Source organism: Henckelia pumila, chromosome 1, assembly GCF_033568475.1.
Source record: "Henckelia pumila isolate YLH828 chromosome 1, ASM3356847v2, whole genome shotgun sequence".
In the NCBI taxonomy this organism is placed as follows: domain Eukaryota; kingdom Viridiplantae; phylum Streptophyta; class Magnoliopsida; order Lamiales; family Gesneriaceae; genus Henckelia; species Henckelia pumila.
The window spans coordinates 11,949,223-12,021,311 of NC_133120.1; the positions used below are offsets into that span (position 1 = coordinate 11,949,223).

At 38.6% G+C, this 72,089-nt stretch overlaps 2 non-coding genes across 2 annotated transcripts; both read left to right on the forward strand.

Annotated features, from left to right (window-relative positions):
• Positions 1 to 27,591: 27,591 nt before the first annotated feature.
• LOC140876915 (small nucleolar RNA R71) lies at positions 27,592 to 27,698 on the forward strand. Its single transcript, XR_012149142.1, has one exon. It is a non-coding gene; the product is annotated as a small nucleolar RNA R71 (small nucleolar RNA).
• Positions 27,699 to 53,381: 25,683 nt separating this feature from the next.
• On the forward strand, positions 53,382 to 53,487 carry LOC140876804 (small nucleolar RNA R71). The gene has a single exon (XR_012149036.1). It is a non-coding gene; the product is annotated as a small nucleolar RNA R71 (small nucleolar RNA).
• Positions 53,488 to 72,089: the final 18,602 nt, after the last annotated feature.

Genomic DNA, 72,089 nt, shown 5'->3' on the forward strand with positions numbered 1-72,089 from the left:
AGAAAAACCATTTCTATCAAGCATAGAAACAGAAATAATGTTTTTAATCAAATCTGGAACAAATAAAACATCTCTCAAAAGTAACTTAAAATCGTTCTGCAAAATTAAATAAACATCTCCCACAGCTTTGGCTTCAACTCTAGAACCATTCCCGAGCCTTGACTGGGTCTCACCCATCCTTAGCCTATTACTTCTTGTCATCATTTGCAACTCATTGCAAATGTGAGATCTACATCTGGTATCCAATACCCAAGAAGTAGTAAAAAAAACATTTATTTCAATGTAAAACATACCCTTTGCAGTTCGCAACTGTTCGAGGTATTCCTTGCAGTTACGTTTCCAATGACCGGGTTTCTTGCAGTGATAGCAAACTTGTTTAGACTTGTCAAATTTTGCATGTAACATTTGGCCTTGAGATCATGGTCCAACCATTTCTCTAGTTCGGCCAACCTTTCGGCAGTTACATCAGCCGGGGCTATTTTCGGAGAAGCCTTTTCTAACACTTAGAAAATCTTTTCCGAACTTAGGACAATCTTAACTTATGGAATCATTCCGTATTGTTTGCGCCAGTAAGTTTGTTTTGTTCGAGAATTGAAACAGGTGGATTACAAAGATTCATCATAATGATATACTGAGATGAAACAGACAATTATCGATGATTGTTTAATTAATTTACTATGACATAAAATATGACGAGATTTCATTTTATGAATTACACTCCCATTATTTTGACGATTTCACTACCCTCTAGTGAAAACGAGAAACATTTTTTTTTAGTGGGAACATGGAGTCCAATTGACAAACTATAGTCCCGAATAATATCAGTCAACCATAATTTTCAAAAGGTAGAGCCCAATTGCTTCCAAAGCAACCTCCACGTTTTTACCTCATGTCCAATAAGGGCTCAATAATATGACGCCGTTTATTGTGACATGTCAAGATGACCCATCAATATTAAGTTGTGATGGACGGTCGCCATGTGGATCCCCCAATAATATGAGCCGATCCCATGGGAGTTCCACCCAACTTACAACATTTGTCGATCCAATGTACAGCTTTCCGACGAACGGGCCCCCCCAATAATATGAGCCGGACCGTATCCGCGGGTAGCATCTCATACATTGATCGTTGATGGAAGGTAGGAACATTTAAACAATTTTAAATTTCCTTTATTTATCTTGATATGAATTTTAAATCATATTTAAAATGAGGGATTTTAATTTTGAAAATTTTTCTCATCATTTAAAATTTGTATGCTTGCGGGATTCATACAATTTAGTCTAAAACATGCATACAACGATAATATCATATATTATATAGGATGATCGATTCCATTTCTAATCGACCCGTGGTTGCCAATCACGAGTCTAAGTCCAATCCTAGGTAATATGCAGGTATGCAATGCAATCCTATTACATTGAGCTTCCCATTTACATTTCTTCAGTATTTATTGCCTGCTGGGCCCACCACCGTCTTCAAATCGTCATCTCCCACTAAGTCTAATGTATTTACAATAAATAATTATGACAAGTAGGGGATACATTTTAAGGGGTGGGAACGGGCCATAAACCAGGCCCACTTTTATTACATATGACAATTCATATTGGGCCATAAACTAGGCCCATTAATAAATCCAACAACAATAAAAACAAATGTAAATTCCTAACATACACCTACAAAATTGGTCATGACAATCGATCATCCTTATCCAATAATATTTAATTCAAAATTAATTTATTGGATAACATGCAATGGCAATTTAAATTAAAAGGATAAAATCATATTCCATATATAAAATCTTATTTTACATACAAAATCATATTTTATCTTTTTATCAAATAAAATCATATTTTATCTTTTTATCAAATAAAATCATATTTTACATATAAAATCCAATTTTATACATAAAATCATATTTTACTCAATATTTCCATAAGATCATATCTTATCATCAATTGTACCAAAAATAATTAATTTCATAAAATCTGATTTAACGGATAAAATCTATAAATTTTCCAAAAATTCAAATTTATCCAAAAATCAATTTTAAAATTTTCGGACTCAAACAATTCGATCCGACGCCTCGTGGACCAATCAAAACAATTTTCGATCGGACCATAAATAAAATTTTAACATATTAAAATTTTAATTTAAAAATAAAAATTAATTTTCCCGGGCCGCCCGGGACGCTCCCGGGCTGCCCGCGCCCCAAAGGGGCTCGGGTTTGGCAGCCCGTCGCTGCCCCTCGCTGCCCCCCCCCCCCCCGAGCAGCGATCCAATCGCTGCCCGTGTTTTGCCCGAAAAAAAAAATTTTATTTTAAAAAATTTATTTTGTTTCAAAAACCGAGGCTTAAAAATTTTTTGTACAATCGATTAATTTAATCGCTTGATCTGAGCAACCTGTCTCTGATACCATTGTTGGAGAACTGTGATCAGATCAATCAGAATTGATACCCGGTGCAGCGAAAGTTTAAAAATTTTATATGGAACGATTCCATATCATGGGTATCAAAACTTTACGATTAAATTTTGTGTGTGTAAAATTAAATAACAATTATAAATTTTTACCTTGAAATCTCGAAACGAGATTATGGACACCAACAGATTACTCTGCTCTTGTTGTATATCCCAGGAACTGATGGACGAACAATTCTTCAATCAGGTCCACGAACAGAAGTTCAATCCCTCTGATAGATTTCACTAGAAAATCTATCCGAAGTTTCTACGAAGAGAATTAATGAATTTGATCCGTTAAACCAGACTGCAAATTCAAAATTCACAGGCTGGAATTTTCCGAGCAGAAAAGGGAGAGGGGGCGGCGGCCACAGTAGGAAAAACCAGGGTTTTCGAAAAATATTTTGTGACCTCTGTTGTATAATTTCTGTACTGCAATAACTTATTTATAATGTGCGCTGCTAACAGCTTAGGGCCCATTAGTCATAAGTTCAAGACTGACAAGCAAAGCCCGCATGTTCAGAAATTAATATAAAATTCATCGTGACTCAGATTGATAAACCAATTTCACCAATGTTCACAGAAACCATTTCTGCATCTTTTAAAGTCAAGATAAATTTTTCTGAATCCGAATTCAGTGATTTCCAAAAATGCCCATCCCTATGTCATTTTAGGAAATCTTACTCCTCTACTCTTAAATAAGAAGTCCCACTTCTTTGTTCATTAAATTTAACTCTTTAAATTTAACTATCTCAACGGGGATTAAAAATCCATTACTCTGTGTGACCCTCAATGGTTCAGGGATACAGCTAGCCGTGGGCTCACAACTCCTTGTGACTCGGAACAACAATTTCCGACTTGCCCATCGAATCATGGTAAGAGCGCCTAGCAACACCGCCCCATGATTCCCTAGGTATCACTGATAGTGCCTGCAAGAACCAATAGATTTTGGTTAGCGTACAGTACGGTCCCTTCATCCATATATCCCGATCGAATCAACAACCATTGGTAAATCGAGAGTCGTTCGAGATTCGATAACTATGCAATACATCTTGAAGATCAAATAGTGACATCGCACGTGCTACTAAGAAACCATTTCTTAAAACACATCATGTACTCTGGCCAGAGATTCGTCACACTAATATCTCCTCAGATTGCATAGGATATCCACACTCGCAAGTATGTGGTGAATCCTTGACAACAAAGCATCGACTCCTATATGTGTTGTAACTGTACCCAATCCCGACACCTGATGACCCCAATAGAGTCGGTAAACGAGTCAAAGTACAGTACTAGCATATAGAGTCTCAATGATGTTTCAAGTGGTAAGGACTAATGGTGTACAACCAAAACCGCGGACTTTATCCACTCGATAAGTGATAACCACTTGGAAAGTCCGGATAGGGTAGTTCGATCATTCATCGTATGAATATCCATTTGCATGCTTTGAACATCTCTATGTTCCATACCAATGAAACGTGGTACTCGGCATCGCAAATGCTAGTCTCAATCTCGAGCGATCCTTATCCTTATTAACGGACGGCTCAATCGACTAGGAATCATTTAGAATATACAGTGACTATAAGATGTGTTTCATGATAGACATCCCCATGTACTACCACATCTTACATACACTATAGTATATTCAAGGTTTTTATCAAAACAACAATAGTATATCACAATATAAATATGAAGAAAGATAAAGTCATTGCCATTAATAAAAGTGTAAATTATATTAAACAAAAGATTGTTTATACAAAGAGTCATCAAAGCCCTTAGCCACAAGTTGGCTCACTGGGCACCCACTCTTTCAAGATTTAGGCTCGAGATGAATGCATATAGAAAACACAAAGCATTAAACCATAAATCAAATAATAACAAGAGTTCAAATCAACAAATACAAGTTCCCCACTCTAGAACAAGTATTGATGCAAGTATGTGATTTAAGGGAAACTCAAGAACCGTCTGTCTTGAGTGTTCTATCCCGCTTAAATGATGACTGATTGTACCTTCTAATTCAAATAGCTCCAATTCTGGATACGATACAAAAAGAGTTTATATCAAAATTCATAAAACCACTAAAACAAGCGCTCAAGGTAAAACTCTTTACCGCTCTTCATCTAACTCTTTGACGATCGATTACTTCTAACTCTAGGCTCAACCAACTTCAAACGAATCCGTACGAAGACAAAATAAGATCAACAAAGACAATCAAACCCAACTGCCAATGGTTTAACAATTCAAATGAATCAAAACCCAAAACTCAAACCGACGGCATAACGACTATAATATGATCAAACCGAAAACACAGACAGGAGGATAAAAATCAACACAACTCAATACAACCCAAAAATCAACCAAACGATTCAAAACCAACAAATCTCAAAACCAAATTTTCTAACAACACATCAAAAATTCATAACAAATCCGAACGACGCTCTTTTTCCAATCCGACTGAGAATAAACAATAAGAACTATCTCAAGAACATCATAACTAAAGCTCAATCGATTCTAACAACATCCAAAAATAGAAATATAACTTATCGGAGAAAAACATACTATAGAAAAAAGCTCTCGCTGCCGTGATCGCTAATCTGCCTTGAGATTTAAATTCTATTGGATGGATCGATCAAAATGAGAAATCACAAAGCTTGAAGTCACGTTTCTCTCTTCAACAATGGCGGATGGCGTGTTGTAGTTGATGGAGGAGAATGAAGAAGAGTCAAAGGAGCTAAGATATTATAAAAAATCCTCTATTTGCATTTTATTCCTTGAAATTTTTGAAAATTGCAAAATAGACCCTGATCAAAATCAAATCGGCTTTTGAATTCTATAATCTTCGATTAACTTAAATAAAATCAATTAAGATAAATTTGGGGCATTACAAATAGTGATATGATAATTGTTGGATTGTAGGCTTGGACCGTAGACTGGTGTTACTAGTACTGCCTTATTGAGATACGTAATTACTGACATAGATTTTCAGTGAGTATGAATGCTTATATGTTTCATTTTGCGTGCCATGATTCATGTTCTACTGCTTTGATATATAATGTTTCATGTGAATATTCATATTGAACCGAGTCTCATTTGAGATAGCCTTAGTAGTTGTTGCGTAATTGTTTCTCGCAAGCGTACAGTGTCAAGTTATAATAAAGGAATAAGTCCAAGTCAATCCCAGAGAAAATAAATAAAATGATATTATATTAAATATTTGTAACTAATAAAATCATAATCCTATTTAGAGCTACGAGTTTGGTTTGGATTCGATTAACTAAAAATTGCTATGAATAAAATTAATTAACGATGAGTTCGCAAAATGAAATTTCAATGAGAGAAAAATTCTAGAGGTTCGATTTCAGTTTTCTATCAACCAGTTTAATTCCTAAAGAAATCTATATCATAAATTCTTTTAGTTTACTAACCAAGAATTATTAATATTTTCTACTCCCTTTTACAAGTGACAGTTAGAAATTCGTATCTAATAACAAACTCAATATTCCTATCAAAGTTTAGATATAAAATTCGGTAGATAGTACAACAATTCTTAGAATGGCTTCAATAAAGCTATAGGACTCCCGAACTCTATAAATATCAACGATGTATTTTTCTAGGGTCCTATGCGAAATCGCCTCTTTTGAGTGATAGATTTCAATTAAATATAACCATTCAACTAGTGATCATTTAATTGAACACAATCAATTCAAGAAAACACAAATAAACCGAACGAAGAATTCTAATATATCAATCAAAATATCAAAAACATGGTCTCAATTCAAGCTACGTCATCCCACTAGATAAAGGAATTAGTTCATAACGAAAATAAAAATCAAACAAATCATGTTCTTGAAAATCATTCAAAAATTAGGATAAAGATGAAATAAAAACGAAGGTAGATGATGCTTCTCCATCCCCGGAAGTCGCTTCGTCCGTCTTCGTGCCAAGATTGCTTTTTCTTTTCTTTTCCAAAACTCTCCTATTGTCTTGTCGTCTTCTCTCCACTGCAAACCCTCGATAATCCTCCAAATAAGCCAAAGAATCCTTTTAAAATCGACTAGAAAAATTACCAAAATTATTGAAACACTAAGGCGCTGGAACGACACTTTTGCGGCACTCCGCCAATATTATTTTTTTCAAATACAGACTACAAGTGCTGAAACGCTTGTTTCTCGACACTAGGGCACCAAGTGCTCGGAAATACGGGCATTGGGGCTTCCAGAATTGGGCGCTGGGGTGCCCCATGTTTGGAATGACAAGCGCTGGGGCGCCTGTTTCTGCAGCGTTGGGATGCCCCTCTGTCCATTTGTTTCCTTCTTTTCGCGCGCTTTTATTTCTCTCTTTTTGCACATTTCCCACGTTTTTAATCCAAATAAAATGGTCGTTCCTCAAATTCTTGAAAATGACGCAAAAAAACACAAATATGCATAATATCGCTCGATACATAACAAAAGACAAGTTAAATAATATAAAGTATAAGTGCAACAAGTACACTTATCAAATTTTTCCAAACTTAAACTTTTGGTAGTCCCAAGAAAAATAGAATAAAAATAAGAGAGAAAGAAAAGACACCAACAAAACAACTAACACACAAATACACAAGTCATGATATCCATTAATTCAGTCGGCCTCAAAATTTTATTTTTCATCATGTAGTCCATTTTTTGCTACATCATTCTCAAGAGTTCTCATGTGTGTGTGATTCGCCAATCTCATCTACCTAACCTAACACTTGGATAAAATTATGCAACCAGTGAGCTTCAAACATTCATTAAACCCCCCCCCCCCCCCTCAATTTTCAAAACGCAATAAATCAAGTTCAATCTTTATTTGCATAGATCAAAACGACTTTTTGATTATTATTGGGTTCAAACAAAGTAGGTAGGAAAGCAAGTATCCAATAGTATATGAAGATAGATCAAAAAATAAGGATTAAAGCAAAGGTATTTGATCAAGCTTTCTTATCAGATTGAGAAGTACGAGTAGCAAAAATAAATTTTTTGTGCTGCCAGATTTTGCATCAGGATTCTTTCTACCCCATACATTCTCCTTCTTTATATCCTTGTATTTAATTGGATTAGAATTTCAATCCTTTTTTTAAAGGCCTCCCCACACCTTACTTTTTACGCCATTACATTTTTCTTTGGACTTTTTAGCTAGTCATTTTGTTTTGTACATTCCATGAGTGTAGGATGGCTAAAAAGGCTCAATTAATTTAAAAATTCACTTCAGTGCTCATAAAAAATCTACCTCAGGTTTAAGCAAAAGTCACAAGAGTTAAGAATGAATTTTCTAATTCACATCACAAAATTCATATAATTGTTCTCTAAGTATCAGGAGTATTGAAGATAATGGCATTACCTGCATAATTTTGTGAGAACTCAAGATAAGACACAGCTAACACCGAATGTACTTCTTAGATAAAACATCAACAAACAATAATTTTAGATTTTCTCATCACAGGGAGGTTATGGTTACTAACACATGACTTTAACTCACACAAAAAAAAATTAATTAAACACAAGAATTATTATTTTTTTAAAATTAAAATTTTTTAACACAAATAATAATAAACTAAAAACACAACCGCATGAATTCAAGCAAACAACAATAATTAAAATCAAACACCCCCCAAACTTAAAAATGTGCATTGTCCTTAATATACAATAATTCAATACTAGAACAAAGGAATGCACATACCTGTGGCACAACCGTCAACAGTTGTAGCCCATTATCATTCCGGGTGCATGTGCGCTGATACACGAGATTTCTCACAATTTCAAGGACCTAGAGTAGAAAATTCAATGTTAGCGCGTGAACAAGACATTCTACCATTAAACTATATATAAAAAAAAATAAATAAAAAAATCTTAAAAGTATTAAAACAAAACAAAAATAAAATAAAATTTGGGTTGACTCCCAAATAGCGCTTGTTTAAATTTGTCATCCTGACTTGACGCTGTTTTTAGTCTATAATTGCCACTTTATTGGAGGTCTTATTCCTTTCTTTCACCCTCCAAACATACTCAAAAATCATCTTGGACATGACTTTCTTTTTCATCTTCTTTGCCACCTTCGGATCTCGCCCTCTCTTCAATTCTAATTTACTCTCATATTTGCAGCATTGTTCTACTTTCTTTGTTTTCTCAACCATGAACATGTTCTCTTTTGATGGTTTGCTAGCCTCCTCAAACACAGTAAAAATTGTTTTTTCACCTTCAAGTTCCATCGTCAGATCTTCTCTTTTGACATCTATCTTGGCTTCAGCAGTAGCCAAGAATGTTCTCCCCAAGATCAAAGGTATGTTTTGTCTTCCTCCATATCTAACACCACAAAATCAGCAGGAAAAATAAATTTATAAACTTTTACCAGAACACCCTCAACTACTCCACGAGGATATGCGAGGGATTTATCTACTAACTGCAAAGCGATGGTAGTGGGATTCACATCTCCAAGTCCTAGGCTCCTGAAAACAGACAAATACATCAAATTAATACTAGCTCCTAATTCATATAGTGCTTTATTAAAATAATAAGAACCAATATTACAAAGAATAGTAAAAACTCCTAGATATTTTAATTTCTGAGTTAACTTCTTTTGGAGGATCGCACTGCATCCTCTGTCAACTTCACAGTCTCAAAATCTTCCATCTTTTCTTCTTAAACATCACCTCTTTCAAGAATTAGGCATAATTGGGAATTTGTTCAAAAACATCAACGAATGGAATGTTTATATGAATTTTCTTGAAAATATTAAGAAAATTAAAAAATTGTTCATCCAGCGCTTTTTTCTTGAACAACTGAGGATACGGTAAAACTAGTTTCGGCATAGGTGGTTTCTCATTCCCAATTGCAGGTTCACTAATGTTTGCTCTACTTCAACCTCAATTTCTTCAACTATTGGATTCATAATTACAACTTTCTTTTCACTTCTCAAAGTAATGGATTTGAAATGCTCTATTGGGTTCACCTCAGTGTTGTTAGGAAAATCTCTTCTCTGCTAATTAGTCAAGGCATTCGCAAGTAGACCAATTTTAATCTCAAGATTTTTCATTGATGCGCCCTCATTGGTCAAGGACGTCTCCATACTATCAAGCCTATTCTCATTCCTTTAAAATCTTTTAGATGACTCCAAGATAAAATTACTCACCAAATCCTCCAAATATGATTTACACTCACCCATTTGATTATTGAACCCTAGTGGAGGATTCAACACATTTTTATTGTTGCATATGAAAAATTCTCATGATTGCACAAATTAGGATGATATTGATTGGGTATAAGATTACCTCGATAGCCATTAAAATTGTGGTTGTTCACATAATGAGCTTGCTCCACACTTTCAAATCCATCAATAGGATTAACTGCAGTCGCCAATGATGCCGACTCTTGATTTCCCTTGCTCATAGAAGCCAAGTGTGCAGAATTAGTAGCCATTTGAGCAATCAAATCCGTGAATGCATCAACTTCATGAACTCCAGTTGGTTTCCTTATCATAGATTGTAAGAGTGGGTGCCCAGTGAGCCAACTGTGTGGCTATGGGCTTTGATGACTCTTTGTATAAACAATCTTTTGTTTAATATTATTTACACTTTTATGGCAATGACTTTATATTACTTCATATTGTTATATTGTGATATACTATTGTTGTTTTGATAAAGACCTTGAATATACTATAGTGTATGTAAGATGTGGTAGAACATGGAGATGTCTATCATGAAATACATCTTATAGTCACTGTATGTTCTAAAACCGTTCCTAGTCGATTGAGCCGTCCGATAATAAGGATAAGGATCGCTCGAGTTTGAGACTAGCATTTGCGATTCTGAGTACCACGTTTCATTGGTAGGGAACATGGAGATGTTCGAAGCATGCAAATGGATATTCATAGGATGAATAATCGAACTACCCTATCCGGACTTTCCAAGTGGTTATCACTTATCGAGTGGATTAAGTCCGCGGTTTTGGTTGTACACCATTAGTCCTTACGACTTGAAACATCATGGAGACTCTATATGCTAGTGCTGTGCTTTGACTCGTTTACCGACTCTATGGGGGTCATCAGGTGTCGAGATTGGGTACAGTTACGACACATATAGGAGTCAATGCATTGTTGTCAAGGATTCACCACATACTTGCGAGTGTGGATATCCTATGCGATCTGAGGAGATATTAGTGTGACAAATCTCTGGCCAGAGTACTTGATGTGATTTAAGAAATGGTTTCTTAGTAGCACATGCGATGTCACTAATTTGATCTTCAAGATGCATTGCATAGTTATCGAATCTTGAGCGACTCTCGATATACCAATGGTTGTTGATTCGATCGGGATATATGGATGAAGGGACCGTACTGTACGCTAACCAAAATCTACTGGTTCTTGTAGGCACTATCAGTGATACCTAGGGAATCATGGGGCGATGTTGCTAGGCGCTTTACCATGATTCGTTGGGCAAGTCGGAAAGTGTTGTTCCGAGTCACAAGGAGTTGTGAGCCCACGGCTAGCTGTATCCCTGAACCATTGAGGGTCACACAGTGTAATGGAGTTTTAATCCCCGTTGAGATAGTTAAATTTAAAGAGTTAAATTTAATGAACTAAGGAGTTGGACTTCTTAAATAAGAGATAGTTAAATTTAAAGAGTTAAATTTAATGAACTAAGGAGTTGGACTTCTTAAATAAGAGTAAGGGAGTAGGATTTCCTAAAATGACATAGGGATGGACATTTTTGGAAACCACTGAATTCGGATTCAGGAAAATTTATTTTGACTTTAAAATGTGCAGAAATGGTTTCTGTGCACATTGGTGAAATCAGTTCATCAATCGGAGTCACGATGAATTTTATATTAATTTCTGAACGAGCGGGCTTTGCTTGTCGGGCCCCAGCTTATGACTAATGGGCCCTAAGGTGTTAGTGGCCTGCATTATAAATAAGTTATTTCAGTACAGAAATTACACACAACAGGTCATTATTTTTGAGACAGAAATTTCGAACCCTAGTTCCTCTCAAAGGTTGTTTCGGCCGAACCCTCCCCATACTCTGCCCGAGATTTTCCGGTCTGTGATTTTGAATCGCAGTAAGGAATAACGAATCAGATTCGTTTATTCTCTTCGCAGAAAACTTCTGATAGATTTTCTAGTGCAATCTATCAGAGGAATTAAACCTCTGTTCGTGGACCTGATTGAAGGAGTTCATCGGTTCCAGGGAGAGACAACAAGAGCAGATCAAATCTGTTGGTGTCCAGTAATCTCGTTGCGAGATTGAAGGTAAAATTTAATTAATTGTTATTTGAATTTTACACACACAATAATTTAATCGTTGAATGGTTGATACCCACACCATGGAATTGTTCCATGATAAAAAATTTTAAACTTCCGCTGCACCGGGTATCAATCGTGATTGATCTGACTGCCAGTTTTTCCAACAGTGGTATCAGAGCCAGGTTGCTCAGATCAAACGATTAAATTAATCAATTGTACAAAATTTTTGAGTCTCGGTTTTTGAAACAAAATAAATATTTTTAAATAAAAAAAAAAAAAAATTTCGGGGCAAAACCCGGGCAGCGATTGGATCGCTGCCCGGTGGGGCAGCAATTGTTGCTGCCCCGGGCGGCGCACGGCGCCGCCCAAAGGGGGCGCACGGCGCCGCCCAGGGCAGCGCTGTGCGCTGCCCAGCGCAGCAGCGCAGCGCTGGGCGCTGCGCAGGGCGGCGCTCGGCGCCGCCCAGGGCAGCGCACGGCGCTGCCCTAAGGGGGCAGCCGGGCTGCCCCCGGCCCGCGCCCCGGGTGCGGGCCGGCCCGGGAGTGTCCCGGGCGGCCCGCGGGAAATATTATATTTTTATTTAAAAATTAATTTTAATATTTAAAATTTTATTTTTGGTCGGTCAAAAATTGTTTTTGATTGGTTCACGAGATTTCGGATCGAATTGTTCGAGTCCGTAAATTTTAAAATTGATTTTGGATAAATTTGAATTTTTGGAAAATTTTAATATTTTATCCGTAAATTGAATTTTGAAATCAATTATTTTGGTACAATTGATGATAAGATATGATCTTATGATATATTAAGTAAAATATGATTTTATTTGTAAAATTGGATTTTATAGATAAAATATGATTTTATTTGATATAGAGATAAAATATGATTTTATATGTGAAATGAGATTTTATATATAAAATATGATTTTATCTTGTTTAAATTTGAATTGCCACAGCATGTTATCCAATAAATTAATTTTGAATTAAATGTTATTGGATAAGGATGATCGATTGCCATGACCAATTTTGTAGGTGTATGTTAGGAATTTACATTTTGTCTTTATTATTGTTGGTTTTATTAATGGGCCTGGTTTATGGCCCGATATGAATGTCATATGTAATAAAAGTGGGCTTGGTTTATAGCCCGTTCCCACCCCCTAAAAATGTATCCCCTACTTGTCATTGTTATTTATTGTAAATACATTAGATTTAGTGGGAGATCAAGATTTGAAGATGGTGGGCCCAGCGGACAATGAAGACTGAAGAAATGTAAATTGGAAGCATATGTAATAGGATTGCATTTGCATACTGCATATTACCTAGGATTGGACTAAGACCCGTGATTGGCAACCACGGGTCAATTAGAAATGGAATCGATCATCCTATATAATATGTGATATTATGATTGTATGCATGTTTAGACATAAATTGCGTGAATCCGGCAATGCATGCAATAAATTAAATATGATGAGACAAATATTTTTATAAATAAAATCCCTTATTTTAAATATGATTTAAAATTTATATCAAGATAAATAAAGGAAATTTAAATATTGTTTAAATGTTCCTACCTTCCATCAACGGTCAATGTATGTGATGCTACCCGCGGATACGGTCCGGCTCATATTATTGGAGGGGCCCGTCCGTCGGAAAGCTGTATATTGGATCGACAAATGTTGTAAGTTGGGTGGAACTCCCATGGGATCGGCTCATATTATTGGGGGATCCACATGGCGACCGTCCATCACAACTTAATATTGATGGGTCATCTTGACATGTCACTTTAAACGGCGTCATATTATTGGGCCCTTATTGGACATGAGGTAAATACATGGGGGTTGCTTTGGAAGCAATTGGGCTCTACCTTTTGAGAATTATGGTTGGCTGATATTATTCGGGACCATAAGTTTGTCAATTGGACTCCATGTTCTCACTAAGGAAAAAGTTTCCCGTTTTCACTAGAGGGTGGTGAAATCGTTAAAATAGTGGGAGTGAGATTCATAAAATTAAATTCGCCTATTTTATGTCTTAGTAAATTGTTAAACAATCATTGATATATGTCTGTTTTCCTTTTCAGTATTTCATACAATGAATTCGCGAAATCCTTTATTCTCGATCCTCGAACAAAACAAGCTGACTGGCGCCAACTATACGGAATGGTTCCGGAAGTTGAAGATTGTCTTAACTTCGGAGAAAATGCTCTACGTGTTAGAGAAAGCACCTCCGAAGGAAGCACCAGCTGACATAAGTCCGGAGGAATTGGCCAAACTTGATGCATGGTGTGACCATGACATCAAGACCAAATGCTATATGCAAGCCTCGATGTCTGATGAACTCCAGAGGCGATTTGAGGACACGGTGAATGCTGCTGACATTCACACGCAACTCAAGGAACTTTTGGGGCTCAGTCGAGGGCTGAAAGGTTCGCTACTGTTAAGGAGTTGATGACGTGCCGCATGCGTGAAGGGACTTCGGTCCGTGATCATGGGGTACGAGTGATTTGGCTCATACAGAAGTTGGCGACCCTAGATTTGGTGTTGGAGCATGAACTCAATGTGGATTTATTGCTTCTGTCTCTTCCTTCTTCATTTGATGGATTTGTGATAAATTTTAATATGAACAAGATAGAGGCCACCCTTGAAGAGATGGTCAATATGCTCGTTACATATGAATCCACACTTAAGAAGGATAAGCCAGCTTTCTTGGTGGGCTCCTCATCTTCTGCTAAGAAGGGGCCAAGTATGAAGGGCAAGAAACGTTCTACCCCACCCAAGAAAGTCGAGCCCGAGAAGAAGCAAAAGACAAAGGCTTCAAACAATGGAAAATCCAAGGATGTTTGCCATTACTGCAAGAAGCCGGGTCATTGGAAGCGCAACTGCAAGGAATATCTTGAGCAGTTGGGAACTGCAAAGGGTATGTTCTATATTGAAATAAACATGTCACTTAATACAACTTCTTGGGTATTGGATACCGGATGTGGATCTCACATTTGCAATGATTTGCAGGTGATGACAAGAAGTCGCAGGCTTAGAATGGGTGAGACCCAGCTGAGGCTCGGGAATGGTTCCAGAGTTGAAGCTACGGCCATTGGAGATGTTTGTTTGATTTTGCAGAATGGTTTTAAATTATTGTTGAGAGATGTTTTATTTGTGCCAGATTTAATTAAAAACATTATTTCTATTTCTATGCTTGATAGAGATGGTTATTCTTGTAATTTTGTGAATGGGATTTGCAATATTTACAAGAATGAATGTTTAATTGGAAATGGACAACTTGAAAACGATCTATACAATTTAAAACTAAAAGACGTTCCAATGAATTGTATTGACAAACCGGCGACAACAAACAAAAGGAAAATCGATAGTCAAAACCCGGCAAACCTTTGGCACGCTAGACTAGGTCATATTTCCTCAAGGAGGATGAACAAGCTAGTGGGAGAGGGCATGTTTGATATGTCTGATATTAACTCTCTACCTACTTGTGAATCCTGCCTAAAAGGAAAAATGACTAAATCTCATTTTAAGGGGAAGCCTGAGAGTAGTCAAAATCTGTTGGATTTGATCCATACAGATGTTTGTGGTCCATTTAGAGTAGGGACTCAACATGGCCACACCTACTTCATTACCTTTACTGATGATTATTCAAGGTATGGGTATTTATATTTAATGAAATATAAGTCTGAAGCATTTGAAAAGTTCAAAGAATTCAAGGCTGAAGTAGAAAACAAGCTAGGTAAAAGTATTAAAGCACTTCGATCGGATCGAGGTGGAGAATACTTGAGTACCGAGTTTTTGGACTATCTAAAAGAGAATGGGATTCTCTCTCAGTGGACTCCTCCTATGACACCACAGCTTAATGGTGTGTCGGAGCGTCGTAATCGAACCTTGTTGGACATGGTTCGATCCATGATGAGCTTCACTGAGCTTCCACCTTCGTTTTGGGGCTATGCGCTTGAAACGGCGGTATTGTTGTTGAACAACGTCCACACTAAAGCAGTGGACAAGACACCATACGAGTTATGGAATGGCAAAGCTCCTAAGTATTCGTACTTGAGGATTTGGGGATGTCCTGCTTACGTGAAGCGGACAGTGGGAGATAAGTTGGATAGTCGATCCAGCTTGTGTTATTTTGTAGGGTATCCGAAGAATTCAATCGGATATTATTTCTATTATCCTGCTGAAACAAAGGTGTTTGTTTCACGGAATGCCACCTTCTTGGAGAAGGAATTTTTATTGGATAAGAAAGGCGAGATGATGGAACTCGAAGAAGTTCGAGAAGAGCCCGAAATACAAAATAACGATCCTACACCTCAAGAACCATTGCTGGACACGCCTGCACCTAGAAGATCCGAGAGGACTTCTAGACCTCCAGTTCGATATGGTCTTCTTCTTGAAGGGGATCAAGATGAACCCGACATTGGATGTGATCCAAGAAACTTCAAGGAAGCAATTTCTGATGCGGATTCGAATTTATGGCTTGAAGCTATGCAGTCTGAATTGGATTCGATGCATACGAACCAAGTCTGGTCTTTAGTAGATCCTCCCGATGGAATTGTTCCAATAGGGTGTAAATGGATCTACAAGAGAAAGCTTGGGCCTGATGGTAAGGTATTGACCTACAAGGCGCGATTGGTGGCGAAAGGTTATACTCAAAGGCAAGGAGTTGACTATGATGAAACCTTTTCACCAGTTGCTATGTTCAAGTCCATAAGAATCCTTATTGCCATAGCTGCATGGTATGACTATGAGATATGGCAGATGGATGTGAAGACTGCTTTTCTTAATGGAGACATTAAGGAAGAAATCTATATGAGGCAGCCTGAGGGGTTCACATCCATGGGAAGCGAGCATAAGGTATGCAAGCTTCAGAGATCAATTTATGGTCTAAAACAAGCATCAAGAAGTTGGAACCAGAAATTTGATGAAACAATAAAAGATTTTGGTTTCATCAAGAACCCGGAGGAACCTTGCGTGTACAAGAAAGTAGTTAAGGATGCGGTGACATTCTTAGTACTTTATGTTGATGACATCCTACTCATTGGGAATGATGTAGGGATGTTGCAGTCAACAAAGATATGGTTATCAGGTAGATTTTCGATGAAGGATTTGGGAGAGGCATCCTACATTCTTGGGATACAGATCTATAGAGATAGGTCTAAGAGAATGATAGGACTCACTCAATCAACCTACATCGATACCATATTGAAACGGTTTTCAATGGATGGGTCCAAGAGAGGACATCTACCCATGTGTCATGGAGTTTCTCTATCCAAGTCTATGTGTCCCAAGACTGATGCAGAGATAGAGAATATGACACATGTACCATATGCGTCAGCTATAGGTAGTATCATGTATGGGATGATATCTACCAGACCGGATGTAGCATTTGCTCTGAGTGTCACGAGCAGATATCAGTCTAATCCTGGTCAAATGCATTGGAAAGCCGTGAAGGACATTCTTAAGTACTTGCGAAGGACTAAGAATATGTTCATGGTTTATGGAGGACGAGAACTCAAATTGGAAGGCTATACCGACTCTAGCTTCCAAAGTGATGTGGATGACTCGAAGTCAACCTCTGGATTTGTGTTCATGCTCAATGGCGGTGCTGTCTCTTGGAAGAGTTCCAAGCAGGACACCACAGCGGATTCCACCACTGAGGCTGAATACATTGCAGCATCAGCTGCTGCTAAAGAGGCCGTTTGGATGAGGAAGTTCGTCCAAGAGTTGGGCGTCATTCCTGAATTTGTTGGTCCAGTCCCGTTGTACTGTGACAACACGGGTGCCGTTGCTCAAGCAAAGGAACCAAGGTCTCATCAAAGATCCAAACACGTACTGAGGAAATACCACATAATCCGGGAGATTGTGGAAGAGGAGACATCATTGTCGAACGAGTGGCCTCTGCAGACAATATTGCTGATCCGCTTACTAAGCCCTTGCCAGGACCATTGTTTGACAAACATCGCGAAGCAAATGGTCTACGTAGTATGACTAGTTGGCTATAGGGCAAGTGGGAGATTGTAAGAGTGGGTGCCCAGTGAGCCAACTGTGTGGCTATGGGCTTTGATGACTCTTTGTATAAACAATCTTTTGTTTAATATTATTTACACTTTTATGGCAATGACTTTATATTACTTCATATTGTTATATTGTGATATACTATTGTTGTTTTGATAAAGACCTTGAATATACTATAGTGTATGTAAGATGTGGTAGAACATGGAGATGTCTATCATGAAATACATCTTATAGTCACTGTATGTTCTAAAACCGTTCCTAGTCGATTGAGCCGTCCGATAATAAGGATAAGGATCGCTCGAGTTTGAGACTAGCATTTGCGATGCTGAGTACCACGTTTCATTGGTAGGGAACATGGAGATGTTCGAAGCATGCAAATGGATATTCATAGGATGAATAATCGAACTACCCTATCCGGACTTTCCAAGTGGTTATCACTTATCGAGTGGATTAAGTCCGCGGTTTTGGTTGTACACCATTAGTCCTTACGACTTGAAACATCATGGAGACTCTATATGCTAGTGCTGTGCTTTGACTCGTTTACCGACTCTATGGGGGTCATCAGGTGTCGAGATTGGGTACAGTTACGACACATATAGGAGTCAATGCATTGTTGTCAAGGATTCACCACATACTTGCGAGTGTGGATATCCTATGCGATCTGAGGAGATATTAGTGTGACAAATCTCTGGCCAGAGTACTTGATGTGATTTAAGAAATGGTTTCTTAGTAGCACATGCGATGTCACTAATTTGATCTTCAAGATGCATTGCATAGTTATCGAATCTTGAGCGACTCTCGATATACCAATGGTTGTTGATTCGATCGGGATATATGGATGAAGGGACCGTACTGTACGCTAACCAAAATCTACTGGTTCTTGTAGGCACTATCAGTGATACCTAGGGAATCATGGGGCGATGTTGCTAGGCGCTTTACCATGATTCGTTGGGCAAGTCGGAAAGTGTTGTTCCGAGTCACAAGGAGTTGTGAGCCCACGGCTAGCTGTATCCCTGAACCATTGAGGGTCACACAGTGTAATGGAGTTTTAATCCCCGTTGAGATAGTTAAATTTAAAGAGTTAAATTTAATGAACTAAGGAGTTGGACTTCTTAAATAAGAGATAGTTAAATTTAAAGAGTTAAATTTAATGAACTAAGGAGTTGGACTTCTTAAATAAGAGTAAGGGAGTAGGATTTCCTAAAATGACATAGGGATGGACATTTTTGGAAACCACTGAATTCGGATTCAGGAAAATTTATTTTGACTTTAAAATGTGCAGAAATGGTTTCTGTGCACATTGGTGAAATCAGTTCATCAATCGGAGTCACGATGAATTTTATATTAATTTCTGAACGAGCGGGCTTTGCTTGTCGGGCCCCAGCTTATGACTAATGGGCCCTAAGGTGTTAGTGGCCTGCATTATAAATAAGTTATTTCAGTACAGAAATTACACACAACAGGTCATTATTTTTGAGACAGAAATTTCGAACCCTAGTTCCTCTCAAAGGTTGTTTCGGCCGAACCCTCCCCATACTCTGCCCGAGATTTTCCGGTCTGTGATTTTGAATCGCAGTAAGGAATAACGAATCAGATTCGTTTATTCTCTTCGCAAGAAACTTCTGATAGATTTTCTAGTGCAATCTATCAGAGGAATTAAACCTCTGTTCGTGGACCTGATTGAAGGAGTTCATCGGTTCCAGGGAGAGACAACAAGAGCAGATCAAATCTGTTGGTGTCCAGTAATCTCGTTGCGAGATTGAAGGTAAAATTTAATTAATTGTTATTTGAATTTTACACACACAATAATTTAATCGTTGAATGGTTGATACCCACACCATGGAATTGTTCCATGATAAAAAATTTTAAACTTCCGCTGCACCGGGTATCAATCGTGATTGATCTGACTGCCAGTTTTTCCAACAGTGGTATCAGAGCCAGGTTGCTCAGATCAAACGATTAAATTAATCAATTGTACAAAATTTTTGAGTCTCGGTTTTTGAAACAAAATAAATATTTTTAAATAAAAAAAAAAATAAAAAATTTCGGGGCAAAACCCGGGCAGCGATTGGATCGCTGCCCGGTGGGGCAGCAATTGTTGCTGCCCCGGGCGGCGCACGGCGCCGCCCAAAGGGGGCGCACGGCGCCGCCCAGGGCAGCGCTGTGCGCTGCCCAGCGCAGCAGGGCAGCGCTCGGCGCTGCCCAGGGGCGGCGCTCGGCGCCGCCCAGGGCAGCGCACGGCGCTGCCCTAAGGGGGCAGCCGGGCTGCCCCCGGCCCGCGCCCCGGGTGCGGGCCGGCCCGGGAGTGTCCCGGGCGGCCCGCGGGAAATATTATATTTTTATTTAAAAATTAATTTTAATATTTAAAATTTTATTTTTGGTCCGGTCAAAAATTGTTTTTGATTGGTTCACGAGATTTCGGATCGAATTGTTCGAGTCCGTAAATTTTAAAATTGATTTTGGATAAATTTGAATTTTTGGAAAATTTTAATATTTTATCCGTAAATTGAATTTTGAAATCAATTATTTTGGTACAATTGATGATAAGATATGATCTTATGATATATTAAGTAAAATATGATTTTATTTGTAAAATTGGATTTTATAGATAAAATATGATTTTATTTGATATAGAGATAAAATATGATTTTATATGTGAAATGAGATTTTATATATAAAATATGATTTTTTATCTTGTTTAAATTTGAATTGCCACAGCATGTTATCCAATAAATTAATTTTGAATTAAATGTTATTGGATAAGGATGATCGATTGCCATGACCAATTTTGTAGGTGTATGTTAGGAATTTACATTTTGTCTTTATTATTGTTGGTTTTATTAATGGGCCTGGTTTATGGCCCGATATGAATGTCATATGTAATAAAAGTGGGCTTGGTTTATAGCCCGTTCCCACCCCCTAAAAATGTATCCCCTACTTGTCATTGTTATTTATTGTAAATACATTAGATTTAGTGGGAGATCAAGATTTGAAGATGGTGGGCCCAGCGGACAATGAAGACTGAAGAAATGTAAATTGGAAGCATATGTAATAGGATTGCATTTGCATACTGCATATTACCTAGGATTGGACTAAGACCCGTGATTGGCAACCACGGGTCAATTAGAAATGGAATCGATCATCCTATATAATATGTGATATTATGATTGTATGCATGTTTAGACATAAATTGCGTGAATCCGGCAATGCATGCAATAAATTAAATATGATGAGACAAATATTTTTATAAATAAAATCCCTCATTTTAAATATGATTTAAAATTTATATCAAGATAAATAAAGGAAATTTAAATATTGTTTAAATGTTCCTACCTTCCATCAACGGTCAATGTATGTGATGCTACCCGCGGATACGGTCCGGCTCATATTATTGGGGGGGCCCGTCCGTCGGAAAGCTGTATATTGGATCGACAAATGTTGTAAGTTGGGTGGAACTCCCATGGGATCGGCTCATATTATTGGGGGATCCACATGGCGACCGTCCATCACAACTTAATATTGATGGGTCATCTTGACATGTCACTTTAAACGGCGTCATATTATTGGGCCCTTATTGGACATGAGGTAAATACATGGGGGTTGCTTTGGAAGCAATTGGGCTCTACCTTTTGAGAATTATGGTTGGCTGATATTATTCGGGACCATAAGTTTGTCAATTGGACTCCATGTTCTCACTAAGGAAAAAGTTTCCCGTTTTCACTAGAGGGTGGTGAAATCGTTAAAATAGTGGGAGTGAGATTCATAAAATTAAATTCGCCTATTTTATGTCTTAGTAAATTGTTAAACAATCATTGATATATGTCTGTTTTCCTTTTCAGTATTTCATACAATGAATTCGCGAAATCCTTTATTCTCGATCCTCGAACAAAACAAGCTGACTGGCGCCAACTATACGGAATGGTTCCGGAAGTTGAAGATTGTCTTAACTTCGGAGAAAATGCTCTACGTGTTAGAGAAAGCACCTCCGAAGGAAGCACCAGCTGACATAAGTCCGGAGGAATTGGCCAAACTTGATGCATGGTGTGACCATGACATCAAGACCAAATGCTATATGCAAGCCTCGATGTCTGATGAACTCCAGAGGCGATTTGAGGACACGGTGAATGCTGCTGACATTCACACGCAACTCAAGGAACTTTTTGGGGCTCAGTCGAGGGCTGAAAGGTTCGCTACTGTTAAGGAGTTGATGACGTGCCGCATGCGTGAAGGGACTTCGGTCCGTGATCATGGGGTACGAGTGATTTGGCTCATACAGAAGTTGGCGACCCTAGATTTGGTGTTGGAGCATGAACTCAATGTGGATTTATTGCTTCTGTCTCTTCCTTCTTCATTTGATGGATTTGTGATAAATTTTAATATGAACAAGATAGAGGCCACCCTTGAAGAGATGGTCAATATGCTCGTTACATATGAATCCACACTTAAGAAGGATAAGCCAGCTTTCTTGGTGGGCTCCTCATCTTCTGCTAAGAAGGGGCCAAGTATGAAGGGCAAGAAACGTTCTACCCCACCCAAGAAAGTCGAGCCCGAGAAGAAGCAAAAGACAAAGGCTTCAAACAATGGAAAATCCAAGGATGTTTGCCATTACTGCAAGAAGCCGGGTCATTGGAAGCGCAACTGCAAGGAATATCTTGAGCAGTTGGGAACTGCAAAGGGTATGTTCTATATTGAAATAAACATGTCACTTAATACAACTTCTTGGGTATTGGATACCGGATGTGGATCTCACATTTGCAATGATTTGCAGGTGATGACAAGAAGTCGCAGGCTTAGAATGGGTGAGACCCAGCTGAGGCTCGGGAATGGTTCCAGAGTTGAAGCTACGGCCATTGGAGATGTTTGTTTGATTTTGCAGAATGGTTTTAAATTATTGTTGAGAGATGTTTTATTTGTGCCAGATTTAATTAAAAACATTATTTCTATTTCTATGCTTGATAGAGATGGTTATTCTTGTAATTTTGTGAATGGGATTTGCAATATTTACAAGAATGAATGTTTAATTGGAAATGGACAACTTGAAAACGATCTATACAATTTAAAACTAAAAGACGTTCCAGTGAATTGTATTGACAAACCGGCGACAACAAACAAAAGGAAAATCGATAGTCAAAACCCGGCAAACCTTTGGCACGCTAGACTAGGTCATATTTCCTCAAGGAGGATGAACAAGCTAGTGGGAGAGGGCATGTTTGATATGTCTGATATTAACTCTCTACCTACTTGTGAATCCTGCCTAAAAGGAAAAATGACTAAATCTCATTTTAAGGGGAAGCCTGAGAGTAGTCAAAATCTGTTGGATTTGATCCATACAGATGTTTGTGGTCCATTTAGAGTAGGGACTCAACATGGCCACACCTACTTCATTACCTTTACTGATGATTATTCAAGGTATGGGTATTTATATTTAATGAAATATAAGTCTGAAGCATTTGAAAAGTTCAAAGAATTCAAGGCTGAAGTAGAAAACAAGCTAGGTAAAAGTATTAAAGCACTTCGATCGGATCGAGGTGGAGAATACTTGAGTACCGAGTTTTTGGACTATCTAAAAGAGAATGGGATTCTCTCTCAGTGGACTCCTCCTATGACACCACAGCTTAATGGTGTGTCGGAGCGTCGTAATCGAACCTTGTTGGACATGGTTCGATCCATGATGAGCTTCACTGAGCTTCCACCTTCGTTTTGGGGCTATGCGCTTGAAACGGCGGTATTGTTGTTGAACAACGTCCACACTAAAGCAGTGGACAAGACACCATACGAGTTATGGAATGGCAAAGCTCCTAAGTATTCGTACTTGAGGATTTGGGGATGTCCTGCTTACGTGAAGCGGACAGTGGGAGATAAGTTGGATAGTCGATCCAGCTTGTGTTATTTTGTAGGGTATCCGAAGAATTCAATCGGATATTATTTCTATTATCCTGCTGAAACAAAGGTGTTTGTTTCACGGAATGCCACCTTCTTGGAGAAGGAATTCTTATTGGATAAGAAAGGCGAGATGATGGAACTCGAAGAAGTTCGAGAAGAGCCCGAAATACAAAATAACGATCCTACACCTCAAGAACCATTGCTGGACACGCCTGCACCTAGAAGATCCGAGAGGACTTCTAGACCTCCAGTTCGATATGGTCTTCTTCTTGAAGGGGATCAAGATGAACCCGACATTGGATGTGATCCAAGAAACTTCAAGGAAGCAATTTCTGATGCGGATTCGAATTTATGGCTTGAAGCTATGCAGTCTGAATTGGATTCGATGCATACGAACCAAGTCTGGTCTTTAGTAGATCCTCCCGATGGAATTGTTCCAATAGGGTGTAAATGGATCTACAAGAGAAAGCTTGGGCCTGATGGTAAGGTATTGACCTACAAGGCGCGATTGGTGGCGAAAGGTTATACTCAAAGGCAAGGAGTTGACTATGATGAAACCTTTTCACCAGTTGCTATGTTCAAGTCCATAAGAATCCTTATTGCCATAGCTGCATGGTATGACTATGAGATATGGCAGATGGATGTGAAGACTGCTTTTCTTAATGGAGACATTAAGGAAGAAATCTATATGAGGCAGCCTGAGGGGTTCACATCCATGGGAAGCGAGCATAAGGTATGCAAGCTTCAGAGATCAATTTATGGTCTAAAACAAGCATCAAGAAGTTGGAACCAGAAATTTGATGAAACAATAAAAGATTTTGGTTTCATCAAGAACCCGGAGGAACCTTGCGTGTACAAGAAAGTAGTTAAGGATGCGGTGACATTCTTAGTACTTTATGTTGATGACATCCTACTCATTGGGAATGATGTAGGGATGTTGCAGTCAACAAAGATATGGTTATCAGGTAGATTTTCGATGAAGGATTTGGGAGAGGCATCCTACATTCTTGGGATACAGATCTATAGAGATAGGTCTAAGAGAATGATAGGACTCACTCAATCAACCTACATCGATACCATATTGAAACGGTTTTCAATGGATGGGTCCAAGAGAGGACATCTACCCATGTGTCATGGAGTTTCTCTATCCAAGTCTATGTGTCCCAAGACTGATGCAGAGATAGAGAATATGACACATGTACCATATGCGTCAGCTATAGGTAGTATCATGTATGGGATGATATCTACCAGACCGGATGTAGCATTTGCTCTGAGTGTCACGAGCAGATATCAGTCTAATCCTGGTCAAATGCATTGGAAAGCCGTGAAGGACATTCTTAAGTACTTGCGAAGGACTAAGAATATGTTCATGGTTTATGGAGGACGAGAACTCAAATTGGAAGGCTATACCGACTCTAGCTTCCAAAGTGATGTGGATGACTCGAAGTCAACCTCTGGATTTGTGTTCATGCTCAATGGCGGTGCTGTCTCTTGGAAGAGTTCCAAGCAGGACACCACAGCGGATTCCACCACTGAGGCTGAATACATTGCAGCATCAGCTGCTGCTAAAGAGGCCGTTTGGATGAGGAAGTTCGTCCAAGAGTTGGGCGTCATTCCTGAATTTGTTGGTCCAGTCCCGTTGTACTGTGACAACACGGGTGCCGTTGCTCAAGCAAAGGAACCAAGGTCTCATCAAAGATCCAAACACGTACTGAGGAAATACCACATAATCCGGGAGATTGTGGAAAGAGGAGACATCATTGTCGAACGAGTGGCCTCTGCAGACAATATTGCTGATCCGCTTACTAAGCCCTTGCCAGGACCATTGTTTGACAAACATCGCGAAGCAAATGGTCTACGTAGTATGACTAGTTGGCTATAGGGCAAGTGGGAGATTGTAAGAGTGGGTGCCCAGTGAGCCAACTGTGTGGCTATGGGCTTTGATGACTCTTTGTATAAACAATCTTTTGTTTAATATTATTTACACTTTTATGGCAATGACTTTATATTACTTCATATTGTTATATTGTGATATACTATTGTTGTTTTGATAAAGACCTTGAATATACTATAGTGTATGTAAGATGTGGTAGAACATGGAGATGTCTATCATGAAATACATCTTATAGTCACTGTATGTTCTAAAACCGTTCCTAGTCGATTGAGCCGTCCGATAATAAGGATAAGGATCGCTCGAGTTTGAGACTAGCATTTGCGATGCTGAGTACCACGTTTCATTGGTAGGGAACATGGAGATGTTCGAAGCATGCAAATGGATATTCATAGGATGAATAATCGAACTACCCTATCCGGACTTTCCAAGTGGTTATCACTTATCGAGTGGATTAAGTCCGCGGTTTTGGTTGTACACCATTAGTCCTTACGACTTGAAACATCATGGAGACTCTATATGCTAGTGCTGTGCTTTGACTCGTTTACCGACTCTATGGGGGTCATCAGGTGTCGAGATTGGGTACAGTTACGACACATATAGGAGTCAATGCATTGTTGTCAAGGATTCACCACATACTTGCGAGTGTGGATATCCTATGCGATCTGAGGAGATATTAGTGTGACAAATCTCTGGCCAGAGTACTTGATGTGATTTAAGAAATGGTTTCTTAGTAGCACATGCGATGTCACTAATTTGATCTTCAAGATGCATTGCATAGTTATCGAATCTTGAGCGACTCTCGATATACCAATGGTTGTTGATTCGATCGGGATATATGGATGAAGGGACCGTACTGTACGCTAACCAAAATCTACTGGTTCTTGTAGGCACTATCAGTGATACCTAGGGAATCATGGGGCGATGTTGCTAGGCGCTTTACCATGATTCGTTGGGCAAGTCGGAAAGTGTTGTTCCGAGTCACAAGGAGTTGTGAGCCCACGGCTAGCTGTATCCCTGAACCATTGAGGGTCACACAGTGTAATGGAGTTTTAATCCCCGTTGAGATAGTTAAATTTAAAGAGTTAAATTTAATGAACTAAGGAGTTGGACTTCTTAAATAAGAGATAGTTAAATTTAAAGAGTTAAATTTAATGAACTAAGGAGTTGGACTTCTTAAATAAGAGTAAGGGAGTAGGATTTCCTAAAATGACATAGGGATGGACATTTTTGGAAACCACTGAATTCGGATTCAGGAAAATTTATTTTGACTTTAAAATGTGCAGAAATGGTTTCTGTGCACATTGGTGAAATCAGTTCATCAATCGGAGTCACGATGAATTTTATATTAATTTCTGAACGAGCGGGCTTTGCTTGTCGGGCCCCAGCTTATGACTAATGGGCCCTAAGGTGTTAGTGGCCTGCATTATAAATAAGTTATTTCAGTACAGAAATTACACACAACAGGTCATTATTTTTGAGACAGAAATTTCGAACCCTAGTTCCTCTCAAAGGTTGTTTCGGCCGAACCCTCCCCATACTCTGCCCGAGATTTTCCGGTCTGTGATTTTGAATCGCAGTAAGGAATAACGAATCAGATTCGTTTATTCTCTTCGCAGAAAACTTCTGATAGATTTTCTAGTGCAATCTATCAGAGGAATTAAACCTCTGTTCGTGGACCTGATTGAAGGAGTTCATCGGTTCCAGGGAGAGACAACAAGAGCAGATCAAATCTGTTGGTGTCCAGTAATCTCGTTGCGAGATTGAAGGTAAAATTTCATTAATTGTTATTTGAATTTTACACACACAATAATTTAATCGTTGAATGGTTGATACCCACACCATGGAATTGTTCCATGATAAAAATTTTAAACTTCCGCTGCACCGGGTATCAATCGTGATTGATCTGACTGCCAGTTTTTCCAACATAGATCTCTCACTCGGCCATTGGTAACCATTAATCATCATCTGCTCAAGCATCTCATAAGCATTTTTAGGAAATTTAGAAAATATTTATCCTACAGCTGCAACATCTACAGAAATTATCGTCGGCCCATTCAGTCCATTGTAGAACAATTCAATTTGTTCCCAATCTGCAAAATTATGGTTTGGAAATTTTTGAAGTAACTCTTTCTAGCGCTCCCAAGCTTCATAAAGTTTCTCAAAATCTTGCTGTTTGAATGTAGTGATCTAACTTTTCAGTTGGGCATACTTGGCAGGTGGAAAACACTTAGCAAGAAATTTAGAAGCCATGTTAGTCCATGTTGTAATACTCTCAAGAGGCATTGATTGTAACCGACTACGAGCACTGTCCCTAAGAGAGAAAGGTAATAGTCGTAGTCTGATGGTGTCCTCAGTTATACCATGAATTTTCACAGTATCAGGGATCTCCAGAAAAGTGCGCAGATGCAGATTTGGATCTTTAGTAGTTGTACCTCTAAACTGATTCTGCTGCACAATATTAATCAATGATGGAATCAACTCAAAATTATTAGCAGTGATATTTTTCCGAGCAATTCCAGAATAGTGATTGTTTATCACCGGTCTAAAGTTATCTCTGATTGGCACCAGACCGGTATTTTCACCTCCTCCCCTATTTCCAGCCATTTGTTTCATCTCTTCTCTTCTTGCTTTTCACAAGGATTTTGCAATTTTTTCGATTTTCGGATCAAAGAGAAGTGAGTCGTGGACTTTTTTGCTGGGTTAATTACATTTTTGGTCCTGTAATTTGAACATTTTTTATTTTTGATCTTGTTAAAAGTAAATTTGCAATTTTAGTCTTGTAACTTGCATTCTTTTTTCATTTTTGCTCCTATTAACATTGAATTCACATTTTTTGTCTTGTAACTTCCATGAGTTTTTCATTTTAAGTCCTGTTAATACTGAATTTACATTTTTAGTCATGTAACTTGCATTCTTTTTCATTTTTAGTCCTATTAACAATGGATTTACATTTTTTATTCCATAAATTGCATACTTTTTTATCTTTTGAATCATAATATATTATGATTTACATATTTTAAAATTTTTAAAATTTAAATGAATTAAATAAAAAACAATCAACTAAAAATTATTCAAAATATTTTTACACTAAATACCATCTTATAAAATACAGAATATAAATAAAACTATAAATAAAACTATTAAAAATGAAAATTCACCTTTAATATGACTAAAAATAAAAATAAAAATATATGGAAGTTGCATGACAAAAAAATAAAATTCAGTGTTAACAAGACTAAAAATTTTAAAAAAAAATGCAAGTTACAGGACTAAAAATGTAAATTCAATGTTAACAGGACTTAAAATGAAAAAAATCATGTAAGTTACAGGACTAAAAATGTGAAGTCGATGTTAATAGGACCAAAAATGTATTTCTCCCAGCATAAACTGCATAAACAAAGGATATAAAATTTAAATTAGAACCAATAAAATCAAAAAGAATCTCTAAATAAAAAGTAATAATAATTAGCACAGTTTAATATAAATCAAATAAAATTAATTCCCCGGCAATGGTGCCAAAAACTTGTTGCATAATTTTTGCTCGCAAGCGTATGGTGTCAAGTTATAATAAAGGAATAAGTCCAAATCGATCCCACAGAGAATGAATAAAATGATATTATATTAAATATTTGTAACTAATAAAATCTTAATACTATTTAGTGCTACGAGTTTGGTTTGGATTCGATTAACTCAAAATTTTAATGAATAAAATTAATTAACGATGAGTTCGCAAGCCAAAAATTTCAATGAGATACAAATTCTAGAGGTTTGATTTCACTTAACTATCAACCAGTTTAATTCCTAAAGAAATCTATATCATAAATTCTTTTAGTTTACTAACCAAGAATTATCAATATTTTCTACTTCATTTTCCAAGTGATAAGTAGAAATTCGTATCAAATATCAAACTCAATATTCATATCAAAGGTTAGATATCAAATTCGATAGATAGCACAAGAACTCTTCTAATGGCTTCAATGGAGTTATAGGCCTCCCGAACTATATAAACACCAACGATGTATTTTTCTAGGGTCCTATTTAAAATCGCCTCTCCCGAGTGCTAAATTTCAAATAAATATAACAATTTAACTAGTGATCAGTTAATTCAAAGCAATCAATTCAGGAAAACACAAATAAACGGGATGAATGATTCTAATATATCAATAAAAATATCAAAATCATAGTGTCAAGTCAAGCTACGTCGTCCCTCTAGATAAAAGAATTAGTTTATAAAGAAAATAAAAATCAAACAAAGCATGTTCTTGAACATCATTAAAAAATTAAGAGAAAGAAATAAATGAAAAAGAAGGTAGATGATTCTTCTTCATCCCCGGAAGTAGATTCGTCCATCTTCATGCCAAGTTTGCTTGTTCTTTTCTTTTCCAAAACTCTCCTAGCCTTCTTGTCGTCTTCTCTCCACTTCAAACCCTCGATAATATTTTAAATAGGACAAAAAATCCTTCTTAAACCGACTAGTAATGTCAGGAAAACACAAATAAACGGAATGAATGATTCTAATATATAAATAAAAATATCAAAATCATAGTATCAAGTCAAGCTACGTCGTCTCTCTAGATAAAATAATTAGTTTATAAAGAAAATAAAAATCAAACAAAGCATGTTCTTGAATATCATTAAAAAATTAGGAGAAAGAAATAAATGAAAAAGAAGGTAGATGATTCTTCTCCATCCCTGAAAGTAGCTTAGTCCATCTTCGTGCCAAGTTTGCTTGTTCTTTTCTTTTCCAAAACTCTCCTAGCCTTCTTGTCATCTTCTCTCCACTTCAAACCCTCGATAATATTTTAAATAGGACAAAAAATCCTTCTTAAACCGACTAGAAAAATTACCAAAATTATTGAAACACTAAGGCACTGGAGCGCCACTTTTTCGGCACTGGGGCACCGATCTTCGATATTATTTTTTTCAAATATGGACTACAGGTGCTGGAGCGTCTATTTCTCGACGCCCCGCATCTATTTCTTGGCGCTGGGGAGCCAAGTTCTTGGTAATACGGGTGCTAGGGCACCCAAAAGTCTGCGCTGGGGCACCTGTTTCTACAGTGTTGGGGCGCCCCTCTGTCCATTTGTTTCCTTCTTTTCGCTCGCTTTTATTCCATATTTTTGCACATTTCACACTTTTTTAATCCAAACACAATGGTCGTTCCTCAAATTCTTTCAAACGACACAAACAAACACAAACACACATAATATCGCTCGATACATAACAAAAGCCAAGTTAAATAATATAAAATATAAGTGAAAAAATTGCATTTATCAGTAGTGGGTCGCTCAGACCTATATTCCTTGATATATTTCCTGACACCGGGATACACCGTGATGACGGGGACTGACGCTATGTTGGTACAGACGAGTGTGGAGGTACCCAGCGGAGTTAACCCAGATTGTACTACATACTTATTCACGCCCAGACAAGGCATATATTATGTTAAACAATATCCAGTCATTTTCATGCATAGTCGTACTACATTCTTATACTCGTACTATACGTTCTGAGCGTAGTCGCTCATGTCCCTGTTCTTATGTTTCTAGGTCATCCCATTTGACGGTACAGGTATGCAGGTGAGTTAAGAGAGAGGTCAGGGGTTATTCGGTGACCAAGGCTTGGTAGCAAGGGTTACCGGTGAGATCTAGATTAAGATTCTATTTGTAATATACTTTTATTTTAGTTTTTTTTTCGCTTAGTTTTTAGTAATTCTGATTAAGATATCTGGTCTTTGTTACTGCATGCTTAAGACTCTTGTTAATAGGTGATACGGGTCACTCCAAACTGCCAAGTCAAGAGAGTACTTGTGGGTAAAAATCTTATATTAACTATATATAAGAAATAGCAAATTAAATTAAAGGATCCCATTTAAATTATATACCTAAAATCTCAAGTAAATTTTCCAATGGTCGAGGAACCAACTCCGCGTTATCCCAGTACATTAATATATAGAATGATTCATAGTATTTTTAGATAATATGATCCATAATCACATATTTTCGAGCAAAACTCTGTGTCCTTTATGTTCTGTCTTTTATTTTTGGTCAAATTTTGAGGATAAATAGGATTTTAGCAAAAGATGATCAAGAATAATAATTCAAAGCAAAAATTATATTGAAAATTTAGTCCTAGAAGTTGAATTTTTTTTTTTATTTTAGTCCTATAACTTTTCGAAGTTTGGTATTAGTCCAGTAATTTTTGGGATTTTGGTCTTTTTCATCAGAAGTCACTAATTCAATTGAATATTACTTATTTGACGTCGATGTTCTCTTATAAGTCTCGTGTGGTTCAAATTAAGCTTATATTACACATATTAAAATATTTCTAATCAAATAGAAACAAAACGACAAGTTTTTTCCTCAGATTTGTGAATATTTGGTGTCGCTTTTTACCTATAATTTTTTGTAGTAGATTTTAATTTTGTGTAACATATGGTTAACTTGCGAAATGAGCCATATGGGAAAGTATCGGTGTTGGGTTGTGAAACACAAACAATCTTGATTTTGATGATAAAAAACTTGTTATTGTATTTCCAACATATTTACTCTAGTGTGATACTGCTAACTCAATATGGAAGCTGAAACTCGAATTAATTAGCCAAATTGAATATATGTCGAGCTTTAGTGTTTTGATGATATCTCACAGCTCAATGATTAAAATGATAGCCATCAATATGAATACATAGAAAACTCAATTTGGAACATATTGTATTTCACGTCAGTTGGGCTAAATCGGATGTTAACTAGATCAAGTTGGCATATCAAAACTGAACTGGAACTGAACTAGATGAGCTTAAAACATCAGTTGAGATTGAGCAGTTCTGGTATTTTGGTCATATCTTACAGCTCGATTATTAAAATTGAACGATTCAGTATTCGTTACGAAGATAATACAATAATCTACAAATCATATTTACAAGTAAACGTGTGAATCGGAGCATACAAAGCTGATAAATGGCGTTGAATTCTCTGGTTTTGCACAAAAATTCTGCATAAGCTGAGTGTTTTGAGTATATCTCTCTCATACCAACTTCGAAATGTGTGATTCTTAATGTTCTGGAAAGATAATACAAAGGGCTATAGTTTATGTTCATCAATTTTCCTAGAAATCAATGATTTAAGAGATATAGGCAAGAAAACATGACTATTGAAAAAAGAAATGCTGAAATCTGAAGTGCTGAAGAACAGTAAATTTTGAAATGCAACATAATCCAAACCAGTAGACTTTGCAACTAGTAGCCACAGAAAACTAGTTGCTTTTGAAACCAGTAGAAAACTAGTAGCTACTGAATCAGTAGAGCCCAAAATCAGCAGAAGATGAGGAAAGTGGCCATATGCGCAAATATGAATGTTTCAATGTCAGAAATAGTACAAAACCTTTACTAACAGTCATATTCTTGTATCTAACATTTATATCATTGTTGAAAGTAGTAACTTGTATCCCATTTTATGAGCTTAAAAGGCTAAACTTGATTAAGATATTTTATTGTGATTAATCGGACCAAGAAATCAACTCCAGGATGTTAGAAAATGGTCCAAGAGTCAATGTGACTTGGGTAGTTTGGAAGGTCCGAACATGAACCATGAGATATCGGAAGATCGGAAGTATCGGACCAAGCGAATGAGTTCGGAAGCAAGATCGGAACTTTTGAACTACAGATCGGAGCTTCCAAAGAGATAGGTCATGCACACTAGTGATGTGTTGCCAAATTTTTGACATGCAGACACACATGCATGAGATCGGAATATCCAAAAGGTTAGATCTGAGATTTTGAACAGGGCATTTCGACACGTGGAAGATATGCAGAGATTGGAGCTTTCGAACCCTCGCCTATAAATAGGGGTCGATTTTCTCACTTTCAGTGTTTGTTTAAGGTGTTTGAGTGTGTATTAGTGTATATTCTTAGGGTTTTAGCCATATACTCGAGGGTCAAGCATTAGCAAGGTGCTACGGGACTTGTAGCAGAGTTGTGCCCAAGAGTTAGGGCTTCCACAGCAAAGGATGACGACGGACGCATGTATAACCTTAGAACCCTAATAATATTAGGGAGTATCTATTAGCTCAGTTAAGACTTTTAGATCAATAATAGTGATATGATAATTATTGTATTGTAGGCTTGGACCCTATACTGTTGCTACTAGGACTGCCATAGTGTTGTACATAAGTACTGACTGAGATACTCAGTGAGTATGCATGCTTATGTGTTGCATATTATGTGCCATGATACATGTTTTATTGCTTTGATATATTAAGATGCATGTATATATTCATGTTGAGCCGAATCTCCTTTGAGATAACCATAATAGTAGGGTCTCTCAGGGATAAATTTCCTGATATATTGTCTGACACCATGGTGACGGGAAATCATGCTAAGGTGGATCAGACGAGTGTGTGGAGGTACCAGCGGAGTTGACCCAAGATGGTACTACATACACATTGGTGCAAAGACTGAGCAGATATCGTGTTAGCCAGTACTCAGACATTTTGCATGCATCATACTAGGTTTGTATACTCATGATTATCATATTGAGCGTAGTCGCTTATGTCCAGTGCTTTGTTTCTTTGACACCCTATTCGATGGAGAAGTTCTCAGGTTGACTTCGCCAATAGGTCGAGGCAGGGGTGATAACTGGTGTTGTGGACGTAGTGAGTTCTTTGGTTTAGTAGTGTTATTACTGAATTTCGATATGATTGTTAAAAAATGTTATTATCATTTGGTTTAGTTACCGGTTGTATTTCGCTAGTTTGTCTTGTAAACGTGATTTTTTTTTTGTTTTTTTGATGTTGTTCTATTTATCTCTTTGCTTAAGTTAATTTTGTCGCATGTTTAACAAGACTAGTAGTTAGTGATCCGGGTAGGGTCACTACACTAATGATATCAGAGCATGCATATGATTTTTGGGACTTAGATTTGGAATTTTTGGGTTTTTGTTGAGCACAAATCCTTTCAGATGATCAGTAGAGACGACGAGAGCCACAGTAGCGTAGGGCGTTGGGGAGATGGTGATGCTCATAGACATCCCCATGCGCACTGCCATCACCACGTGGGTGGACACCATTAAGAGATACACAGGTTCTTTCAGATAGGGCCATGCCTGCAAATGGTGGAGATCCGCATCCATGCATTTGCTCTAGGTGCAGGGTCGTATTTTGTGGGCTGACTTCCATATGTTGTTCACGCAGTTGCATTTTACTCCAGCCCTCTGCCAAGAGAAGACAATCGAGTTGCATAATCTGAAGCAAGTGTCCATGACCGTCGATGAATACCAGAAGAAGTTTATTGATTTTCTACCGTTTGGCCCAGACATTGGTGCCATTCTGAGGCGAAGTATGACCATTTCTCGCAGGGTCTGAATCAATAGATCTTTGAACGGGTCACTGTCTATGCAGCGACCCTACCCGGATCCACTACCTAATCAGAGTTATTAGCGCATGCATGAGATAATTAAAGCGTAAAGAGCGGATAATTTAAATACAACAAATCCAATAGGCAGAATACAACCGATGACAGTAAAAAATGTATAAATACTCTTATACAACAATATCAAAAGTCCTAGGGTATCAAGCCTACAACTAAACTCTCGCTGCAACAGGCACCAGACTCACTCTTGGTGCGAACCTACTGGACCGTCCAGTCTCAAACCTACCCCGCCACAAGGTATCCCAAAACACCAAACGGAGGGGCATGAGCGACTACGCTCAATACGGAAGCAATGATATATAGACAAATATGAAGCATACAAATGACTTTAAAATCCTGGTTAAAATGGTCTACTCAGGGTGCCATGAATACAGAGTACCGTGTTAAGAGAGCGACTCCGCGGGGTACTCATATATTCCCCTATCAACAATAGCGTCTACACCACCATCGTGGTCGCTCCTAGTGATATCAAAACCAGGGGATGAGCCTCCCCAAACCTAACTTGAATCCAAAACATGATGCAAGTCTCATTTGGAAACTGTCAATACATGACTCGAGTCCAAAATGAGATACATGCTTCCTATGGAGACTGTCAATAACCCACCTCTAATGAGATTTAGTCTAAAATATAAATTTGCTAAAGCAGTAAAGCATGGAAAACACATATCACATACAAATGCAACATATAAAAATATATATCATGCCGGCTATCTTGGTCAGTTCTTACATACCTCTAACACTGCAGGCAAATCCTAGCACCACTGGTCTAGATCCCACGCCTACAAGTCACTATACTGCGCCTATAATGCAAACATCCATGCATCATTATTTAACCTCTAAAAGCCTTAACTAAGCTATTGCATACTCTTAAATATTTTTAGGATGCCAAAGCTATACTTGCATCTGTCGTCAGCCTTTTGAAGGTGACTGCCTCAAAACTTAGGCACAGCTCCGTTACGATGCCGGGATCGCTCCGCTACTTACGGATCCCCAATAGGACGCCTAGAACTCCCTATATCTGACTAGAAAGCTTAGAAGCTATAGAGAAGAGAGGAATTTGGTGCACTCCAAATGAGGCATCGACACCCCTATTAATAGACGGATATCGGATCGTCCGATCCCTGATCGGAGCATCCGAACGTGAACGGATCGTTCGATCGCTTATTGGATCATCCGATGTCCCATCCATGACGCAAGAAATGAAGTCACCTTGCTGACGTTGATGATGACGTAAGCCCTAGCCAGATCGGAGCATCCGATCCTACCGACGGAACGTCCGATCGCATCGGAGCGTCCGATCTTCCTATCAGAGCTTCCGATCGGTCTTTTAATTAATTAATGAACTAATCATGATTAATCCCCTAATCATATTATTTGGTTATGGGTCACTAAATTCTTTCCAACTTAAGAAATTTCGTCCTCGAAATTTAAGTCTGAGGAAAATACAAAAGTCCTTTATTACAACTGAACATAGTACAAATATTTCATACAAAGAAATTACAAAATATCAAAACAACTCTGGATGCTCAGCTCGCATCCGGCTCTCCAACTCCCAAGTTGCTTCTTCGTTTCCCCTATGCTGCCACTGCACCATCACCAGAGGTATGCGCTTGTTGCGAAGCACCTTGTCCTTCCTGTTGAGAATCCTGAGAGGTCTCTTCACATAAGATAAATCCTGATCCAATTGCACCTCGGTCGGATGCAAGATATGTGATTCATCTTCCACGTACTGCCTCAGCAAGGACACGTGAAACACATCTTGGATACCCGAAAGATATGATGGTAAAGCTATACGGTAAACCACGTCTCCAACCTTCTCGAGAATCTTGAACGGACCAATAAACCTTGGCGACAACTTACCTTTGAGGCCAAATCTCATCACCTTCCGGAAAGATGACATTCGCAAAAACACGTGCTCTCCTACCTCAAAGTGCAACGGTATGCGGTGAGTGTTAGCGTAACTAGCCTGTCGATCCAGGGCTACCTTAATCCTACGATGAATCAACTTTACTGCATCAGTCATCTGTTGAATCAACTGCGGACCTTCAACCTGACGTTCACCAATATCATCCCAGAACAAAGGCGTACGACAGTGATGTCCATAAAGAGCCTCGAATGGTGTCATGCCAATACTGCGATGGTAGCTATTAATATACGCAAACCCCACCAACGCCAAATGATCATGCCACGATGGTCCAAAATACATAATTATAGCTCGAAGCATATCCTCAAGAATATGAATCGTCCTCTCAGTCTGTCCATCTGTCTCTGGATGATAGGCCATACTCAAATTCAAGGTAGTACCAAGGGCACGCCGGAACCTACCCCAAAATCTAGAGATAAACCTTGGATCTCTGTTGCTGACTATTCTCAACGGAATGACATGCAGTCGAAAAATCTCTTGCACGTACAGGCGTGCCATCCGGTCAAAAGGGAAATCCCGATTATACGGAAGGAAATGAGCCAATTTCGATAATCAGTCCAGGACAACCCAGATCGCATCGCAATTCCTTGAAGACATCGGCAAGTGGGTGACAAAGTCCTTTGTCACATGCTCCCACTTCCACTCAGGAATATCTAAGCTCTGGAGCAACCCTTCGGGTCGTCGAAACTCTGCCTTATACATCTTCATGCTACTAGGATGAACAGAGAACCTACTACGATGATCTTGCGACAAGATCTCATCCCTCAGTGCGGAATCATCAGGCACTACCACACAACCAAAATGACAAAACAAACCATCTGTCTGTAAATGGAAACCAGAAGTATTCTCAACCTCGGTCAACCGGAATAACTTCTGAGTCTTCAGATCAGAACCTTGAGCCTCTCTGATTCGCCTGTACAAGGTTGGCTCTGCAAGTATCGAAGAAACACGAATTTCATGTTGCTCCTTCTTATGACGGAAAGTAAATCCCAAGGAACAATATTCTTCTACCACTCGTGAAACTGAACTGGTACAAAGGGAACTCACATGAACTTTGCGACTAAGCGCGTCAGCAACTGGATTCGAAGAACTTGGATGGTACTTGATCTCGCAATCATAGTGTGAGACCCCGTTTCTAATCTTCTAAACTCGAATAATTAATCATAATCGAACACAATAAGCCGCGGAAAACAAATCAAAATTTTATTTTTTTATTTTTAAAGAAGCCTCGCGCCCGTGCGAAGGCATCACCTCGCGCGCACGCAGGCTACGCGAGCAAAGACTCGCGGAGATGCTCGCGCCCGCGCGAGAAGGGAGCTCGCACGCCCGTAGGCAAAATCTCCCGAGCCTCTTCAAACTCCTCGCCCGCGCGCAGGCAAAATGGGCAGAGGGGTCGAGGAGCCTGCAAAAACAACCAACAAGGCAATTATAAACATTCCAAGTTCAAACATAATACAAATCAATATTTAGAACATGCCAAATCTAGGTCCTGCCCAAAATACAATAACCAGCCGAGTTTTATAAATGAGTTCCACCGACTCAACAAAACTAATACAATTTCAAATAGACTCGACCCTACGACACAGAGTCTCACTTCTATCAATCTCATCCCAAGCTAATCAGGACGACTCGGTCCAGCTCCTGATCCTCCTGTAGCTAAGTTACACATACAAAACAAAGACAACAGCCGGGATAATCCGGTTAGAAATATAATTTCTATGTAAAAGAGACATGCAGTCAATATCAAATAAACACTTCAATCGAAATGTGTCAACATAAATCATAACATCGAAATGATATTGAATGAATGCATGAATTTAAAAGTCGAGATTATCAAGTCAGATAATCATAAAATCGATCGGTACTTGGTTGGGATCCCGGGGTCAAGTCTTCACGAAAACTCACCGACGCAACCTTTCGGGGTGGAAGTCGATCAACTCGATCCCCTAGACTTCAGAGCAACTATAAAAAGTATTCTGGCAATTGGAAAAACTCAAAATCCAAAGCCACTTCAATATAGCTCCCTAAAATGTCTAATTTCAAAACGAATCGAAAGTCGGCTCAATATGAATGCAAGTGAAAATAGAATAACAATCAAATTCACTCAAGCAAATAAACATGTAGTATGTGATTTTCGGGAACTCGAGAATAAGTCGATCTCGAGTATTCGTTCCCATTCATTTCAATGTCGACTTTTACCTTTTTCTCGAAGCTTCAATCAATCCTGTCAAACAAGAGACAACTCGATTCAAACTCTAAACAATTCGAAACTCAAAGTCGATAAATCAAACAATCTATACCGTCTTCCAACTCTTCGATTGGTAACCGATCTCCAAGTCCTCCAATTCCAATCTCTAATCAACTGTCAAAACATCGAGACAAGGATTCGATATCAACTTGGAGTTCAAACTCAATCAAATTCGATATACAAATCAAACCGAACCAAAACCGATAACTCAAACTCGATTTCGACGGCATAATGGATATAAACTAACTATCCGGAAATACAAACCATCCAAAAACATCACAATAATTCAATCATCATCACAAACCATCAAAACAACTCAAATCCAACTTCAATCAAAATCACCATTTTCGAATTAATGCCTCAAAAATCATATAAAATCCAAACTTTGTTCTTTTTCCAAACCGACTTCGAATACACGATCTATACTAGCTCAAGAACGACATACTCCAATGTTATCAAATTCTGACAACTCAACAAAATCGAAGTTCAAGAGATCGAAGCAAAACTTACGTCTACACAGAGCCCTCGTTGCGGTGATCGTGAATCTCAACTCGGAAATAAAATCTAACTGTCGGATCGAGCGAATCGGACGGAAGAAAAGCTTGAGAAATCGATTTGGCTATGGCTTCCGGAGGAGAGAGAGATCGAGAGAGGGAGGGAGGAAGGAGAGGTATGGGATGATTGGCCAACTTGCATCTAATAATAATATAAAAATTCAACTTTTGCATTTCAGTCCTTTATTTCTCCAATCTTGCAAAGTAACCCCCTGCTAAATATCAAAACGATCCTCAATCACTAAAAAAACTCTGATTATCTCGATTAAACTCAATTATAATAAAATCGGGGCATTACAATTCTCCCCCTCTAAGATTCGATTTCGTCCTCGAAATCTGACAGATCACAGACTGAACAAAACGAAACAAACTGAAGACTAACTCACCTCAATCGAACAACTCTGGAAATTGCTGCCTCATATCGGATTCGATCTCCCAAGTCGCTTCTTCAAATCCGTGACGACTCCACTGAATCTTCACCAACGGAATCGACTTGTTTCTGAGCTGCTTCTCTTTTCTGTCAAGAATCTGAATCGGTCGCTCAAAGTAACTCAAAGTCTCATCAAGTTCGGCCTCGTCCGGCTGAAGAACGTGAGACGGATCCGGATGATATTTCCGTAGCATCAAAACGTGAAACACATCTTGGATACCTGAAAGAGACGGAGGAAGAGCAATCTTATAGGCAAGATCGCCTATCTTCTCCAGAATTTCATACGGACCAATGAACCTCGGAGACAATTTTCCTCTCTTCCCAAATCTGACAGTGCCTCGGAAAGGAGAAATCTTCAAAAATACACGGTCTCCCTGATCAAAAGACAGTGGTCTGCGTCGGACATTCGCATACTTGGCCTGTCGATCTTGGGTTGTCTTCATTCTGACTCTAATCAGCTTCACCTGCTCTGCCATATCACGAATCATATCTGGACCCAACTCAGGTGATTCTGAAATCTCATCCCAAAATAACGGAGATCTGCACTTCTTCCCATAGAAAGCTTCAAAAGGTGCAATTCCAATACTTGCCTAGAAGCTGTTATTGTACGAAAACTCCACTAGAGGTAAGGAATCTTGCCAACCTAAGCCAAAATCAAGCACTACAGCCCGAAACATATCTTCCAAGGTCTAGATCGTACGTTCGGACTGACCGTCGGTCTGAGGGTGATAAGTTGTGCTCAAGTGCAAACGAGTACCCAAAGCCTCCTGAAGACTGTGCCAAAAGTGAGAAGTGAATCTCGGATCTCTGTTTGATACTATCGACTTCGGCACGCCGTGCAATCTCACAACCTCTCTGACATACTACTCGGCCATCTGATCGTGACGGTATGTCATACGGTAAGGAATGAAACAAGTATATTTCGTCAACCGGTCAATCACAACCCAAATCGCATCACAACCTCTGACTGAACGCGGTAGCTTCGTGACAAAATCCATTGAGATATGATCCCATTTCCATTCCGGGACAGGCAAACTGTGCAATAATCCTCCGGGCTTCTTTCTCTCAGATTTCACCAGTTGACAATTCAGACAACGGGATACAAACCTCGTGACGTCTCCTTTCAACTGCTTCCACCAGAATTGAGTCTTCAAGTCATTATACATCTTCCTGCCTCCAGGATGAACACTGAACCGACTGCAATGCACCTCTCGTAGAATACGATGTCTCAAATCAGAAACATCGGCACAATAATACGTCTATTCACAAACAAAACGTCATCCCTGACCTGAAACTCTGATTGGTGACCTGATCGGACTCTCTCTATCAAACTCTGAATACTCGGATCTGATCTCTGAGCCTCTCTAATCGACCGAAACAATTTTGGCTCGGCCTGAATCGCAAAAACTCTGATGGATCTCCTATCGGTCACAAACTCCAAACCAGAAGTACAACAGTCTTCAATCAATCGAGAGACACCAATCGTAGAAAGAGACAAAGAACAAAGCTTCCGACTAAGAGCGTCTACAGCTGCATTCGACTATCCAGGATAATACTTGATCTCGCAGTCGAAGTCCTTAAGCAAATCCATCCATCTCCTCTGTCTCATATTCAGCTCGGACTGGGAAAACAAGTATTTCAGGCTCTTGTGGTCAGAAAATATCTCAAACGACTCACCATAAAGGTAATGGCGCCAAGTCTTCAAAGCAAAAATGATTGCAGCTAGCTCGAGATCATGGATTGGATAACGAGTCTTGTGAGGCTTCAGCTGCCTCGAAGCATAAGCTATGACGTGCTTCCTCTGCATGAGAATGCATCCAAGACCACGGTGAGAAGCATCGCAGTACACAGAAAAACCTCCAGTACCTGATGGAATAGACAAGATCGGAGCGCTGGTCAATCTCTTCTTCAGCTCAATGAAACTAGCCTCACACTGTTCGGACCAAACAAACGGTGCATTCTTCTGGGTCAACTGAGTAATCGGCTTTGCAATGGAAGAGAATCCCTCGATAAATCGGCGATAATACCCCGCTAAACCCATGAAGCTTCGGATTTCTTGCGCTGATGTCGGTCTCTGCCAATTCATAACTGCTTCGATCTTACTGGGGTCCACAGATATTCCATCTCCTGATACAATGTGACCTAGGAAAACCACTCGGTCCAACCAAAACTCGCACTTCGATAGCTTAGCATACAACTGTTCGGCTCGCAAAGTCTGCAACACAATCCTCAAATGCTCGGCATGATCAGAACGGTTCTTAGAATAGATCAGAATGTCGTCGATGAAGATGATGACGAACTCATCTAGATACCGCTGAAAGATGCGATTCATCAGGTCCATAAAAATTGATGGAGCATTGGTCAAACCAAAAGGCATGACTATGAACTCGAAATGCCCATATCTTGTTTTGAAAGCTGTCTTAGGCACATCCTCGTCACGAACTCTCAGCTGATGGTACCCTGATCTTAGATCTATCTTCGAATACACTGAAGAACCTTGAAGTTGATAAAAAAGATCATCAATTCTCGAAAGAGGATACTTGTTCTTGACCGTCGCTTGGTTCAACTGGCGGTAGTCGATGCAAAGTCGCATAGAACCGTCTTTCTTCCTCACAAAAAGCACTGGTGCACCCCAAGGCGATACGCTAGGTCGGATGTATCCCTTGGCAATCAAATCTTCTAACTGTTCCTTCAATTCCTTCAATTGTAATGGAGCCATTCGGTGAGGTGCTTTTGAAATAGTCTGAGTACCTGGCGCAAGTTCAATGCTAAATTCGATGTCTCGAATAGGCGGCAAACCAGGAATCTCGTCTGGAAAAACATCAGGAAACTCGCTAACCACCGGTATCTCGGACAACTCAGGGCTAAACTTCTGAATATCAAAAGCATAAATCAAGAATCCCTCAGCTCCTTTCTGAAGTAAACGAGACATGGTTAACACCGAAATCAAAGGAATTTTGGATCGAGAACCCTTACTGAAAAACTTCCAATCATCTGCCATCTCAGGCCTGAAACGAACAACTTTCTGAAAGCAATCTAATGTCGCCCTGTACTTGGTCAAAGCATCAATCCCGACAATACAGTCAAAATCAGATAATCCAAGAACGATGCAGTCAATCTCAATCGAATTCCCTTTGGATTCTAACACACAGTTACAGACCAATCTCACCGAAACAGTCTCTCCACCCAAAGGTGAAGTAATAGAAACAACATCAGATAAAGGCTCAACAATTAAATCATGCATCACAACAAATCTTTCAAAGATGAAACAGTGAGAAGCACCCATATCAATCAAAACAAACGCAGGATAACCAAAGATCGAACAGTTACCTGCTATCACGTCATTCGGAGCTGCATTGGCTTGATCCTCTATCAAGGCAAACACCCTCGCCTGCTATCGTGGAGGTTGGTTCTGGTTTTGATTACCTCCCTGACGATTCTGTTGCTGAGGCGGAAAAGAATGGACTGCAGAAGCTGATCTCTCGGGCTGAGCTGGTGGTTGTGAAGAACTGCCGCTCTGAGCTCTATCGGATCCTCGCTGAGGACAGACTCTAGCAAAATGACCCGGCTGCTGGCAGATGTTGCAACTACCAAACACACCTCGACACTGATCACTCGGATGACGTCCTCCACACTTGCTGCACGAAGATCCAGAATACCCAGAATTCTGTCCAGAACTGAACTGTCTAGAGCCACTGGAACTCGATGAACTGTTACCAGACTTCTTGAAATTCTTCCCCTTCGGCCGATACTGATCTCGCCTGTTTCTGCCACTCCCTCAAACCTATGAGGTTGATTCGACTGTTGAGACGGTTGGTACTGATACTGAGACTATTGAGGCTGAAAATAAACAGGCTGGTTCTGAAAAGATATCTGCTGGTGCTGAGGAGCTACCTGATTACCTCGTTGCATCAAGAATCCGGCTTCGGCTCCCTTTGCTTGATCCATAGCATCAGCGAAGTTGTTGGGTCTTCCAGTATTGACCAAGGTAAATATCTCAGGGTTCAATCCATTGATGAAATGGTCGGCCTTGGCTTCTTCGTTATCTGCAACGTGAGGTGCAAACCTCAAGAGACTATCAAATTTACTCACATAGTCCTCAATGCTCAAGTTCCCTTGTTTCAGATTCGCAAATTCGGCACCCTTTTCCTTTCGATATGAGACAGGAAAGAAACGCTTAAAGAACTCAGTCTTGAACAAGCTCCAAGTGATGGTAGTGCCTTGGTTCTCATTCGCTCTCTTGGTTGTGGTCCACCAATTCTTAGCAACACACTGCAACTGATGACTGACTAACCTATTTCTGCGGTCATCGGTATAGTCAAGGGAATCGAAGAGCTCATCCATTTCATCTAGCCAACTTTCACAAGCAACGGAGTTCTCGGTACCCGTTAAAGTAGGTGGTCGAAAAGATCGGAATCTCTTCAGAAGAGTCTCCATCGGGGTCGCGGTTGCATCAAACTGATCCACTCCTGTACTATCCTGATCATTCGGAGGAGTAATAATTGGCGGAGGATTCTCAGTAGGAGGAGTCGAAGGTGGTTGATTCTTTCTCAAAGATCGTCGCGGTGCCATCTGATATCAAAGGGTTAGGATACAATATCTCAAACTCAATCTCAATACCTCGGTATCTAAAACTCCGCTCTGAGAACTCATGAATCTCAACGATATACAGTGACAGATATATATCACATAATTCATGCTTTATAAATTAAACAACAACTCATGTAATTCAAATAATCCAAGAATCAATAAATCATGCTCGCACGTATATAAAAAAAATAGTCATTTAATTAAATCAATCATATGCGAGAATTCAATTCATGCGGACTCGATCTACCCCGCTCACTCTAATTCAAAATCCAAGAATCTTATGGCTCTGATACCACTTAATGTAAGACCCCGTTTCTAATATTCTAAACTCGAATAATTAATCATAATCGAACACAATAAGCCGCGGAAAACGAATCAAAAGTTTTTTTTTTTTTTTAAAGAAGCCTCGCACCCGCGCGAGGGCATTACCTCGCGCGCGCGCAGGCTACGCGAGCAGAGACTCGCGGAGATGCTCGCGCCCGCGCGAGAATGGAGCTCGCGCGCGCGCGGGCAAAATCTCCCGAGCCTTTTCAAACTCCTCGCGCGCGCGCGAGGTGATGCCTCGCCCGCGCGTAGGCAAAATGGGCAGAGGGGTCGAGGAGCCTGCAAAAACAACCAACAAGGCAATTCTAAACATTCCAAGTTCAAACATAATAAAAATCAATATTTAGAACATGCCAAATCTAGGTCCTGCCCAAAATACAATAACCAGTCTAGTTTTATAAATGAGTTCCACCGACTCAACAAAACTAATACAATTTCAAATAGACTCGACCCTACGACACGGAGTCTCCCTTCTATCAATCTCACCCCAAGCTAACCAGGACGACTCGGTCCAGCTCCTGATCCTCCTGTAGCTAAGTTACACATACAAAACAAAGACAACAGCCGGGATAATCCGGTTAGAAATATAATTTCTATGTAAAAGAGACATGCAGTCAATATCAAATAAACACTTCAATCGAAATGTGTCAACATAAATCATAACATCGAAATGATATTGAATGAATGCATGAATTTAAAAGTAGAGATTATCAAGCCAGATAATCATAAAATTGATCGGTACTCAGTTGGGATCCCTGGGTCAAGTTTTTACGAAAACTCACCGACGCACCTTTTCGGGGTGGAAGTCAATCAACTCGATCCCCTAGACTTCAGAGCAACTATAAGAAGTATTCTGGCAATTGGAAAAACTCGAAATCCAAAGCCACTTCAATATAGCTCCCTAAAACATCTAATTTCAAAACGAATCGAAAGTCGGCTCAATATGAATGCAAGTGAAAATAGAATAACAATCAAATTCACTCAAGCAAATAAACATGTAGTATGTGATTTTCGGGAACTCGAGAATAAGTCGATCTCGAGTATTCGTTCCCATTCATTTCAATGTCGACTTTTACCTTTTTCTCGAAGCTTCAATCAATCCTGTCAAACAAGAGACAACTCAATTCAAACTCTAAACAATTCGAAACTCAAAGTCGATAAATCAAACAATCTATACCGTCTTCCAACTCTTCGATTGGTAACCGATCTCCAAGTCCTCCAATTCCAATCTCTAATCAACTGTCAAAACATCGAGACAAGTATTCGATATCAACTTGGAGTTCAAACTCAATCAAATTCGATATACAAATCAAACCGAACCAAAACCGATAACTCAAACTCGATTTCGACGGCATAATGGATATAAACTAACTATCCGGAAATACAAACCATCCAACAACATCACAATAACTCAATCATCATCACAAACCATCAAAACAACTCAAATCCAACTTCAATCAAAATCACCATTTTCGAATTAATGCCTCAAAAATCATATAAAATCCAAACTTCGTTCTTTTTCCAAACCGACTTCGAATACACGATATATACTAGCTCAAGAACGACATACTCCAATATTATCAAATTCTGACAACTCAACAAAATCGAAGTTCAAGAGATCGAAGCAAAACTTACGTCTAAACGGAGCCCTCGTTGCGGTGATCGTGAATCTCAACTCGGAAATCAAATCTAACGATCGGATCGAGCGAATCGGACGGAAGAAAAGCTTGAGAAATCGATTTGGCTATGGCTTCCGGAGGAGAGAGAGATCGAGAGAGGGAGGGAGGAAGGAGAGGTATGGGATGATTGGCCAAATTGCATCTAATAATAATATAATAATTCAACTTTTGCATTTCAGTCCTTTATTTCTCCAATCTTGCAAAGTAACCCCCTGCTAAATATCAAAACGATCCTCAATCACTAAAAAAACTCTGATTATCTCGATTAAACTCAATTATAATAAAATCGGGGCATTACACATAGTCCTTCAGTAGATTCATCCATATTCGCTGCCTCATGTTCAACTCAGCCTCAGTGAACAGATACTTCAGACTCTTATGGTCGGTGAAGATCTCGAATCTCTCTCCATACAAATAGTGACGCCATATCTTAAGAGCAAAGACAATGGCCGCAAGCTCTAAATCATGTACGGGATAATTCTCTTCATTAGTTTCAGCTGCCTAGAAGCATAAGAAATCACATGGACATAGTAGACTACAAAATCACCTGATCCAGACGGCAAAGCAAGTACTGGAGCTGTCGTCAAACGACGTCTCAACTCGTGGAAACTGTCTTCACACTCATCAGACCATACAAAAGAAACATCATTCTTTGTCAAATGAGTCAAGGGCTTAGCTATCTGAGAAAAGTTCTCTACGAATCGCCGATACTAACATGCCAAGCCAAGGAAACTACGGATCTCGGAAGTTGTCGTCTGTCGCGACCAATTCAAAATAGCCTCAGTCTTACTGAGATCAACTGATACACCATCCCGGGAAATCACATGACCAAGGAAAACAACTTGGTCAATCCAGAAATCGCCCTCTCAGTATCTGCAATACAGTACGGAGACGGAAAGCATGCCCGTCAACACTATGAGAATACACAAGGATATCATCGATGAACACTACCACGAACTTGTCCAGAAAGTCACGGAACACCCTGTTCATTAACTCCATGAAGACAGCTGGAGCATTCGTCAAACCAAATGTCATCACCAAGAACTCATAGTGACCATACCGTGTACGAAATGTTGTCTTAGAGATATCCTCCTCTCTAACACGCAACTGGTGGTATCCAAAACGCAGATCAATCTTCTAGTAAACATAAGTACTCTGTAGCTGATCAAATAGATCATCAATCCATGGAAGAGGATACTTGTTCTTCATAGTCACCTGATTGATTTGTCGATATTCTATACATAGACGCATCGAACCATCCTTCTTCTGGACAAATAGCACTGGGGCTCCCCAAGGCGAAACACTCGGTCGAATGTAGCCCTTATCAAGAAGATCCTGCAGCTTCTTGTGCAACTCTCGCATCTCTGAAGGTGCTAATCGGTACGTAGCTCTGGAAATCGGGGTCATCCCTGGCACTAACTCAATGTCAAACTCGATCTCCCTAACTAGTGGGAAACCTGGAATCTCCTCCAGAAATACATCGGGAAAATCACGGACTACGGGTATCTCCTGGATGTCTGGTCCCTCCAAGGATGCATCGATGGCGTAGATAAGGTAGCCTTCCCCGCCAGACTCTAAAGCACACTGGGCTTTCAGAGCAGAAACCACTGGCATCGGGGGTCGCACTTCCTCACCAGAGATATACCATGCCTCGCCATCCTCAGGACAAAACTGAACTAGCCTTTGATAGAAATACATTATTGCTCTGTAGGTAGTCAGGAGATCAATCCCAATAATACATTCGAAGTCATCCATAGCTATGATCATCAGGTTAGCACAAAGCTGATACCCCTCAAAGTCCAAAGTGCAACCCATCACTTGACGCTTAGTTAAAACTTCTTGACCCATCGGAGTCGAAACAACTAGAAATACGTCTAAAGGAACATAGGGTAGTCTATACTTCTTAGCAAACCATGCTGAAATGAACGAATGAGACGCACTAGTATCAATCAAAACATAAGCAGGAAAACCACACAAAATAAAAGTACCTGCAATCATCTTGTCGCTATCAGCCTCTTCCTGCTCTTGGTTCAGTGCATAGACCTGCCCCTGAATGCGTGGTCGTAGAGAAGAGTGACCACGGAAGAAATCTGAGAATGCTACCGCTGTGAATGCTGGCGCGGCTACTACTGATACTGAGGCTTTTGCTGCTGGATAGATTCCTGAGAACCCCCGGAACCACTCACTGCTTCCATTAGATTAGGGCAGTCCCTCTTCTTATGTCCTTGTTGCGTGTTTTTTTGCTCGCAAGCGCACGATGTCAAGTTATAATATAGGAATTAAGTCCAATTCGATCCCACGGAGAATGAATAAATGATATTATATTAAATATTTGCAACTAATAAAATCATAATCCTATGTAGAGTTACGAAAATGGTTTGATTTTTATAAAACTAAAATTTGCAAGAAACAAAACTAAATATCCACGAGTTCACGAGAGAAAAATTCAATAAGCGAAGAATGCTAGAGGTTCGACTTCACTTGACTGTTCACCATAATTTATTTCTAATGATTGTTCAATTATCAATTCTTCTAGTTTATTAGCCAAGAATCTCTAGTATTTTCTACTACCTCTATCTAGTGTCAAGCAGAAATTCGTATTCAATAACAAACTCAATATCTCTATCAAAGTTCAATTTTAAATCCGGTAAATAGCACAAGAATTCTTCTAATGACTTCTATGGAGTTATATGCCTCTCGAACAATATAAACACCAAAGATGTATTTTCCTATGTCGTATTCAAAATCTCCTCTCTCGAGTGATAGATTATAAATAAAATATCATTCAATCAATGGCCAGTAAATTGAAAGCATTAAAATCAGGAAAACACAAATAAACTGTGCGAAGATTTCAAATATATAAATCAAAATATCTCAATCATGGTTTCCAATCAAGATCCGTCTACCTCTAGACTAAGAAATTAGTTCATAACAAATTCAAAGATCAAACAAAACTTGTTCTTCAAATAATCCATCAAACTAGAAAAATAGAGTTTAAAGGAAAACTAGAACGAAGTAAAATTAAGCTTTTCCATCGCCGAATGTCGCCGTCTTCTGTCTTCGTATCAAATTCTCGAGCTCTTGTGCACTTCAAAACTCTCAATAGCCATCTCTATGCTCTGAAAACTCTCTAAACCCTCGTATCCTCCAGAATAAGTCATAAAATCCCTTTTAAAACTCGATTAAAGACTTTTCATATTTTTGGAGACTGTGCAACGCTGGAGCGCTAATAATTCGGCGCTGGGGCGCTCAAGTTTTGTATTTTATTTTTCAATGACGGACATAGAGCGCTGGAGCGCTTAACAGACGGCGCTGGGGCACTCTGGAAATGAATTTACGGGCGCTGGAGTGCTGGAAAACTAGAGTTGGGGCGCTACTTGTTCTTCCATTTCACCATCTGCACAGCATTTTTGTAAAAATCATAAATTAAGTTCTAGCCGTCGGATCGAGCTGACATTTTTACAGCAACTTTAAAACATAATAAAATTCAATTTGAACGGTTGAGATTGGATTTAGATGTCTGTAACATTCCCAGTAATTTTCTGAAGTTTGATGTCCCGTAATTCGGCTTTCCGCTTCTTCTGCTACTTTTCTTCAAATCCTTGCAACTCACAAAAACAATAACAAATACGCATAATATTCACTCAATACATCACAAAATCCAAGTCAAATCATATATAAATTAAGTGCATAAAATGCACTTATCAAATCCCCCTAAACTTAGACTTTTGCTAGTCCCGAGCAAAACAATAATGAGCAATATAGTCGACCTCTGAATTTTTACATTTCAAGATTCAATACACATGTCCGCTAATTTTTTCAAGAGTTCTCGTGTGTGTGTGATTTGCCAATCTCATCTACCCACCTAACTTTCGGTGAAATCATGCAATCCGTAAGCTTCATAAAATCATTAACTCCGCCCTCAAGTTTCAAAATACTCTCAACCAAGTTCAAATTTTACTCACACAGATCAACATGACTTTTTTCGGTTAACATTAGGCTCAAGCATAATCAGCAGGAGATAAGCATCTATATATATATCAATGCAAACAAGGACTCATGATGCAAAGCAAAGGGAATTGAATATTTTCAATTTGTGCCGGATTATGAGTAGTTAAAATTTTTTTATTTGCATTGCCAGACATTAGTCTTGGCTTTTTTCTACTCCATACATCTCCATCTTTATGCCTTGTATTTGGACTAGAGTTTCAATCCTTTTTTTTTTCTTTTCAAGGCCTCCCCTCACCTTACTTTCTCCGCCATTACTTTTCTTTGAACTTTTTTTAGTAATCAATTTGTTTTGGATTTTTCATGAATATAGAATGGATAAAAAAACTCAATAGATTCGAAAAAAAAACGCCTAAATCACTTCTGTGATCTTAAAAATCTACCTCAGTTTCAAACAAAAATCACAAAAGTTAAGAATCAAATCCTCTAATCCACATCACAAATCCACATAATTTTTTTTTCTAATTGCTAGAAGTATCGAAAATCATGGTATTCGTGCATAAATGTGAGAACTCAAGATTAAATATAGCTAACATAAACTTTTTCAGCACACAAAATTTATTTTCATCATAGGCCAACACAATTACAACATCATGCCTTCAACTCCAACTAACTCATAAAAAATTTCAAATTTTCACAATTTTTAAACACCCCCCCAAACTTAAATTGTGCATTGTCCTCAATGTACAGTATTCATTAAAACAAGGAACACATACCTTAAGCACCAAGCGTCAGTACTTAGTACCATCTTAATCACTCAAAACTCTTCATCAGGGGTGGCTCCTAAACTCTTTTAGCTCCATACTTTTTAACCTACACAATTCAAAATCATTATTAATGTCTAGTTTCCTCATGATAAAAATAAAAACAAAAACAACTAAAAGAAAATAAAAAAAACGCAAAAAACAACTGGCTTGGGTTGCCTCCCAAGAAGCGCTTAGTTTATAGTTCATGCCCGACTTTATTCCAATTCTAGCCCGGTTCCGTTTTGTTGAGGGTCTTCCCTTTCGCTTTCACCCTCCAAATATATTCAACAACTTTTTTAAACTTTTATTTCTTTTTCGTTTTCTTCTTCTTCTTTGGCACCTACGGATCATTCTTCTTTGAATCTACCTCATGAACAAGTTTGGGATGACCATCCAGCTTCACAACTCGCTCAATCATGAATAATTCCTCGATGGGTGGATTACTTGATTTCTTGAATATGTTAAAAATAACTCTTTCTCTGTCCACACCCATCGACAACTCACCATTCTTCACCTCAATCTTAGCATCAGCAGTGGCCAAGAAAGGTCTCCCCAATATTAGTGGCATATTTGCATCCTCCTCCATATCTTGCACAACAAAATCTGCCGAAAAAATAAATTTATCTATTTTTACCAAAACATCTTCAATGATTCCAAGCGGATATGTGATAGATCAATCAGCTAGCTGCAATGCGATCATTGTGGCCTTCACCTCGCCAAGACCTAAGCTCCTGAAAATAGACAAATGCATCAGATTAATGCTAGCTCCTAGATCGCAAAGTGCATTATTAAAATAAAAAGAACCAATAGTGCAAGGAATAGTAAAACTCCCTGGATCCTTCAGCTTTTGTGGCATCTTCTTTTGGAGCACAACACTACATTCTTCAGTTAAGCTCACCACCTCATTCTCTTGCAGCCTCCTTTTCTTGGACATCACCTCTTTAATAAACTTCGCATGATTCGGCATTTGTGCCAAAGCATCAGCAAAAGGGATGTTGATATGTATCTTCTTGAAAATCTCCAAGAATTTTGAGAACTGCTCGTCCACTGCCTTCTTCTTGAACTTTTGGGGGTATGGAAGAGGAGGTTTGTACATCATTTTCTGCCCAGGTTCAGACTCTTTCTCCTCGACCTTCTTCTCGTCAACTGAAACTTTTTTAGACTTCTTTCTCTCATATTTGCCCTCTTCATTATCCACCTGCTTCCCACTCCTCAACGTGATAGCATTACACTGCTCCTTGGGATTCACCTCAGTATTACTTGGGAATTGGCCTCTGTTATTATTATCTTTCAGTGCGTTTGCCAACTGCCCAATGCTAGTCTCCATGGATTGCAATACAACACCCATGTTGGCCACATGCGTCTCTAAGCTGTCAAGGCGAGTCTCAGTCCTCGCCATCCTCTTGCTCGATTCCTGCACAAAAGCATTAACAACATCCTCCAAAGGAGGCTTACCCTCACCCTTATTTTTATTGTATCGCGGAGGAGGATTCAACACATTATTATTGTTAGCATAAGAAAAATTTTCATGATTACGCAGACTAGGGTGATATTGATTGGGTACAGGATTACCTTGATAGTTGTTGTAATTTTTGTTGTTCACATATTGATCTTGCTCCACACTCTCAAATCCATCAGCAGAATTTACGGCAGTTGCCAGCGATGCTGTCTTAATAGAAACTTAATTGCCTTTGGTCAGTGCAGCCAACTGTGTAGAAATAGTAGTCATCTGAGCAGTCAAAGCAGTGAATGCATCAACCTCATGAATTCCAGCAGACTTCCTTATTACAGATATCTCACTCGGCCACTGATAACTGTTAACAGTCATTTGCTCAAGCATCTCATAAGCCTGTTCAAGAAATTTAGAAAATATTGAACCTCCAGCTGCAGCATCCACAGAAATCCTTGTTGGGCCATTCAAAACATTGTAGAATAACTCAATCTGTTCCTAATCCGGAAAATTATGGTTTGGACACTTCCTAAGCAACTCCTTGTACCGCTCCCAAGCTTCATAAAGCTGCTCAAAATCTTGCTGTTTGAAAGTAGTGATCTCAATTTTCAGCTGGGCAGACTTGGCAGGAGGAAAGTACTTAGCTAGAAATTTGGATGCCATGTCTTCCCATGTAGTGATACTCCCAAGAGGTAGTGACTGCAACCAACTACGAGCATTGTCCCTAAGACAGAATGTGAGCAATCGTAGTCTGATGGTGTCCTCAGTAACACCATGAATCTTCACTGTGTCAGCAATCTCCAGAAAAGTACGCAGATGCAGATTTGGATCTTCAGTAGCTGCACCCCTAAACTGATTCTGCTGCACCATATTAATCAGAGCTGTCTTCAACTCAAAATTATTTGCCGTGATGTTCTGCCGAGCTATCCCAAAATAATGAGAATTGATCACTGGTCGAAAGTGATCTCTGATCCGCACCGGAGCATTATTGACAACTCTTTCCCTTTCTTCAGCCATTTGTTGCAACTCTTCTCTTCTAGCTTTTCTCAAAGCTTTAGCAGTTTTCTCAATTTCCGGATCAAAGAGCAGTAAGTCGTAACTTTGGCTTTTTCGCATAAACTGCATAGACAGGAAAGATTTAAAATTAGAACCAACAAAATAAAATAAAATTCTATAAATCAAAATTAAGACCAATTAGAACAATTTAATATAAATCAAATAAAATTCATTCCCCGGCAACGGCGCCAAAAACTTGTTGCGTGTTTTTTGCTCGCAAGCGTACGATGTCAAGTTATAATATAGGAATTAAGTCCAATTCGATCCCACGGAGAATGAATAAATGATATTATATCAAATATTTGCAACCAATAAAATTCTAATCCTATGTAGAGCTACGAAAATGGTTTGATTTTGATAAAACTAAAATTTGCAAGAAACAAAACTAAATAACCACGAGTTCACGAGAGAACACTTCAATAAGCGAAGAATGCTAGAGGTTCGACTTCACTTGACTTTTCACCACAATTTATTTCTAATGATTGTTCAATTATCAATTCTTCTAGTTTATTAGCCAAGAATCTCTATTATTTTATACTACCTCTCTCGAGTGTCAAGCAGAAATTCGTATTCAATAACAAACTCAATATCTCTATCAAAGTTCAATTATTAAATTCGGTAAATAGCACAAGAATTCTTCTAATGACTTCTATGGAGTTATATGCCTCTCAAACAAAATAAACACCAAAGATGTATTTTCCTATGTCGTATTCAAAATCTCATCTCTCGAGTGATAGATTCTAAATAAAATATCATTCAATCTATGGCCAGTAAATTGAAAGCATTAAAATCAGGAAAACACAAATAAACTGTGCAAAGAATTCAAATATATAAATCAAAATATCTCAATCATGGTTTCCAGTCAAGATCCGTCTACCTCTAGACTAAGAAATTAGTTCATAACAAATTCAAAGATCAAACAAAATTTGTTCTTCAAATAATCCATCAAACTAGAAAAATAGAGTTTAAAGGAAAACTAGATCGAAGTAAAATTAAGCTTTTCCGTCGCCGGATGCCGCCGTCTTCTGTCTTCGTATCAAATTCTCGAGCTCTTGTGCACTTCAAAACTCTCAATATCCGTCTCTGTGCTCTGAAAACTCTCTAAACCCTCGTATCCTCAAGAATAAGTCATAAAATCCCTTTTAAAACTCGATTAAAGACTTTCCATATTCTTGGAAACTGCGCAGCACTGGAGCGCTAATAATTCGGCGCTGGGGCGCTCAAGTTTCGTATTTTATTTTTCAATGACGGACGTCAAGAGCTGGAGCTCTCAAAAGACGGCGCTGGGGCACTCTGTACATGAATTTACGGGCGCTGGAGCGCTGGAAAACTAGAGCTGGGGCGCTACTTGTTCTTCCATTTCATCATCTGCGCAGCATATTTGTAAAAACCATAACTTAAGTTCTAGCCGTCGGATCGAGCTGAAATTTTGACATCAACTTTCAATTTGAACGGTGAAGATCGGATTTAGATGTCTTAACATTACCAATAATTTTCTAAAATTTGCTGTCCCGTAATTCGGCTTTCCGCTTCTTCTTGCTACTTTTCTTCAAATCCTTGCAACTCATAAAAACAATAACAAATACGCATAATATTCACTCGATACATCACAAAATCCAAGTCAAATCATATATAAATTAAGTGCATAAAATTCACTTATCAGTCTTTCCTGTCCACACTGAAAACATGCACTGGTCATACGTGGACATTGACCCGCAAGATGTCTCCGCCTACACTGCTGGCAACAGCTCATCTTCTGACCACCGAAGCGCTGCACTCCACCAGATCCGGAAGAAGAAGAACTGCCTCCTGCTTCTTGAATGCCTGGGATCTCGGACACAAAGTACTAGTAGGTCTGGATGATAAGAAACCATGGACCTGTTCCTCCGCAAAATTTCCTCTGCCTGGCGACAACGGTCCACTAAACCCTCATAGGTCATGTCGCTCTCAACAGCCACCATCTGATGTATCTCAGGGTTCAGACCCTAAAGGAAATGATCATACTTGGACACATAACTGTCAGCAATATGCGGGCAATAAGGTAGAAGATCGAAGAACTTCTGCTGGTACTCCTCGATAGAAATTGTCCCCTGCCGCAGTCCAAGCATCTCACTAGCCTTCGCCTGATGAAGGGCTGGAGGAAAATACAACCTCTCGAAAGCAATATGAAACGCGGCCCACGTAGCTATCCCTTTGGCTGCTATAAATTTTGCAGAAGTAGATGTCCACAACTTCCTCGCTCGGCCCTCTAGAAGAAAACCCACTGTCTCCATCTTCTCCTCATCAGTGCAACGAAACTCCCAAAAATAGTGTTGCATCCTCTCTAGCCAGTCCACAAAAACCTCTGGTGTCTCGCCACCAGTTAAGGGCTTAGGTCTCACCTGCATAAATCTATGCATGCTAAATCTCCTCCGCTCCTCCCGGTGTCTAGGCGATGTCTACGATCATCTCTGTCGCCCCAAAGACCACCGCTTCCACTGTCGTGGCTCTCATCGTAATCTGTCATCTGTCAAATAACAGATAATGTTTTAATCCGATTTACTAATTCTCAGTTGCAATGCGCTCTTATACGAATAAATGTAGCGACCCTACCCGGATCCACTACCAAATCAGAGTTATTAGCGCATGCATGAGATAATTAAAGCGTAAAGAGCGGATAATTTAAAGACAACAAATCCAATCGGCAGAATACAATCGATGACAGTAAAAAGTGTATAAATGCTCTTATACAACCATATCAAAAGTCTTAGGGTATCAAGCCTACCACTAAACTTTCGCTGCAATAGGCACCGGACTCACTCCTCGTGCGAACCAAATGGACCGTCCAGTCTCAAACCTGCCCTGCCACAAGGTATCCCAAAACACCAAACAGAGGGGCAAGAGCGACTACGCTCAATACGGAAGCAATGATATATAGAAAAATATGAATGATACCAATGACTTTAAAATCCTGGTTAAAACGATCCACTCAAGGCGCCATGAATACACAGTACCGTGCAAAGAGAGCGACTTCGCGGGGTACTCGTATATTTCCCTATCAACTATAGCGTCTACTCCACCGTCTTGGTCGCTTCTAGTGATAGCAAAACTAGGGGCTGAGCCACCCCAAACCTGACCCGAATCCAAAACAAGATGCAAGTCTCATATGGAAACTGTCAATACCTGACTCGAGTCCGAAATAAGATACATGCTCCCTATGGAGACTGTCAATAACCCACCTCTAACAAGATGTAGTCTAAAATATGCATGTGCTAAAGCAGTAAAGCATGGAAAACACATAGCACATACAAATGCAACATATAAGAAAATATATATCATGTCGGCTATCTCGGTCAGTACTTACGTACCTCTAACACTGCAGGCAAATCCTAGCACCACTGGTCTAGATCCCACGCCTACAAGTCCACTACACTGCGCCTACAATGCAAACATCCATGCCTCATCATTTAAGCTCTAAAAGTCTTAACTAAGCTATTTCATGCTCCTAAATATTTTTAGGATGCCAAAGCTATATCTGCGTCTATCTTCAGCCCTTTCAAGGTGACTGCCTCAAAACTTAGGCACAGCTCCGTTACGACGTCGGGATCGCTCCGCTACTTTCGGATTCCCAATAGGAAGCCTAGAACTCCCTACATCTAACTAGAAATCTTAGAATCTATAGAGAAGAGAGGTATTTGGTGCACTCCAAATGAGGCCTCGGCACCCCTATTTATAGACGGAGATAGGATCGTTTGATCCCTGATCGGAGCGTCCGATCGCTTATCGGATCATCCGATGTCCTATACATGATGCAATCAATGATGTCACCTTGCTAACGTTGATGATGACATAAGCCCTAGCCAAATCAGAGCGTCCGATCCTGCCGACGGAACGTCCAATTGCATCGGAGCGTCCGATCTTCCTATCGGAGATTCTGGTCGGTCTTCTGATTAATTAATCAACTAATCATGATTAATCCCATAATCGTCTTATTTGGTTACGGGTCACTACAGTCTGTGATGACCCCACTTCTTATGAGGGTTTAGTGAACCGTTTTCGACATGTAGAGATCAATGTGAGCCCATCGAGGTTGTGGCAGTCTTCTCGTTCTACTAGCTCTTTGTGTCCGCGTGCTCAGTCATTCAAGAAGCAGGGATATACGTCCCCTTCTTCTAGATCTGGTGTTGTTTTCCGTTTTGGCAAGAAGAAGAAGGAAGGCCTTTGTGAGCACTGTGGGAGGATACACCCATCTGATTAGCGTCGCCGTGTTTCTTGGGCTTGTTTCTTATGCGGAGAGATGGGCCATATGAAGAAGGATTGTCCTAGCCTTGGAGGATCAGGTAGTGGTTTTGGTTCTCAGGCTACCGTTTAGCAGCGCCCTCAAGTGTCATCTCATGGTCCTTCCAACTTGCGCCCACGTGTTCAAGGGCAAGTCATTGAACTTAACCAGGAGCAAGCTCATACCGAGAGTGAGAGCATGCTTTCAGGTACCTGCAGCTTGTGTGGTATACATGCTTAAGTTTTGATTGACACCAGTGCTTCTCATTCGTTTATCTCTGCACGATTTGTCAAAAAATTTAGATTAGCCTACATTTTCTTAGACATTATCTTAGTTGTAGCAACCCCGATGGGGCAGGAAGTTTTAGCCAAGCGTCTTGTGGTAGGATATACTTTGGGGTTTAAAGGTCACCATTTGAGTGCCAACTTGGTGGTTTTAGCGATGGATGACTTTGACTGCATCATCTGGATTGACCTTCTGATTGCTTATCGAGCTATAATGGATTTTTATCATAGGCTTGCCCTATTTATTCCATAAGTTCATTTATCTTCTATTGTTTTGCCCACACATTGGCGCCATCTTGAGGCAAAGTATGACCATTTATTGCGGTGTTTTTTTCCATTTTGTCAAGAAGAAAAAGGAAGGCCATTGTGAGCACTCTGGGAGGATACACCCGTCTGATCAGTGTCACCGTGTTTCTAGTGCTTGTTTCTTATGCGAAGAAATGGGCCATATGAAGAGGGATTGTCCTAGCCCTGGTGGATCAGGTAGTGGTTCTAGTTCTCAGGCTACCATTCAACAGTGTCCTCAAGTGTCATCTCATTGTCCGTACAACTTGCGCTCACGTGTTCAAGGGCAGGTCTTTGAATTTAACAAGGATCAGGCTCATAACGAGGGTGAGCGCATGATTTCAGGTACCTTTAGCTTGTGTGGTATACCTGCTTAATTTTTTATTGACACCTGTGTATCGCATTCGTTTATCTTTGCACGATTTGTAAAAAAGATTAGATTATCCTACAATTCCTTAGACGTTCTCTTAGTTGTAGTAACCCCGATGGGGCAGGAAGTTTTAGCCAAGAGTCTAGTGGTAGGATGTACTTTGGGGTTTGAGGGTCATCAGTTGTGTGCCAACTTGATGGTTTTAGCGACGGATGACTTTAATTGCATCATCGAGTTTTACCTTCTGACTACTTATCGAGCCATAGTGTATTTTAATCAGAGGCTTGCCCAATTTATTCCATAGGATGGCGATGCGTGTATTTTTATGTTGAGGGAACGTGACCTCTGATGCCGATTGTATCTGATCTGAAAGCCCGTCCTGCTTTAGAGTTTGGAGGGGAATACTACCTTATACATGACATATATACATTCTTTGAGGATTCGGATATTCAGGATATACCAGTAGTCCGAGAGTTTTCGGATGTATTTCCTGATGAGATTCCGAGGTTACCTCCTGTCCGTGAGGTAGAGTTTGGGATCGAGTTGATGCCAGGGACATTATCGATTTCCCAAGCACCTTATCTTCTGGCACCGTCAGATATGAGAGAGTTGGAGCAGCAGTTGTGGGATCTGATTAGCAAGGGTTATATTTGACCATGTGTTTCACCTTGTGGAGCCGCAGTTCTATTTTTCAAGAAGAAAAATGGTTCGATGCATCTTAGCATTGACTACAGACAGTTGAATCAGGTTACAGTGAAAAACAAGTATCGTCTACCGCACATAGATGATCTGTTTGATCAACTTTAGGGGAATTCTGTGTACTCCCAGATTGACTTGAAGTCTGGTTATCATCAGTTGTGGACGAGAGATGAAGATATCCAGAAGACAACATTTCATATGAGGTATGGTCACTATGAGTTTTATATCATGCCTTTTGGAGTGACGAATGTTCTTGTTGTCTTCATGGATCTGATCAACAGGGATTTCAGATACTAGTTGGATAAGTTTGTGGTCGTGTTCATTGACGACATCCTGATCCACTTGCACAGTATTGAAGAGCACGCTTACCATCTCAGGATATTCCTACAGACTATGCGGGAAAGGCAATTGTACGAAAAACTAAGAAAGTGTGAGTTATGTATTGACCGAGTTGTCTTATTTGGTCATGTGATTTCTAGAGATGAAGTTGCAGTTGATCTTAACAAGAAAGAGGTGATTTTGAATTGGTCGCAGTTTACGACAGCTTCCGTGATTCGTAGCTTCTTGGGCCTAGCAGGATTCTACCGTCGTTTTATCGAGAATTTCTCGTAGATAGCTACACCGTTGACTCAGATGACTATGAAATATGTTCCTTTCATTTGTCTACAGAATTCGAGGATAGTTTTTGCGATTTGCGACATCGTTTGATGCCAGCTCCTGTGTTAGCTTTACCATCTGGTTTTGGTGGCTTTATAGCATACACCAATGCTTCTTTTCAGAGCATAGGGTGTGTGTTGACTCAAAATGAGCATGTGATTTCCTATGCCTCTAGACAACTGAATACTCACGAGTAAAATTATCCCGTACATGATCTAGAGCTTGCAGTCATTGTCTTTGCTCTGAAGATTTGGAGACATTATTTGTACGATGATTGGTTTGAGATCTTCTCATATCAAAAAAGTTTGAAGTATATGTTAACACATGCAGAGTTGAACATGGGGCAGCACTGATGGTTGGATCTGTTGAAAGATTACGACTGTGAGATCAAGTAACATACATGTTCTTCAAATCCGGCTGCTGATGCACTTAGTCGCAAAGTGTATGTGAGTTCCCTTCATACCCGTGTTGTTTCTCGAATGGTACATGAGTGTTGTTACTTGGGATTTACTTATATCATAAGAAGGAACGACAAGGTATTCGAGTTTCTTCAATATTTTGGAGCCAACCTTGTACACTGTATCAGGAAAGCATAGTTTTTAGATCTGAAAGCTCCCAAGTTATCTTGGTTAGATCATAGACACAATACATCTGGTTTTAATCTTCAGAGAGATGGTTTGATGTGCCTTTCAGGGCGTGTGGTAGTTCCTGATGACTCCAAATTGAGAGACGATATCTTGTCTCACGCACATCAAAATAGATTCTATGTTCACCCAGGCAGCATGAAGATGTACAAGGATCTACGGATGAGATTCTAGGGGAAAGGTTTAAACCGCAATGTTTGCCAGTTTGTGTCGCGATGCGTTGTTTGTCATCAATTCAAGGAAGATTTAAGATGACCCTGAAGGTTGCTTCAGAGCTTAGATATTCCTAATTGGATGTGGGAGCACGTGACGGTGGACTTTGTCACCAACTTGCTATTGTATTCCAGGAAAATTGATGCAATTTGGGTTGTCGTATACCGATTGTCGAATCTGCACACTTTCTTCCATATAATCGATACATTACTTTTGATTGATGGCACGGCAGTACGTACATGAGATCGTATATCTGCCTGGGATTCCACTAAGTCTCGTCAGTAACAGAGATATGAGGTTTACCTCTAGGACTTGGGGTAGCTTTTAGCGTGCTTTGGGTAATTCTCTATGTTTGAGTACGAATTTTGTCCGGAGACTGATGGTCAGTCATAGCAGACGATTCACACCCTTGAGGACATGCTTAGAACTTCTGTGATGGATTTTGGGCTAGCATAAAAGGATCATTTGCCCTTATTAGAGTTTGCTTATAATAACAGCTACCTTCGCAGCATTAGCATGGCACCTTTTGAGGCTTTGTATGGACACAAATTTTGTACACCGTTGTTTTGGGATAAATTTGGTGATCATCAAGTTGAAGGGTCAAAGTTAGTCTAGCAGATCGCCGAAAAAGTAGAGTTGATCAGACAGAGAGTTAGAGCTGCTCAGGATTGACAGGCCAGTTATGCTAACATGCAACGTAGACCTCTGTAGTTTGAGCCTGGTGAGCACATTTTTCTAAGAGTTTCACTTTTCCGGAAGTTGATGAGTTTGGGCTGAAGGGTAAGTTATTTCCAAGATACATAGGGCCGTTTGAGATTCTCTAGAAGGTTGGGTATGTAGCCTATTAGCTTTGCTGCCCTATCTTTCCAGTATTCATGATGTATTCCACGTATCCCTTCTTAGACAGTATGTCACGAATAGTTCTCATGTGTTGCATCCGATGGATGTTCAGTTAGATCAGGACCTGTTATACATGGAGAGACCTCTTGTTATCATTGGAAGAAAAGAGACCGTACTTCGGAAAAAGAGCATAACTCTAGTCCTGGTGCAGTGGTAGCAACGAGGCACCAAGGAAGCGACTTGGGAGTTAGAAAGTCGTATGCATTCAGAGCATCCCAAGTGGTTTCGAGGGATGTATCTTTTGTTTTTTTCAACACTCATACTTGGTTGTTTGTTAAGTTTTAATAAAGATAATATTTTTTTTTTTTAGTATCCTCATGCTTGATTTCGAGGACGAAATCCTTTTTAAGGAGGGGGTGGAAAGGAAAATGTAGTAACCCATATCCCATTTTATGAGCTTAAAAGGCTAAACATGATTAAGGAGTTTTAATGAATCGGACCAAGAAATCAACTGCAGGATGTCAAAAAATAGTCCAAGATTCAAAGTTGACTCGGGTATTTCAAAAAGTCAGAATATGATCCATGAGAGATCGGAATATCCGAAGTGATCGGACAAGGCAAAGGAGTTCGGAAGAAAGATCGGAACTTCCGAACTAGAGATCGGATCTTCCAAATAGTTAGGAAATTCACACTAATTATGAATTTCCAGTGTTTTGACATGCAGACACATGCATGAGATCGTAAAGTCTGAATGGTGAGATCGGAGCTTCCGAATAGGGCAGTTTGGCACATGGAAGACATGTAGAGATCGGAACTTTCGAACCCTCACCTATAAATATGGCCAATTTTCTCAATTTAAGTGTGTGTTTGAGGTGTTTGAGTGTGTATCAGTGTATATTCTTAGGGTTTTATAAATATACTTGAGGTTCGGGCATTAACAAGGTGCTACGGGACTTGTAGCAGAGTTGTGCCTAGGAGTTAGGGCTTCAACAGCAAAGGGCTGATGACGGATGCATGTATAACCTTATAATCCTAATAATATTAAGGAGTATCTATTAGCTTAGTTAAGACTTTTAGATCAGTAATAGTGAAATGGTAATTATTGGCTTGTAGGCTTGGACCCTAGACTGTTGCTACTAGGACTGCCATAGTGAGGTACGAAAGTACTGTTGAGATACCCAACGATTATGCATGATTATGTGTTGCATATTATGTGCCATGAGACATGTTTTACTACTTTGATATATTATGTTTCATGTTCATATTCATGTTGAGCTGAATATCCTTCTAGATAACCATTGCAGTAGGGTCGCTCAGCCCTAAAGTTCCCGATATATTGTCTGACACCGGGAGACATCGTGATGACAGGGGCTGACGCTATGGCAGTTTATACGAGTTTGTGGAGGTACCCAACGGAGTTGATCCCAGATGGTACTACATACTCATTGGCGCACAGACTTAGCAGATATCGTGTTAACCAGTTCCCAGTCATTTTGCATGCATCGTACTATGTTTGTATACTCAATTCTTATCGTATTAAGCGTAGTCACTCATGTCCAGTGTTTTGTCTCTTGGACACCCTATTTGAAGGGGCAAGTCTCAGGTTGGACGACGTTGGTAGGTCGAGGCAGGTACGATATCCGGTGCTGTGGACACAGTCAGTGTTTTGGTTCAGTAATGTTATTACTGAATTTATATATGATTGTTAAAAAGGTTATTATCATTTGGTTTAGTTATCGGTTGTATTCCGCCGGTTTGGCTCGTAAACATGGTTTATATTTATCGCTTTGCTTAAGTTAATTTGGTTGCATTCTTAACAATACTAGTAGTAGATGATCTGGGTAGGGTCACTACATTGGAGGCTATAAATACAAGATCTGAAGATTTAAGAACGAGAGTGTGCACGACCAAAAGATACATCAGTTAGTTAGAGCTTGTCCACAAAATTATTACGTCTAAACATATTTATCAGCAAGTTGAGCGCTTGCCCTTGGTGTGAAGAACACAACAGATTTCTTGAGCTTTTATAATCAAGTTCTTCACACCCCAACTTACTCACATACATTTGAGAGACTATCTTTATAAATTATTTAAGTGAGAGTCATTGCGCAATGATGTTAAACAATGTGCGAACCTTTGTACCAAATTTTGGACGTGTTTGTCCATTTGAGAGTGAGAGACTAGGAGTTCCGATTTAGGCAGTGGGTAAGTCATAAGATTGGAGTGGGGTAGTTACAAGAAGTTGTAATACTCAAAGTTTTCAAGTGGAATCCTTCCTGAAACGGAAGAATGGGAAATGTAAAAGGATTTGACATTCGAACTTTCATGAACAAATTCGTGTCTCTTTATTTATCGTATTTACTTATTGTTGCTATTTTTAGATGCATTGTTAAAGTACTTTATGTTTTCTCTAAAATACCAAAATGTTACATACAATGTGTTTGATAAAATATTTCAACCAAACTGTTTTTATCATATCAACTTGCATCATTTTCAAACGATTATCAAAATATTTAATCAATTTTTAGAGGATTGTGTCTTTCGCTTGTTTTTGCAAACAAACTCGATATAATCTCTCGGTGCTCGATTCATTTTTTAACATTTCTAGAACAAGCTATTGTAGCTCCAAATTTTTTTAAAAGTGTGTGTATTCACTCTCTCCCTCTACACACATTTTCGATCCTAACAATCGGTGTCAAATAAGTAACATTCGATTGATTTGGTGACTTCTGATGAAAATAAGACCAAAACTAAAAAAAATACAAATTACTGGACTAAAATCAAATATTAAAAATTTATAGCACTCAAATTGCACTTTTTCCTTAATTCAAACCATGATCCTTTCGGTTGTTATTATGTCTTTTTTAAGCAAATCTATCCCCTTTCAGTTCTTGGCTACTATGTCTGGAAAAAGATAAAATGCAAAAGCATACAATAATATTCGATTAATCTCCAATATTATATTCCGCAATAATTGTGATAATTTAGTGCCAACTATTATTGGACATGCGGCACTCGCTACAATATTTGTCTTTGTGAATTTTACTTTTTATGTTGTCAAAATTTTAGTTTAGTAGTTTTATTTGTCTGGAAATTTTATTAGTCTTTTTTTATGTGATGTTGACGTGTAAACAATACACCATCAGCGCTGTCGACCAAAATCGACTAAAATTGTACAAATTAGAAGATACATATTTAACTGAAATTTAGTATCAAAGAAGATCAAAGGTCGTAAAAACGTTGACATATATACAAGATCGAAGATATTCCAATTTTTTGTTTATGTTTTTCACCTTTTCTCACCATTTCCTTACTTGGTGAAGATGAGAACTTTTTAAATGATTGTCAAAATATTCGTTCTGGATTTTTTTTATTTTAAAAATGCTTGTTCTGTGTTGGAATGACCATGAATGACGGTCGAAAGGACAAGTGTCCAATTACTGTGGGCGTTTGGACAAGTGGGAATTGTTTAAAATTATTTGGACAAGTGGGAATCGTTGAATGCGTTTGGACAAGTGGAAAATGGGTCAAGCGATTGGGATATATATCATTTCATGGCCTTTTTTTCCCCCTCTTTCAGTGGTATGTTTTCGAAAAAGTGTCATCCATCCCCCTTTTACAGGCATGTTTGGGAGAAACCAAATCTCATGTCATGTTGAAGAGTAAAATATGGAGGGTTGGATAAAGATTTCGGGCAAATAAACGAGTGATGGGTGATATTTCGAAGTGAACAATATTAATTTATCATAAAAGTATCTTTCAGTACAGCTTGAAAGAACATTTATTTTTCTCTATCACATCAAAAAAATCAATTATTTTTATAGTGAAATTATTTATGATTTAATCCATAAATAAGAGACATGTGGTATTCAAAATGGACGGTACTAAATAATTTATGATAAAAAGATATTGAATGCAACTCCATAGGGGCTAATAGCTTCTTTCACTACACACCAAAAACCAAAGATTAATTTATTTTGAGATATTTTACAATGTAACCAATAAATGAGAGACATGTGGTATTTCAAAATAGACGTTAAATTTTTTTAATAAACACATCTCCTTGAGCTACATAGTAAGATCAAAGGCTTAAGAGAAAACTCAACGAACGTCCAATCAATATGATACGAGATAAATAAGTCGAGATCCGATTACATAGAAACTTTAGAAAGTACTTTAAAAAGATATCTGCAAGACCTTCCCATCATGATCTGTTTAATGGTCAAACCTGCATGCTAAAAAGTTAACAAAACCAATAAAACAATGCTATAATGGGATACTCTATAAAACAAAAATATAGAGTACACTAAATTAAACTTCAAAATGGATAGCAAACAGATTCGAAAAGTTCCGGCAAGTTGGAATTGGTTCTTGGAAAAATACTGAGAACTATATATAGATGAGCAAAATTAAATTTACAACAAAGTTATAAAGAACAATAAACCAAGAAAAAAATATTATCTCATTCCATTTATACGAAAAAATGGGAAAAAAGGTGAGGCTTGAATGATAAAGACAGAGATAAATGTAGAAGTTGTGAAATAGCGGAAGATGGAAGCCGGCGGCATGGAAAGGTCAAAATTTTTAATACTACATTTACGGATACTTTTAACTTGTAGGTTTTTTTCTCGTCTTGTCATGTGACGATTCATGATCTTAGTTTATTAAAATTTTTTTTTTCAATTTTAGTAATTTTTCATCAAACTAACTATCAGCAAATGTCAGTTGCCACATCATCAATTTTCAATTACAATTTTTTTGATGACACATCATAATCTCTCAATGTCACGTCAGTATTACCATGAAAAATAAGTGAAATTGGGGAAAATGTAAACTAGTTGACTAAAAATACAAAACGGATAATTTTCCCATATGATAATTGTGCATTTTTAAAATTAATAAGTATTTGATCTTAAAATAGTTTTTGAATCAAGCATACTCATGTAAGTTACAAGATGAATAGTTCTGTACAATTTTATCAAATTACATCTCCCGTGAAGCAGTTTTACAGATGTATATATGTGATATTTGTAAGAACAAGTGATGATTTTCAACCCAAAACAATCAACAATACCAATTCACAAAGATTCAAATATGATAGTGAAACCAATCAATACCGCAATTCAATCGGATATAATTGTTGGATCTCAGTTCTTCCGTGCCAGGAAAGGCAGCGAAAGTTTAAATTTTTTATGTAAAAATTAACCGAGCACATGTGTAAGCATGCATTCAAAAACATTAAACATTTATAGAGTGTTTAATAAGATTTTACTTATCAATCTTAAAAGATTGATGATGGCTCTAACCAAATAACTTGGCTCTTGAAAAGATAGAAATATGTACACACTTCCAAGAGCACACCCTGCTCAAATGAACTCAAGCTTCCAAGAGCACACCTTCCTCAAAAATGGCTTATCCTTCAAATTAGGTCCATAAATAGTCAAACTAGAACCACCGTAAATATACACTAGAATATTTAAAACATTTTTCATTGAGAATTTCTTTGCCATAACCATAAAAGAAAATGAGAAACATTGGAGAATATTTTCAAAGAGGGGGACGACCATATGAGAGGAGAATGTGAGTGCGGAGGTTGCTTATCTCTTGGTACTTAAAAAGTGTTATGACAAAAGTTAAAGCATGCATAAAAAAATTTAAACTTGCATAGAAAATTTTACAACTTGTCTTTTAACCCTTCATATCATCTCTCTCATGAATTGTATGTATTTTTAGGTCAAACATATACATACATGGCCCATGAACTTAACATTTAATTAATTATAAAACTCAAACCCATTTAAGCGTAATCAATTAATTAAATCCTTTTTGATCTAATTCAAGTCCAGAAGTAGAATAATTATTCAACACTATTTCTAGTTGGGTTCTACAAGACCCAATAGTATTTAATTAATCAAAAACTTGAATTACTTCAGTTATTTGGACTCTACAAGGTCCACTAGTATTTAATTAATTCAATTATTGAATTAATTTAATTAAGTCCATAATAATAGTTTAAAAAATCACCATTTTCAAAAACTAATTATTTATTCAAGTCAACTTTTAATTGTAAACCAAACTCTTTGATTGTATCGTCAAATATGAGGTTCCGGCTCCTAAATGTCTGCTTGAGACCATAAATAGATCTCTGAAGTTTGCATATCTTATTCTCATTTTCGATGCATCAGATAACGCTCATTTGAAGGTCATAGGATCACATTCATGGTTAGGCACATCATGGACCTCGTCAAGAAGCAGACCATACCTCATAGGTGGTCTCGAGACCCTCTAGGATTTACTAAGAGCTTTTATCTCCTCTCTTGGCTGTTTGGGTATGAGCTCTATAACTGTGAGTTTTTCTCGAACCTCTTTGAGTTCTATCATCTCCCATTTTCTACCCAATAGAAATTATTTCTCCAAAAAAGTTGTATTCCTAAAAATAAACACCTTTGTTTCTTGGATATTATAGAAATAATATCCAACCGAATTCCTTGGATATCCCATGAAGTAGCATAAAATGGATCGACTATCCAATTTATGTCTCACTGTCTGCTTCACATAAGCAAAGCACCCCCATATTCTAATTTAAGAATACATGGGAGGCTTCCCCATCCATATATCATATGGTGTCTTATCAACTGCCTTTGAATGGTTATTTTTCAAAACAGTGCAGCTATTTCAAGCGCATATCCCCAAAAGGATGGCAGAAACTCCGTTAACCCCATCACAGACCGAGTCCACTATGAGAGAATCCTACTGTGAGAGAATCCCATTCTCCCTAAGATACTTTTGGAATTCATCACTCAAGTACTCACCACCTCGATCCGATCGAAGTGACTTGATGCTTCATCCCAACTTTTCTCTACTTCATTTTTTAATTCTTTGAAACATTCAAAAGCTTCAGATTTGTATTTCATCAAATACACATACCTATACCTTGAGAAGTCATCGGTAAAGGTGATGAAGTAGGCATGTCCATGCTTAGTGGTGATGCTAAGTGAACCACACACATCTGTATGAATCAAATCCAATTGTACTTTTGCTCGTTCAACATGGCCCTTAAAGGGAACTTTGGGCATCTTTCCTTTTAGACAGGGTTCGCAAGTAGTGAGAGAATTAATATCAGACATATCAAACATTCCTTCTCCCACTAGCTTGTTCATTCTTCTTAGGGAAATATGACCTAATCGAGCATGCCATAAGTGTGCCGGATTCAGAGTATCTTGTTTTTTCTTGTATGTTGTTGATATTGCTTGGATATTATTCAATGAAATATATTTCAATTTAAAATTATAGAGATCGTTTACAATTCACCTGTACCAACTAAACATTCATTCTTGTAAATATTGCAAACAATTTTGCCAATAAACAAGAATATCCATATTTATCAAGCATAAAAATGGAAACAATGTTTTTCACCAAATCTGATACAAACAAAACATGTCTCAATACTAATTTAAAATCATTGTTCAACAATAAGTAAACATCTCCCATGACTTTGGCAGCAACTCTTGCCTCATTGCCCATCCTCAAGAAGATCTCACCTTTCCTGAGTCTCCTACTTCTTGCCATCACCTGCAAATTATTACAGAGATATGAGCCACATACGGTATCCAATAACCAAGAAAAAACGTTAATTAAAATGTATACTTCAATATAGAACATACTCTTTCTAGAACCATTCTGGGAAAGATATTCCCTGAAGTTACGCCTCCAATGTCCAGACTTCTTGCAGTGATGACAGAGGTCACTATTCTTGTCAGCCTTTACTGGAGTGGTTGCCACAATGGGACTCAGAGCTTGCCTCTTCAAGGGCACGTTCTTCTTGGGAGTATGGGTAGAACGCTTCTTTCCCTTCCAAAGTGGCCTATTCTTCGCACCAGATGAAGAACCCACATTAAGAACCGACTTCTCCTTATTGATTGTGGACTCATACGTAACAAGCATGTTCACCAACTACTCAAGGGATGACTCCATCTTGTTCATGTTGAATTTGTAAGGAATATTAAGGTACATCAATGATTATCAGATTAAGATGTTGTTTCTAGATGTTACTAACATCCGATACAACATGAACCGGAAGTATTCAAAGCGTAAAAATAACAAACCAACAATAAAAACACTCAATAATAATTATGCACAAGTACGAAGTATTTGTGCGGTGCTTCAGGGAAAAAATCTTCACTAAAAAATTTCAAATCGTTTTACAAAACCCTAATACAAGTGAACGAAATTAAAACACAAGTTTTCTCTAAAACAAGTGAGAAAATAAAACAAGTAAAACACTCCATAACAATCTACTGAAAGCAAAATAGTAAAACAAAAGGAGTTGGCCCTTGATGACAAACTATGAGAGCTACAAAGTCTTCGATCACGAATCTTCACGTGCTCTCACCACTTATCAAGCAACTAGGGAAAACAGCAACCACAACTGTAGAAAGTGCTTCAGATTCCTTCGAATGTATTTCAGTGATCTCTCAACTCTGTCGCTCAAGCTCCAACTTTCTCGATCTCCTCTTCTATGTTTATAGGACATGTTAATCTCATATCCAAATATCTTGATTTGTTTCATATTTCAAATGATTCAATCTCTACAAAGAAAAGGAAAAATATTTAAATTCGGAGATGAATATATTATAAAAAAATAATCCAATAAACCATATAATATATAGGAATTCAATCTCCATCTTTTTGTCTTTCTGGAAAAAAACACATGTAAAAAGTTCAGTATAGCCTACAACTCCCCCTGAATGCCAATTTTGTATCGCTTAGTCGTGTCACGCCCAAATTAACCCAACTCAACTCAGATCAAATTAATAAATATGTTGTAGCGAGAGTAGAGATCATTCCCACGAGAAAAGTGCAATTTATTGTGTTCTTAAAAATGTTGAAATAAATAAAAAGGGGGGTTTTTGAATATAAAATTAAATACTAATAATTAAAAGCAAATGAAAATGAATTTTGTTAACTAGAATGAAAGATTAAACTTATAGAGAAACAATTAATTAAACAAGTCTGGGTATCAGTTGACTACGCCCTTGAAGCTTATTCACTCGATCATCGATTCTCTAAAAATAATTAATTCACATTTGAATATTCATCATTGAAAATTTAATTTCTATCTTACCTTAATTTTAGTTAATTAGACACAAGCGTTCTAAATTAACTCTTACCGATAAATCAACCAAGATGCAAGTGATCAAGATTTAAATCTAAGGTAGCATTCAAACTAGTGAAATTGATGAATCTATACAACACAAACACAAGCGGTTGTATTTAATCTAGTAAATTTTTTTTCCTACGATTTAATAAATTTAAAAGCAGAAATTATTAATCATAGTTTCTTTGCAAATTAGAAGAATCAAACAATTACGGATTTGATATCTAATTTATCTTTAGATTGTACGAGAAAATCATTAGGAGATCAAGCCAATAATAAAACACACAAGCATGACAATCAATTCCAAACAACTCTTGATACTCAAATAACAAATCAAACGATGAACGTGTCTCAAAATCTCACGAGAAAAATAAAACTTCAAGGATTCGTCTTCCTCAACCAAGAATTAAAACTGAGCCACTAAAATTCATGAAATCTCTAAAAAAATTAAAGAAAGAAATTAAATCTAAGAACAACGAAGAAAACCTAGCCGCCAAAGAATTCTTCTCTACGTTCTCCCGTCCCAAAAAAATACTGATTTCGTCCCCTATTAGTGTTATATATTTCCTAATATAAAAGAGTCCAAAAATTTCAAAATTCTGCGCAATATATTTTTTTCCAAATCTGCTACATGCACGGACCATGTAATAAGGTCCGTGTCTACCTCCGGATGCACTCTGCCTTAACTTTTTCGATGAAACACATGCACGGACCTTCCTCCAAAACATGCACGGGGTTCGTTACCCCTCCGTG